The sequence below is a fragment of the Corvus cornix genome, chromosome 2 (genome assembly GCF_000738735.6).
Source record: "Corvus cornix cornix isolate S_Up_H32 chromosome 2, ASM73873v5, whole genome shotgun sequence".
NCBI classification, from domain to species: Eukaryota; Metazoa; Chordata; class Aves; order Passeriformes; family Corvidae; genus Corvus; species Corvus cornix.
In genome coordinates this window covers 115,469,071-115,541,159 of record NC_046333.1, presented here as the reverse complement: position 1 = coordinate 115,541,159, position 72,089 = coordinate 115,469,071, and the positions used below count along the sequence as shown (strand labels likewise).

General features: G+C 40.9%; 1 protein-coding gene and 1 long non-coding RNA gene across 3 annotated transcripts; both read left to right on the top strand.

Annotated features, from left to right (window-relative positions):
• The first annotated feature begins 33,716 nt into the window (after nucleotides 1-33,716).
• On the top strand, nucleotides 33,717-36,842 carry LOC109144790. Of its 2 annotated transcripts, XR_002045787.3 has the most exons (4): nucleotides 33,717-33,954; nucleotides 35,974-36,079; nucleotides 36,317-36,478; nucleotides 36,754-36,842. It is a non-coding gene; the product is annotated as an uncharacterized LOC109144790 (long non-coding RNA). The 2 variants fall into 2 exon arrangements; XR_002045786.3 differs by lacking the exon at nucleotides 36,317-36,478 and having other exon boundaries at nucleotides 36,754-36,837.
• A 3,302-nt stretch (nucleotides 36,843-40,144) lies between these two features.
• Nucleotides 40,145-63,846, top strand: BPNT2 (3'(2'), 5'-bisphosphate nucleotidase 2). The gene is given in 6 exon segments (XM_039548315.1): nucleotides 40,145-40,583; nucleotides 40,585-40,743; nucleotides 53,106-53,265; nucleotides 54,210-54,305; nucleotides 56,147-56,308; nucleotides 58,006-63,846. Coding segments are annotated over 6 exon segments (1,080 nt in total). The 5' UTR covers nucleotides 40,145-40,352; the 3' UTR covers nucleotides 58,278-63,846.
• Nucleotides 63,847-72,089: the final 8,243 nt, after the last annotated feature.

The following is a 72,089-nucleotide window of genomic DNA, read 5'->3' as shown; positions in this document are numbered from 1 at the left end:
ATTCATAACTACATTTATGAGCTATTTATAACTCAAGTGTAGACTTCTTCTTTTCACTTCTAGACACAGATGTGATTCTGCTGAGTGCCACTGCATGAGAAGTTGGTTGGGAAAAGGGATTATCGGAGACTGAGCACTTTGTGAGGATTTAATGAAAGCATAGTAAAAATGAATAAATATCACTTAATGGCTGTCTCATTTCTTGGCCCTCAGTCAGTTACATCCAGAACTGGTCACGGAAATGTGTTAGCCCAACTGGATTGGTGGGTGGGAGTGGGAAGGAAGAGAGACCGCTACAGAATGAAGCAAAACCACAGCAGAGTACCTTGTTTTCCATTTCAAGTTGCCACATACCAAAAAGAACAACAAATTCCAATTCCAGATAAACTTTTTTAGGCCAGTCTTAAAAGTTCTCCTCTGGCAAAAAAAAAAATATCAATGTTTCAGTTTTGTTGTTCTCTTGTTACCTTTGCTTTTAGAGGCAGATCAGTTTTAAATGAAAACAGCACTCTCTTGAAATGAAAATGAGAAACTTTTTATCTAGAATATATCAAGCTCAATAGGCTGATATTTTTAATTATTCAAATGTCTAAATGAATGCTTCTGATTTTTGGTATCTTCCCCCATTTTTTTTCTTTTTTTCAGCTACAGTTATTGACTCCAGTTCAGAAATAACTACTGCCTATGATACATCTACAATATGTGCACTTTTTTTTTGCCAGGACAAAAAAGGTACATGACGGAGCCTGAGGGCCAGAAGAGCCTCATAGCCAGCTGCTGAGGCCACCCCCAGCTAATGGGGGCTGCCCACCAGCAGACAGCTGTGCACAAGAAGCCACTGTGACCCTCAAGCTTGGTGAGAAAAAAGACAGTGAGTGGGGGAAACACAACATAGCTGCTTTTGAGCCCTCTTTGTCTTTGCAAAGCTTTCAGTAAGTGGAAGGAGGGAACCTAAAAATCCCTAGCTTTGACTACAGAGTTGTTAAAATAATTTTACTTTGGCTAATAAGCTGTTAGGATCACAATTAACAGACCTTTTTTCTTTTTTTTAAATTCTCTCTTTTGCTTAGCTCTTCATTTCAGCTGCCATAATACCCACAGTAAGATTTTCTCTCAGTGTCACATCTATAGTGCCCCTTCTGCCTGTGTGCTGAGGAACCCAAAGCAGCATGTGCAGGTCAAATCACCTGCCCTGGATCATCATCACATTACAGGGCCCTTTCTAACCAATGGAATTACTGTCCATCTCCCGACTCCTACAGGATGAGGAGCTTCCTCACGGAGGCAACAAAGCAAAAAGCGTGGTGAGAAGGAGGAGGAGGCTCGCCAGGACAGACTTCTGCTACTTCTGTAAGCAACCTGAGGGATTGTTCTTTTAACTCACAAGTGCACTAAGCTCCTTAAATTCCTTTCCCACTCTCTTCACTGCCTAAACTCAACATCTCAAACCGTTTCTGTTGACTTTGGTAGGAATGACTCCATTTTGCACCAATAAGGGGTGAATACATCTCTGTGTAGACTCTTGGACCATGCACCCCACTTGTGAATCTCTGCAACTTTATTTCTTCACTTCAAAAAAAAGAAGGTTCAAATCACAGACTTGCACACTAACTGAGCATTGAAGCTGCCTTTAATTCTGACATTCGCTTAACGCTGACTAATTAGTTGAATTCTTGCAGTTTACATGAGGTTTCATCAGAATATAATTCAGTATTCAATTAGGAACTCTTTTTTTGGGGAGGAGGCATCATGCAGAACTTTGAACACTGTGATCAATATATTAAAGAACAGGGAGCCTTTGAAGCAGAGCTGCTCTAATTAATCGACTTTATTTTGCATTTTGCTTGACTCAGAAAAATATTCTTTCACTTCCAGTCTGTTCCCAGTAGCGATAACTGATCCTGCCCTAGCATGGGGGGACTGGATAAGCAACTCTCCTAGATGATACTCAACCCTCCATTTCTGAGATACTCTAATGAATGAGCTAACCTTTGAGCAGCAACCTGCAAACAAAACCAAAACATATTTGTCTCTTTTGCAAATGCATCCTGATTATTCTACATTTATAGGCATAAGCAACCCTTAGATTTGTCTGCTTTCTTTAAAGCACTTACTGATATTGTACCAGCCAGGCCTTGATCTACTACGACACGTCAGGCTGAGAATCTGTTAAAACACTACCACTAAATATATGCTACTAACAGATGTGCTTACTGGCTTGGGAGAAATAGAAGTTATATTTAATTACGTGACATAGTAAAACAAAGCAGAAACAAAATCACAAGTGCAATTAATGAAGAGAAGGAAACTTAGATTATTAGATTAATTTATTATTTATTATAGATTTATTAATTAATTATTAGATTTAAGAACATTACACTAAGCACATATTTTGCTCAGATTAGACAATTTGCTGAATTCAAGTAACTGTTAAACCTGAACAGTCTGTCTGGATCCTACACTTCTTAATACTTAGAGTCTAGAACATTAGGGTCAGAGTGTCTGAGGTCAGATTCAAATACCTCCTGAGTGGAGTGTAAATAAATGGTTTAAACTTGCAGCCATCTGTGGTGAGGGTTATCATCCCTTGACTCTAAAGAGAGAGCAATTACCAGTAGCCCTCAGCAATTATGAAATGTAGGATAATGTTTCTTTACCACTGCAGGCCTCAGATGCCATTACATAAACCTACACAACACTACAATTATCGGATCCCCAAATTGTGTCCTATGCTGCACTGGCAGCCCTCAAACTCTTCCTGTGCAGCCTGCAAAAGGATGTCAGTGTACGAGGGATGGCAGGAAGGGAGCCCACACAGCACCATCACTTTCCCAAGAAAGGCTCACATACTCCCTCCTCTTCCTACTCTCTGTAGGGGCTGGGCACACCAGCAATGCTCAGGTCAGAATTGTGAGGACAAGAAATGGTGGACAAATAATGGGTTATCATTGCTTTTTCTGTACAAAGCCAAGGGATGCTTCTCCAGGGCATCGGTTCAGGCAGGACACTGCAGTACGGAGTAAGTGAAATGGGCACATCAGCATTTCTGCCTCACCATCGCATAGATGGCAGAGGGGCTGTCCTGGTTGAAATGCCACAGAGGCATACTGTGCTTTGTGTGGGCCCTAGCATACAAATGAAATGGTATTCCCCATCCATCTCCCTCACCGTTTTCCCCACGTTTCCCTGATTTTCCCTGGTCTGCATGTTTGAGAGCTGTGCAACTGAATACAAAGTGAAGGGGGAAAAAAATGACTGTTGAATACCACTTTGACCTCATAGCACAAACAGTTTTGTCCTTGATAAGACTGGGAGCTCCGAGAGAAAACCAGAGTGTGATTATGCCATTATTTGAAAGACTGTAGTGCACCCTCACAAATACAAAATGCAAACCTTTGATTGTACAGGCAAATTTACTTTTGGCGCTACATACAAGTCCTTTACCTTGCAGCTCTACCACTCATTCAATGGAGGATTTGATTAAATCCTATTTAACATGAAAAATTATTGGTACCTGAGGACAGATAGCTCAACAAATATTAATGAGTAAAAGTAAATAAAGAGAACTATTAGTAAGAATACTACCCTTAGGCTCACTGTCCTTCACCTGTCTCGGGTTTAGGGCATCATTGCATTTACTATATTTGCAGCCTAGTACTCAGTTGCAAGATTTTGCTAAAAATTGACAACAGAAAATACAATAAAAAAATCATCTCTAAGATTTATGGAGACGGTAAGTCTTTAAACAGAACAGAAGTCATCTTGAACTGAAGCAAAATTCCCAGGACACCAGAGAAAGCCACAGTTACAGTGGAATTTCAACTACCTCTCATTGTAATTTAAAAACATAAACAGAAGTGGATAGTGTATATTCTAAGGTAGTAATTTACTTTTAGAGATATCCAGCACTAAACAATTCGCCAGAAGCACTGTAATCCATCAATAATGAATAATCTTTGAGCAGCACTTTGCAGCTAAATGAGGCCAGTATACTTTCTAGATTAAATACCTGGCTGTTGTAACCCCACCGCAGTCAGAGTGATTTCAGACAATCCGCACTTTTACACTTGACTGAAGGATGCAATGATATTTTTCTTTTTATGCACATTGACATTCAGCCATTGGTGAACAGCTGTCTACTAGCTAACAACACTGCTACATGTGACTTCAGATAATACTGGTCCGAATGAAGCCTGGTGGGAAATGAGACAGACACAAATCATGACTGAGAGGTTTGCATCTGAATAAAGCTGCCAGGGACCAATTAGTAGGACTATTATTGATTCACATGCTGGAACCCATGAGACAAATATTCACCTCTTGATTTTTCCCCTATAAATCTGTCCAAGAATAGACAGTTTTGTATACAGACTTTTTGAGTCCTTTTGATACCTTATCACTACCAGTCCCTTCACCAAACACTTCATGGTGGCAGTGAGATTCCCCCATGTAGTTTCTTTGCACATCATAGTCCTTATATTCCTTTCACATGTGGCAGAACTCTTACAAGAAGTCAGGTAAAAATGAGAATAAAAGTGACTCAGAACCTTGTGATTAATTTTCAAGCAATGTATCTAGGATTAATCAGCTAAATCAAGTCAAATATTAATTACTCACATCTGTTTCTGAGGTAGCTAGGCCTGGCAGAGCCCTCCAACGGTTGGATGCAGAAGGCAGCTTTCGCATGTTCATGGGTGCTTGGCTCCAGGGTTTTGGTGGGGGTTTTGCCATCTCTCCTTTCTCTGACAGAATGCTGTGGTATTATAAATAGAAAACTCCATCTGCTGTATGGGAAACCGAATTGCAGCTAATGTCGATATATTTCTCTTGCCCGTGCTCATGGAGGCCCTGACTGCCATTCAGGCAGTACTGTCACAGGGCTGTACAGATCCAGACAGTCTATTTGTGTGTCTCAGACTCCTTTCCACTAATATGTAGTAACAACAGGAGAAAAATAGTTGGTCCTGCCATGGGCTCCATGAAGGTGGAGCTGCTTCCGCACAGGTAACTCACTGGGATCACCCCAGGGCTGTGTGGCCAAGCAGGGCTGTGGAGGGACTCCCACTGAATTCAGTAAGCTCTGGATCGGGTCTGAGTGCCCTGGACCACTTTTCCAGTCACCCCAGTTTTCCACAGTGCTTGGCACAGCTCAGCGCCCCCACAGATCCACCTGTGGGTTCACAGCCTTCAGCATGCTCCTGCAAAGCCTCAAGCAGAGGCGAGGCCATCCCTGCAGGAAAGCACAGCATGCTCCTGAACAGTGGCTGAAGGAGATAAACAGACCACTGCAGAAAATCACTAGGGTGTTTAAGAGATGGTACTACAAAAGCTTAGAGATTTACAATTCAAATAGCCAGTTCCCTGGTGCAACACAGTTCTTACCCCACGACAGTGTCTCATAGCAACTCCTTATTAATTTGTCTAAATAGTCTTCCTTTAATGGACCCTCAGCCTCTCTGACTCCTCTCACTTGTATATACCTACCCAGACGCTTTCCTGCAGAGGCAGGCAATGATGGTGCTATCAGCTGGCAAGGCCGGTGGCAAGGAGCAAGGTGGCCGTGACCACACAACAGAGCAGGACAGCCTGTCCCCTGCCCCAGGCAGCCGGGGGTGCCTGGCACAGGGGGCCAAGGAACCAGGAGGAGGTGATACATTAGGAGTACTTCAGAGGTCAACAGCATGCTGGGGCATCAGGAACAAAATCCTAATGTTGCAGGCATCATATTTCCTCAATAAATCTGTTAATAAAAAAGAACAAACACTAAAAATTTGGTATTAGAATACAGAACAACAGAAAGACACCACAGTAGCAATTCCAGATGAAACTAAAGAAATCAGTAATTCCAAATGAGATCGACTGGGAAAAAGACCTTAATACATGATGAAGAGGGAACCTGAAGCTTATATCTTATTCTTTTGTTCTGGCATTTCAGAAACCTGTCTGACATTTGGAACATGCAAAACTTAAGAGATTTCAGGAACAGCAAAATGCAATCAATGAATTTTATCCAGTTGTCAAGATGTCAAAGTTGTTTTTTAATGAGCATTTGCCCCAACCAACAATTGAGCATTTGCCCCAACCTTCCAGTGGCTTAATATCTACTCCTGATACTTTTCTTCTGGTACATACCAAGGAGGGGATTAGGATAACTGTGTTTGCATCACCAGGTTTGGAATGCTGTGATCCCAAATTAAAAAACATCAATTTTTGTACAGAGTTCAGAAAGGCTGTTCTCATACTTTACATATGTCTGAATGCTGGCACTTGATGTCACTGTACACAGCCTGTAATCTGATCAAACTCATGGTAAGGGATCACAGTGTGACACCTTCAGAGCCATCATGGCAACCCACTGAGCCACTGTGAACTCACTACTTTCAGAAGTCTACCTAAATATTTAGCTAGAAGGCTGTGAGACACACTCATCAAGCGCTTTTTATTTTTCTGGGGCAGTAGTTTGCTCAAATGCCACTCAAGATGCATGGCTTTTTGTTAGTCACTCTTCCAGAATTCATTATCAAGAGACAGCACTTGAGAATTCAGAGTTTCCAAAGATTTACAAAGCAACCTGGAAAAAACCCCCACAGAACTAACTAATAAAAGCATTTAAAATTGATTTCAGAAAAAAAAATACTGCCCTGTTACAAGAATAGCATCTCCAGATTATTTTTATACACAGGATCCATTCTTTCCAGTTAGACTGTGTTAGATAATCTGGCGAAGAAAATTGTTTTGTGGTCATTTAAGATTAGTATCTTATACAGAGCTATGCTCTTATCCCTGCTCTTATGTCAAGCTATCAGATAAAGTGCTAAAGTAGAATAAAACAAATACCAGATTTCCTTTTTTCTCTGCCTTTAAGAAAACTATACTGAGTGTCCCAAATAAATGCTCATTATGTTACTTTGCTTAAAATAAGATTAGTGAGAAAATTGTTTAGCACATAAAAATTTCCTCTGCAATCTTAGATTAGTTGGAGGGCCCTGACAAAGGGACTAGAGACATTCCTTTTATCTGATGGAAAAACATCTTTATTCCTGGACTTAGCTATGGCAGCTTTATTCATTAGTATTTTCTTTTTTTCTGTAGAAAAATGCTGGTGGCTGAGGGAAGCAGACTATCTTTGGTACGACATTATTAACCTAGACTTTGGGAAGCTGCAGTTTGCTGCTCCCTGCAGGCTTGGAAAATCACTGAAATCCACACTTTCACTGAAATAAGTTCCCTGAAGGAGCTGGGACATTATCTCTCCATGCCACTGTTCACAATCTGGAAAATAAGTGTCGGGTATTTTGTCCCTTTAAAGGAGACATGAAAGAATGACACTGCTTGACTTACAGGTAGTCTGGATGCATTAGCAAATTATAGCACAGGATTTATCTCTGAATTTCTTCAAACAAAAGTGTCACCTGTAATAAGTAGAACATTTACCAGCTTGTACTGAAAAATATTTTAGCGCATGCATAGTGAGACATAAGGAGACAGAAACCTGTGCTTGGAGGGTAAACTTCTCCAGGATGAAAGGAGGTGGGTGCCTTTGCGATCTATGGGATTGGGAGTCACAGACCACCTACAGACCACCTTCCTGTTTGGGGTTTATACAGCCATTAGTGCAATAAGTGTCCTGATCAGTGACAGGTGCTCACAAGCTTTGCAGTGCCACAAGCAACACGGACAAAGAAAAGGCTCACAAACAATTTCAGCAAGCGCTTGTCTTCTGCAGGTTCAGAGAGATCTGAGATTTAGGGATGTGATCATAATATACTGCCAGGTTAGGGAATGTCAGTCCCTGAGCCTTTAAAGGTATGATCAAAATAAGCAAACAGAGAAGAGGAATGCAGCACATTTGTCCAGTGGGGTATCATGATGTGTCCAGAAAGACACTTCTGTCAGTTATGGCAGCTTCCTGAACAGTGATAGCGTAGTTCAGTGAGAAATATCACCCACTATAGGAGGAAAAAAGTACTTAAAATTGGGACCAAAACTGTTAACTGAACTTTTGGAGTTTAATGCCCTCTACAAGCCAAGCAACACAGGTTTCTCCATTGCCCAGCAAGGCTGATTCACAAAACAAGGCATCAAAAATTATGTAATCTTATAGCAAATGTCACTTCTGAATACTATATTGAGAAACAGTGGAGAAAGAGCTTTCTTTGGCAAGGCAAACCAATGCCTACTCTCAGCTACAGCCTACCTTAGTGTTCGATGATAGACATTAGCACCTTCTTCCTTTGGTTTCTGCGCTAGCGATGAGCGATATCCCACATTGTGTAGATCTCACTACCAACACCTTCCCACCAAGAGCAAGACCGTGACAGATTCTCCCATCAGTTATTCCTTGCACCACCGTCATATCTTTTTCAATAGCTTTTGATCAAAACAGCCTGGAAATTCTGGACACAGTGCAAGTTGTCAATGCACACATACCTTGAATGGTAACCATGGCATTGCTCTGCCACCGCTGTGCTTTTAAGCATCCAGCCTGGGCAAAACACGTGTGAAATCTCCAGATGTACAACATAGTGCTCTGATGAGCTTCATGACCAAAACTGCCAAATTAAAGCCCTGTTAATGATTTAATCTGGCACTTGCACACTGAACTGAAATTGCATATCTTATGATGAAAACTAGATCAAGATTAATGTCTCAACTTTCTTATTTAGGAAAACCTTCCAAAATTTTTCAGATGATAGGTTGAAAATTTGTTTCTTTTTTCCATGTGAGGAGAGGCTGAAAGAGAGGGGACTCCTCAGCTAAGAGAAGAATTAAAGGCACCTGATCAGTGTGTATTGATTAGAAACACCTGATGGGAGTGAATGAAGGTGAGGAAGCCAGACTATTCTTATTAGTGACCACTGATGGGACAAGAGGTAACAGACACAAATTAGAACACATGATGTTCCAACTGCACACAAGAAAACAATTTTTCACCATAAGAGTTGTCAAAATCTGACACAGGTTACCCAAGGAAGTTTTTGAGTCTCCATCCTTGGAGACATGGTTGGACATGGTCCTGGGTAACCTGCTTCTAGGTGACCCTGTTTGAACTGGGGAGTTGAGCTAGAGGACTGGTATCAACACAAGCTGAGGATGAACAGGTCGAGAGCAGCCCTGATGAGAAGGACTTGGTGTTGCTGGTGGATGAGAGGCTGGACATGACCCAGCCATGGGCACTCACAGCCCATAAAGCCAAACGTGTCCTGGGCTGCATCCAAAGCAGCGTGGGCAGCAGGCTGAGGGAGGGGATTCTGCCCCTCTACTCTGCTCTGCTCTGGTGAGACCCCACCTGCAGTGCTACATCCAGCTCTGGGCTCCCAGCACAGGAAGGACATGGACCTGTTGGAGCAAGTCTAGAGGAGGCCACCAAGATGATTAGAGGGGTGGAGAACTTCTCTTATGAGGAAAGGCTGAGACAGATGGAATTTTTCAGCCTGGAAAAGAGAAGACTTGGGGGTGACCTAATTTCAACATTTCAGTACCTGAAGGGAGCCTTGCCGAAAGATGGAGAGGGACTTTTTACAAGGGTGTGTAATGATAGGACAGGGGCTTTGGTTTTAAACTGAAAGAAAGTAGGCTTACACCACACATTAGGTAAAAATTCCTTATTCTGAGGGTGGTAAAGTACTGGAACAGTTTTCCCAAAGAAGTGGTGGACATCCCTGAAAGTGTTCAAGGCCAGGTTGGGGCTTTGGGCAATCTGGTCAGGTGTCAGGTGTCCCTGACCATGGCAGGGGATTGGAAATGCATCACCTTCAAGGTTCCTTCCAAACCAAGCCATTCTATGGTTCTATGATGACCTTCAAAAGTCCTTTCTGACCCTAATCATTTTGTGTTTCTTTGATTCTGTTTTACTCATGAAGCATTGCATCTCAGATGTGATGTGCACCGTAAAGGTTTCTGAGACAATGGATGATCCCAAACTGCTGTAGTAGGATTCATCACAACCCAAACCTCTGTATTCCAGAATATCTTATGGCAGCACAGCCAGTCATCTAGCAAACTTCTGAAACTTGAAAGAAAAAAATACAGTGCCATTCTGGACGCAAAGTACAAATGGTGGGTTATGGAAATTGGTATTTCTTGTAGGTGTTGATAGAATTATTTTAAATTTTTTCTAGGGTTTTAGCAGTTGGTCTTGGAAATCTAATTCTCTCTGGACTCTCCCATTTAGCGCATCAGGAAGTTACTCTGCTTCTCAGACCCAGAAAAAGTTGTGGTTGCCCATTAGAAATGAGATGATTTTCTGCAAGAGGATGTAGCAGACTACTGAACGGTCAGGGACGTGACTAGGCTGCAGGTATTCTGATGGATCACGCTTTGTATGTGATTCATGCTAAAAATTAGAAATTGAGACCAAGAGAAAGAAAACATGGATTTTCCTGGCACCCTTTCATCCTTCATTGCCGAAAATAACTCCATGTTTTTGGTCAAAGTTAGTGAAGAAGGCTGAATAACAATGAGGAAACTAAGCAATATATCTAAGGATTTGGGGCTCTGTTGCTGCGAATACTTCAACTGATAATTAGTTTTCTTCTAATAGTTTCATTACCACTGGTTGTACTAATTATTTGCATGACTGGAAACATAAGTCAAGTTCCAGTCTATTAGTAAGGTGACCCTGAAGGCTCAGACTCACCAGATAGGGATGGGGACCAGGATGGAATTTGGTTAACATGAGTTGAATCTTCATTATATAATCCAATAAAATGAATCATGAATATATCTTCATTATACAGTTCACATTAAAAAGTGAAACTACAGCCAGTAAATGCAGTTCATTTTAAAATTTATGTCTGACCAAGCCTGATTGTAGTGTAAGGCTATGTTCACATCTTCTTAACGTTCTCTCCATCACATCTCAAATGCATAGGTATCCCTTCCTACTTTTTAAAAAACCAGCATATGTCATAGTCTTGCCTAACCTCACAATAACATGTAGAGTTACAACCACCAATTCTTTGACCCAGAACTGCAGCTTCGGAACAGAATATATGCATTTTATGGGGGAAATGAAATAGAAACAGGCTAAATTTGCTGTTTCAGTTGTGTCATCTACATAAAAGATTTGCAAATGGGAAGAAAAAGGTGGCATCTGGCTGTGAGCTAAACAGTGTTTTCAATACATCTTAGAAACATATCTTTTACACAGCAAAACACTCAGCTCTCTTATCTTACACTGAATAATTTGCCTCAGTATTTACAAACTGCTTCCAAATGAATAACCTTTCAATAGGAAGTGATCAAATTTCAGTGAAAATCTTATCATGGGAAAATAGCTCATGGAAAGAAATGGCTCAACACCTGATGCATCCCTTAAAAACAAGGTCTCCTTGGTATTATCTCATTTAATATAGATGTTGCAAACAATAAAACCCCTGAATGTTACTCATAATAAACAGTTTTGATTACTTGCAGTTTTCTTCGGATTAAAAGATATTAAAATTGAAATTTAAATTTATCTAGAGCTAGAACTCTATTCCATGGTGGTTGTTTTATGCTGGTGTGTTTTTTAATATTGCAATCTGGTTTTGTACTCCAAATTTATATTTAAATTTATGCTAGACAGTAAATGACAGGCCTAGGAAAAACTGAAAGCTAATAATTTTTTAGTTTTGTTTTGCATGAAACACCTGTCTTTTTAATATTTTCTCCACTGTGGAATATATTTCTTCTCCTGTCTTAATCAGAGGTAGTAATGATGGAACCTTTTCTATGCAGGCAACAAGTGGAGGTTTCATCATTTTGCAACATGTAGCAGTTACCATTGCTTTTAATGGGTAAGAGTTAGGGTCAAGCACTTTTGCAGCTCTGGTCATTTCTTTTAGTTGCCTAATTGCCAAAATAACTCTTTGTAAAGGCCTGCACTTCTCAGACTGAGTGGAAAAGGAAATATTTATGAAATGTTGGGAGTATTGATGGGATGCATGAAGGCAATTGAAACAGAAATTCTTTCTAATTAAATATCTGGTTTAGGATTTGAAAATGTACATTGTCCTAGATATGCCATAGATCTGAGACTATTGTTCCTGCAGAGCACTGTGTTCTGCAGGACAAGTTCTTGGGACAGGAAAGAAAGCATTTATTAATTAAGGATTTCAGATTGCTAGGCTATAAGGAATCCATTCCTCATTCTCCTCCCACCTTCTTCAGGGACCAGCTTCCCCCCTTCTCACACACCTACCCCCACCTAAAAGCTTCACACATTAACAAATGAGATTAAGAGGTCAAAATCCCCTGAACATTTTCAAAAACCATAGGAAAAAATCCCAGATTTATTTCATACTCAATCTGAAAGGTATGAGGTTATCCTTGTTGATCTCTTTCCCTTCTCGCCTATTGAAGACACCCTATTGCATTGTAAGAAACCCCAAGGCTCTTGGTGATGGCTGCCAGACTCTGGGCTTGGCATGTGCTTTTTAGACAGGGTGGAGGAAGGCATGTCAGACGGGAAGAAAAACAGAAATTTCCCTGGGAAAATTGCCCTGCTTCTTTTGAACTGATCCACAAACTGACACGATTCTACAGGATGTTTTGATTTCTTCCGTACTGACATTTCTTGACAGAAATAAAATTAAAAAAAAGAACAAGAACAAACAAGAAATGTTTCCTCTGAAAACTTCCATGTGACTGTATTCCAGGTCTCATACAGTAGCATGTTTCTTGTTAAATCCAAAGAGTTAAAGGGAAGAGATCTAAACAGCACAGTGATCAATAGTTAATGCTTGGCTGATGTTAAAAAGACTTCTGGAGATCTCTTGATAGTTTTGCTCAAAGCATACAGTGAATTGCTATAAATATCTTCACTGACATAAGGCAGTGTTGTTCTACTGTGGGAACTCAAAGTAAGCCCTCTGTCCTTAGCAAGCCCACCCTTCAACCTCAAGCATCAGGGCAATTGCCACACGCCCACTTCCCTGTACGGCCTCCTTCTGTAGGAGGACAAGCGCTCACCTCCAAGCACAGGTTACCTACACATGCCATTTATCTGGAGTTGAGCAGATGAAGAAAGGTTTTATCCAGGATCTGCCATGTTCACTGAAAAATTCAACAAACCAGTTTTTCTTTTGATCACTGCCTGAAGGTACGTGTATGCTGAGTTTGAGCACAACACTGTTTATTTGGGTTCATTAAGTTCCTACTGTTCGGCTGAACTTGTCACAGGGTTTGCAAGTTTTTTTGATTTGTTTTTTTTGTGTTTGTTTTATTTTGTTGGTTTGGGTTTGTTTGGTTTTGTATTTTGTTTTATTTGGGGGGCTTTTTTGAGTATAAGCAGCATGATGAATCATTTTTTCCCCAATTACTATAAAGAAAGTTTCAGATGTTTAAATACGGGCGTGCTTCACGAAGACTGCTTTGACGAAATAAGCTGTTATTTGATTTCCTGGTAGGATTAGTTCTTGTTAAATACATTTTTAATGTACTTCTGGTATCTAATGAATTATGTAGCGTGCCCCTTTTTCTTCTGTCAAATGAGGTTTGGAAGAAACCAGGTCAAGTCCAATGGCAAAAAAATTATATCGTATTCTGAAATAACCCCTAGTCAGAGAGAAAGAATCATTGTGGTAGAAACTAATTCCTGATGAAAAAAGGCAAATATTACAAACACAAGCTAGACCTACCTATTTTTGTGGCCACCCCTCACCCAAAATTTCTTCCAATAGGGCAGAGGCCAAGTACAGTTTTTTACAGATCTTAAAGGAAGGTAGTGAAAGCCAGGTTTGAAACTATCAAAAGAAGGTTATTTGTCCCTCAGTGTATAGCAGGCCTGTGGCACTCCTAAAGGGGAGAAGTTTCTGTGCATATAAGTAGAGCCTGGACACAACGTTGAAGAGAGAATCATTGCCGGTTATTAAGTAGAACAAGCCTGGAGTGCCCAGGAAATTCCCTGAGCTCAAAAAGCTCTGATGCAGGAAGAATAGTAGCTAAAAAGTCACATGAGCTTGTCATGTTCCACCTCCTTCCTGGGCACCCATTATCATCATTGTTATGATTATTGTGTTCCCACCCCTATTAAAGGGTGAAATCCTAGAACAAAAGAAAAATTTCCAAAGTTACTTCAGTTGTTTGGTCATGTTTTTGTGATTTAATCCCAGCCAGCAACTAAGTACCATGCAGCTGTTCCCCCACTGCCTCCCACCCCTGATGCCAGTGGGGTGGAGAAGCAGAAAGAAAAGATAAACATTGTGGGCTGAGATAAGAACAATTTAATAATTGAAAAAAAATATAATAATAATTATAATAATAATTATTGTAATAATAATTACAATAATAGTACAATACAGTAACAGAAAGGGTAAGGAGAGGGTGAGAGTAACAGAACCCAAGAGAAACAAGGAGTGCCCAACACAGTTGCTCACCACCCGCTGATCAATGCCCAGACCATACCTTAGCAATGATCATCCACCTTCCAGGTAACTCCCCCAGTTTTTACACTGAGCAAGATGATCTGTGGGAAGGGATACACATTTGGCCAGATCAGGTCAGCTCTCCTGGCCATGCTCCCTCCTGGATTTTTGTGCAGCTCCTCACCAACAAATCATGAGACACTGAAAATTTCTTGTCTTAGGGTAACCAACACTTAGGAACAGCCAAAACATCAGGATGTTATCAACATTGTCCTCATACTAAACCCAAAAACCAAAGCACTGTATCAGCTTCTAAGAAGAAAATGAACTCTGTTCCAGGCAAAACCAGGACATATGTACAAACTCAAAACCAATTCTTTTTAAGAAAGGGTTAACTATTATTTCTGTGGAATAGCATTGTTAATGCAGCAAGGGTTTATGTTTTGCAACATGAGGTGTGGGGATGACTCTTAACATCTTCCTGCCCTTAGGTTTGCTTCTGTGATGCTGACACACTGATTCATTCCAGAATGAGTGATTCAGTCTCTGGTTAGGACTGAAATTAAACGTGTATTCAGTAAAGCCTGCATCAAATTTTCTGAGATTTCTCAGTTCTTTTTGTTCTTTTTTTTTTCTACTCTACAGAATTTTGGTTATTATCAAAAACTGAGCAGGTTCATAATTTCTAATTAAACTTTGACCACTGCCTCCTTTGTTCAACTTTTTTAAAAATTGCACATTTGTAATTTTCCTGACAAGAATCAAATTAACAATTTTGAATTGCCTTGAGCTAATACCAAAGTCCTCCACACCTACGTGGTCTATTTTGATTGGGATAACTGGCCTTTCCAGATCAGTTGGAAGATTATTTGTAATGTGGGTTTTACACTTAACTAAATATCAGATACCTTGCTTTTTTACTGAAGCAATTTGAACTCAAATATTCCCTAGGGATTCTGGAGCAGAAAATCATTCTTCTACCTCCCACTTCCAATTATGTTGACTTATTTTCCAAAATTTCAGTTCCTGAGGTAGCCAATGTCACATACACCTTGAAGGAAGAAAAAAGTTCTTTCAAACACAGGGCTTTTATTTTTTTCCCCCATAAATACTATTTTTTTTATTTTATTTTTCTTTTTCCTGAAAGTTGTCATTAATCGCTGCTGAGAAAGGCTTTAGTTAATCAAAACCTACTTTGACACAATGTCTGAAATTTACCTGTTAATATACAATCTCCTACAGTTACTCTGCTCTTCGTCCATCCATTCAAATTCCCTCTATGTGACTCAGAACTGGAACATGAACTTGGCTTATCCACCTCTCAGGAAAGTAGCTTTGTCAGCAGTTTAGACCATCTGAAACAGGTTTCTCTTAATTTCTTCTTTTGGAGCTCTTCCCTTGGATACACTTAATTAAATATTAATTGTCCCCAGAGGAAAAAAAAATGGGGAGGGGGTGACTTCTGTTGGGTGGAAAAGGGAAAGTTCCAGTCCCTGGTCTGAAAAGTATGGAATTACACATGCAAATGAGAGCAGAGGAGGGGTTTTAGAGGGGAAAAAAAACCTTCTGGGACTCCCATAGGTGCAACAATTTATCTTTTCACCAGTTTGTCTCTCACTGGACACGTTTTCAAAAATGAAGCAACTGGAAGGTAGAGATGCAGCATTAATAGCATGTCTCCCTGGGATTTTTCTGAGATTGTTTATCTTGAGACAGCCTTGTACACAAGATGTGAGGACAGAGGTGTGTGCTAGCAAAACTGCAGTAGTTTTTTGCATGTACATAATTTGTGAGAGGCCCATTCAAGGTCCCAGGCACGTATGACTTTATCTCCCTGTGTGAGTAACAGCCCTTCACCACCACTGAGTAAAGGACACTGCAGGCACACTGTGAGTGTGGAAATCGGACAGGGAATTTCATGTGTGACAAATGAGATGGGGTTTCCTCACCGGCACTACAGGCAAAGCCACGGATGTCTTCATCACATCTGACCTTAGTCTCTCAGAATGGGGCAATGAGAATTGCAAGACATCTGGACAACAGATGTGAAATACAATCCACCCTTGTCTACTGCGTTTGTACCATGATATTGTAAGCAGAGCCCAGGGACATATATCATCATTGTAAATGACTACACAAAGTGAAGGATGACCGGGACTCCAGAATCCACCTCCAGATGGGCAAGGAGACGTACAGGATCAGAACAAGCAGGCAAACAAGAGGATGTAAGAGCAAGTCTGATAATTAATATATGAGAAGGAAAAAAACTGTTACTGTAATAAGACGTAAATTGAGTGCCTTGACAAACCTTGCTAAAGTGATCATTGTCCATGATGTTTTGTACTCTTGTTTGTTTCTTTGCTTCTTGCTTCCCCTGGTGGCATAGGTGCAAAATTCATCTTGTTTTGGGGTGCTTGGAAATTTATGCAGTTATATGGCTGGGAGGAAGAACTGTTGCCTCTCACCTGGGGCTGGCTGGGAACGATGACAAATTCAGTAATGCAGCATGGGAAATTGTGATGCCCTAGCAAGCTAAACTTAACACAGTGTAAAAATTAGGACCTGAAATAGGGCATTTCTAACTCTGGGTTGGAAATCCCAGTCCTTTGTTTCTTTTTAGGTAGGCACGCAAGCCTCAGTAAGAGAACAATACCCCATCTTTCTGTCTGCTATCGAAGCATGTATAGAGAGCTCTGCGTCAGAGATAACAATGGAAACATGAGATAAATGAATAACAGAAAATGCACCAATGAACTCCAGCTGACTCAAATTTTCCCTAGAGCACTTTCCCCACTGGAAAGTATATGGAAAGACTGATTTTGAACCATTTTCTTTTGAGTTTATCTGATTGGCTTGGCCTCCCTAGAACTGAAACACAACTTCAAAACAAGTTAAAATGTGCCAGCTTGTAATTTTGCATTTTTCCCACTTTTTTTCATTCTGAAATACTTTGTTGAATTTTGTTTTTCTTAGACATCAAGGTAAATTCAGGGAACACAAGCTCCTCTTATCACTGTCCTCCTGGAATTACCTGAAAATCCTTTTTTGGACAGAAACTGAGTTTTGTCTTTGTTCAGAACACTTAGAAAGCAGTGGGTTTTTTTTCCTTTTTTTCCTTTTTTTTTTTTAATACATTAATCTATAAAACTGAAAACTCAGTTGGTTACAGAGCTACAAACCAAGATGACCATGCTTCTACACCCCACAAGCCACCAGCAGCAGCCCAGCAGTGTTGATTGCTTAGCAGGTATCACAGAAGAAATTATCTTTCAAGAAATCTTAGAAGAAAAGTGATACAGTGACTATGGGCACTTAGGCATGGGAAGCCATGAGAGAACAGGATGGCGATTTAAGGGCTGGCAGGATCATCAGGTAAACAGTTACAGGATATAAAGGAGGCTCTCTCTGTGTAGCAGCTCTGTTCTCTGCTCCTTAATAGCCTTTGTGTGTTGTCATTGATACCTGTCTTTCTGAGGAAGACAAGACCTTGAAAGGACTAGAAATTACTGAGTCCATAGACACTTTATAAGAAGATGAAAGATACTTTTGTTATCTCATAAAAATTTTATGCAGGTATTGAGTATCACAAATGTTCAAGCTGCCTTGCCCTATCTTCCATTCTGTCTTCCTATGAGGGGCTTCTGGGGAGGGTCTTTCACAAAATTCTGGAAAGCAAATCAGCAACATAATGAGTTGTAATGTCATGTTTTATTGACTTCCATATGCCAACAGATTCAGCTGAATTCTCACATAGACAGTATTTGGGGATAAAGACCAGAAGTTTTATATGACATGGCCTGTCATGAAATTTTTAGAAATATAGGGTGAAATTCCCTATTTTTTATTATATATACTGCACTTCTAAACAAGCTATTTAAAAGCATTCAAATAGTCTCATTTTTCATTTTAATGTCACATCTCTTCATACTGCTGATGTTATGTGTAATATTAGATCAGGCTTTACTCTCACACAGATTAAGAGTTGGTAGCATGAGATATCAGAGAGTAGACAGGAGGTTATCTGCGTTCATTGTGCTTATATCAGTAAAAAGAGTTTGCATTTAGCACCTCAGCCAAAGGATAAAGATCAAATGTATCTACTGAACTCAGTGAGTTATTGATCAGCAGATTTAATTCAACATGCTAAGCAAAAAAGTTGTATGAGGAAGGCAGATGCTATCCTGTCTACTACAATGTATGTTTTAGGAGGTGAAAAGATAAAGAATTCACCTCCCTCCACCCAAAAAGCCTTTCAACAAGCCACTAGAGGAAAAAAGTTTCAACTTCTAGGCAATTAGGTTTTTATTCACCAAGCAAATTTCCTTATATTATTACCATTCAATAAGCCACCTTTTCTGACTTTCTGCCTCTAGCAGGCACCAATATGGAACTCTGCCAGGAAAAAATTACACAAAAAACTTGTACAGCTATTTTCCCATGCTGTGCTATGAAAGGTGTAGAAATCCTCCCTGACACAGGTTTTTTTCACTTACTTACATCCAAAAACATACAGCATATTTTCACTTGATAATCTACAGGAGCTTATAATGGACAGAAAACCATGTGAGAATGAATAGAGTGGATGGCAACTCTGCTTCAAAGTCAAGAAAGGCTGATTAGAATTCCCTGTGCAGCTTTCATGAAGCTTCTTTCTGTGCAGTTTTTATGACATTGTCTCTCATTACGTGCTCACATACAGCTCTTTTCACAGGGCACGAGTGCACTCTGTGCCTCGGATGAGCGATGATCACTGACAGAGGAATTACTTCATGCTTTCTGCATTGCTCAGCATGCACAGCACATTTACTGCATCACACCAAGGCAGAAAGCATCTCTTCACTGCTCATTTCAGTCTGTTCTTCTCTGCATCAGATTTCTTATCTCATCCATTCCTGGCCCCACTTTTAGTCTTCCCATCTCAGTCTCAATTTTCCCAGTCAGGCTCAGCCTTATCTGGTCTCCAACTCCTGTACACCCATTCCAGGTTGATTGACACTGCAGTTGCTTCAAGCAGATGGAGCCTTTGTTAAGGTAGCAGAGATAGCTTTAAGCTAATTAACATAGGAAGCATTAAGAGTGAAACCTGCTAAAGCCCTCAGCAAACTCTTCGTAACCCCGTAGGGCTGAGCCCCATGTCACCAGTGTTCAATGCTGGTACAGCAGTGCAGTGCCCAAGGGATGCCTCTCCATTTCCAGGGCCAACTGCTTTCAGCCTCCCTCTTCACATCTGTTTTCTCTTTTAATAATCAAACCAGTTTGGACTACTCTGCATACAAACTGGGATGGATGTCATCATGGGGGGTCCTGAGATGTTATTTTCTAGACAGCAGCAGAAATGGCAGCAATATTGCTATTAATCTCTGTCTCCAAAACAGCTCTGATATCCCTTTATAGCAAGACTTCTACTTTGCCTCAAGAGCAGAAATGTCAGTCTGTTCAGTCTAGGTAATATTCACACATGCTGGGTCCCGGACTCTAGCTCAAAGGCAAAAGCAAAGCTGTTGTGTCACCTTGCCTTGACGTTCTGTGGGACATCAATGCAGAAAGCAGATGCTTACAAAAGTCCATTCATCAGAGAGGAGCTCTGTCTCAAGCTGATTCTGAGCCAGCAGCTCTCAGCATTGCCCAGCTAACAAACATGAACAGGGGCTTTCTGCAAAAATGCAGCGCAAACAGCAATGCTTGGGGCAAAAGAATACATGATAATCAACATCAATGCACTAAATGCTTATATTCAGGATGACATAAGCTCATTTTACATTTGCTTACCCAGGACTTACTGTGTCAAAAGAAATACTGAAAGAAGATTTTTTCCCAGCTTTTTCATAAATTTCAGTTTCCAGCTTTTATTACTTTGTAATTAGTCATGCATGATGCTTTCATAAATGCTATACCCAGGGAGAAAAGTCCCTAAATAATCCCTAATGTAGTCCCTCAAAGAGAATTTGGCAATCACCTCAGATAATTAAACGGTGATCAAATGACTGGCTAAAACTGAGATGCTCTGCAGCCTCCCAGGTTTTCTGGTTAAGAGCTGAGACATGTGTTGCCCCTATTACCCAGGGAGGACATCAATCTGCTGGATGGTGTTGAAAATAAGACTCTTCCCTTATCTTCCTACCTTGCAAATACAATGTATGTTTGACTCTATGCTTTATTGCTTCCATTCTCATCCTGTAAGGTGCCCTGAGGCCTTATGCCTCTTCCCTGCCATGTATTACTGCACAGCTGGGGCCAATGCAGTTCAAGGAGAAGGCATTACCCTGGTGGGTTGCCTGAGCCTATTCTCACCCAAAGACTTACTTGAAAAGTTTCCGTCCATCTGTTTGTCAGATTTGGGAGTCAATTAGCACTTCCATTTGTAGCATCTGTTTCACTTAAAACTTGGGGTTTTTTGTTTATGTTTTTTCTTGTGGTCACAAAATTTTTTGGCAGGTTTCAGCCAAGCTTTGGGGGAAATTTTTTAGAACCTTCTAGCCAGATATTCATACATATGTCTAAACCTGCTAGTTCAGGTTCTTATTTTCAGGAGGAAACTGATAATGACTTTTGCATTCAGCAAGACACTGCACGAGTTGAGTTTATGGGGCTTTCCCATCAATTTTTATTCCCACAGGTTTTTTTCTCCATCTCTAATGTGCAAGCTGATATACTGTTAACTGTACTGAGATTGCTGATGTTTACTCCAATTTATGCTTGACCTGATGGAAACCTCCTGTTTCTCCTCTGTCAAAACCACCAGGACTCCATCATGGACTGTCAGCATGAGTTCCAGCTGCATGGATAAGTCACTAAGTGAAATCAGAAACTTCATCCACAAACTGGCTGTGCTCAGTGTGTGGCAGTGCAGCCCCTTCAAGCTGGTGGTGACCATGTCCTCCAAGAACAAACCAGTTCAGAAATATGTTAAAGACACAATCATGCAAGACAAAGCAGCTCAAAGTCCATGATATTCTTTAGGAAGCACGCTGGGAATCACTCAGGAACTCTGTCAGGTTTCACAAGTAGATCAAAATGTCTGCCATGGTGGCAAGTGGAAGTCCTGGAAAAAGACTGTCCTAGTGTTTTCTACTGCATTTATTCCTAAGTGTCAAGTTACTTTCTGTACACATATTTGAGCATATGAAATGCCTTGATCCGCCCATTACTCTCTTCAGTAGTTTCATTGTTGGAATACAACAATGTGCACTTAAATTGCAAATAAAATTTCTCTACTAAAGAAAAAAAACACCTTTAAACTGAAAGAGTGGAGGTTTAGATTAAATGTTAGGACAAAATTCTTTACTATGAGAGTGGTGACAACAGGTTGCCCAGAAAAGCTGTGGATGCCCCATCCCTGAAAGTGTTCAAGGCCAGGTTGGACAGGGTTTTGAGCAATTCTGCTCTAGTGGAAAGTGTCCCTGCCCATGGAAAGGGAGGTGGAACTGGATGATCTTGAAAGTCCATTCTATGATTCTATGATTGATTCTATGATTTAAGAGTTATTTAATAACTGCATCCTGTGAGAGGTTATTTGTGATCTCAGGCACAAGGTCATACAGACAGAAGTATATGCTTATATACATACTTCTATGTAGAAATGAATTCTACTAACAGCTAAATGCTCAAATATCTGTTCATGATTCTTCGAGTTCTATTAAGTGACAATTCTTTTTTCAATTGCTAAACATGAGCTCGCTGTTTTCACACTATGAACTCCCTCTGCAGGGAGATAGAGACTTCCCATACAGTAGGACAGAAAATGTAAACAGTGACTAATGAGGACAACATGCGTTTACAGCAATCTCAAACTCAGTTTCTTTAATTTCCTTTGCATGAACTTTATCTATGCAGGTTCTTCCTGTCTTCAAGCAACGAAAATATTGATCTGAGAAAGAATAAAAGAAGTATTCACATATCAAAGGTCATAGATACAAAGGAATCACAAATGCTCTTTAATCAGACATCAAGCACCTAAAAACCAAATAAATAAGTTTGCTACACCATTTTGACTGAGTATTCTGTTTTTAATCTGGACAGACTTTGTGAGGAAAATCCTTGTGGCCTTGGTTTCTCTGCTGAACTCAGGAACTAAGATATTGTACTGAAGCCAGTTATAATGTTATCATTTTTCACTGCTACCAAGCATGCCAGGCCACTAGACACAAGTCAGAAACATCTGCTAGATAGCATGTAAGTGAACATAATTGAAAGGAAAATATTCTTAGGTATGTGTCCTAGCATTCTCAAGAAATCTTCCTCTCTTATTCTCATCTGGGATGCGAATGATGCTGGTGTGCTGCTGCGCTGTCTCTGCCTGGGACTGTGGGGACAGCCAGCAGGCACAGCTGGTGGGCAGGGGGAGCAGGTCAGCTGCAAGAAAGGCAGCAAGAGGGGAGGCCAGGGTCAGGGGAATGGCCAGGGGCTGTGACTTCTTTGGGCTTCATGGGAGAAAGGGCCTTCAGCATTTCCAGTCATGTTAGCCCGAATTAGCATGAGTTTAGTTTAGTTTTACTCCTTCTTTGGGGGTTAGAGGTGTACAAAAGAGAATGCAAAACTGAACGAAATGGACCCCGTCTGCAAAAATCTACTGAGGAAGGGAAAATTTATTTTTATATCTTTACACTCAGAATGCTTCATCAAGTAGATGAGAAGGTGTTTGCTCTAGTTTAGACTTTGTGTCCTAAAATTCAGCCTGTGGAGACTAAGAATCCTTTGGCCAGCTCCTTCATAAAAGAGGTGGTGCAGCTTTACCTTAAAGTTCTGGCTGATGCCAGATTGCTCACAGTTTAAATACCTTTTGCTCAATATTGTGAAGGAAAGATACTGAGGCAGTGGGTGGGTACATTTTTCCTTAGGGATGTGGTATAATGTGATCAGAGTACTTTTCAACTGACATTAACTATAAGAGCTAACTTGTCCTCTGTTGCCTGTCTGCTCAATAGAGAAAAACAATTTGCTTGAGAGAACAATTCACTTTATTTTATGAGCAGATAAATGCAACCCAGTGGTTTTTACTCTACTTCCACTGACTATGATAGAGCCTAATTACTGGGATTTACATAGGTAGGTGAGATGAATCCCACAAAAGCTATCTCAACTTGAAAAATGTACATGGGTTTTGTACAGCTCCTCAAATCCAAGATGCATCAGGAGGTGCTTGAAATGAAGCTGCAGGGTGAATATAGGCATGTTCCTGCATTTTTTTTAAAATCCACAGCCACGCTTCCTAGAAAACTGAGTGCAAGATTCTTTCCTTTTATAAAACGTATATGCTTAATTTCCCCAGTAATATATGAAGCTCTCAGTCCTGTCTCTTGCTATGCCCAAAATGCTTGGCATTAGGATAAAGAAAATAAGTGCCTTTTGTCCCTGAAACAGTCTTCCATTCCCACAAAGCAGTGTTGGCCTGTGGATTAATGCTGGGCAATTTGGGAGATGTGTGAAAAGTACCAAAGAAAAGCACTCCTTACAGCTGCAATCAGTCATGATGCTTTCAAACAGCATAACCCAATAGCAACTTTCAGTCCAGTTCTTCCCATTCCCTTTCTAATATGTACCCAGATGCCACTATGCTCTTGTGTGTCCTTTTCTCATCCTTCTGCTCTCCCACCACAATTTTCATCTGCTGTTAGTGGCAGTGCTGGCACAGCCCTGTCCCAAAAAAACTTCCTCTTGGCACATGGGACCCCACTCCTAATGATCTGCTTCCTAGTTGCTTTGGAAAGAGAAAAACTAGAGACTTGGCTGAGCCACACACACCAAGAATTACAGCAGTTTGAGAGTCTCTAAGTAGAAAATTATTTCAACAAGACTGTGCTAAGTCTCAAAAACACATCAAACAGAAATGACTTTCTGTAACAGCATAGTCCTGACAGAGTTCGGTTTTGTCTACATGAGACATATCAGCATCTCTTAATACAAACGAGAAAGTTTTACATTACATCAAAATCACATTTTCTAAACTCAAGAGTGTGCTCTGACTGAAGGTGGCATAAATCTCAAGTAATTTCATTGCTATAATTATTCTAGGTTTAAGGCAGTGTAATAGGGAATAAAATATATTCCAGCAAGCATTGCAAGTCCTTACTTTAATACCAAATTTTAATTTTATGGAGAATTTTAACTAACGCAATTGAAAGAGGAAGATGGAACTAGAATGTGGAAATAAGTCACTTTCAAATTAATGTATTTATAATGGCTTCCTCTGAAGCAGCTTGTAAGCAATGCAACCACTCATCCAGAATGGGGTTATTTTTCTAACTTTAGCTATTGTTGATTTAAATACCATTTTAGTAACAGTGAAAGAAAACTAACACTTGATTCCTTTTTATTGTGATTAATTATTCCAATATTTCAATATATTTTCTGAATATTTCCTGTGTTCGATTCTAATATCACTTACATTTTGTTTTCCATTACTTTAATTTCACTAGCCCTAAAGAAATTATTCCAGATATTTGCCAGGATAATTTGGAACATAAGCATTATTTCATTTTAAATAACCATTAAAAAGTTAATTTTTAATAATACCAATGTTATTCCCACCTCCTCTTATTTATTCTGAAAACAGGAAAAACCTAGAGACTCCAAGGAGCTGAACAGCATGCAAAGCATGATTTAAAATGCAGGTCAAAATAGATGATTTTAATGTGGTTGAACAACCAGTCCAAGAGAAGCCATCAGGACAACTCCATTCAAAAGAGTCCTCCAGAAGGCTGGGTTAAGGCTTGACCATCAACCCTGGGATCACATAATGCCATTAACATCTAAAAAAACCCAAAAAACAAAACAAACCCAAAAAAACTTTAAATCACAAAAATCTGAAGACAGGACTGCGCATAGTGAATGCTATGGGGTATGCTTGATTCTGCAGCTCTGAGACATCAGCTACTGAGCTAGGAGCCTCCTTCATCTCAGCAGAGGTGCTGAGTTGAGCCTCTACAAATAAGAATTGTTTTCTCAGGAGTGGAAAACTCTTTTCTCAGGAGTAAGCCTCTCCAAAACGTCCACATGGCAACATTACCTAAGTAACATTCTAGACCCATGCTAAATTTACAAGGTGCCCATGGCAAGGGATATGCAGAGAGACATCCGTGTTTCAATGATACTTCACCAATAGTTAGAATTATCAGCAATAACAAAGCCGAAAAAATAATATCTCCTTGCCACAGCCCGTGGTGTAAATCAAATCTCTCCTGATGGGAGAGCGTTTTTGAAGTCCTTGCCAGGAGTTAGTTTGAGAGACAAACAGAGACTTTCAGCCTTCACTGCTGCTAGATAGTTGTTTATTAAGTCTTATCAGAGAAACAGAGTCACTAGCATGACCCAGACATGGCACAGAGCAGAGAATGCAGGAGAAAGCCCAATTATCAAGATTTACACAGCCTTTTAAAGATAATTTAACCAATGGTTACTAAAAATGTATATTATTTTCACTTTCCTACCAATTATTCAGTAACATGGCCAGGAACTGTGGAATTTTTTGTCCAATCATCCCAAATTACTTTTGCTGCAGAATATGGAGTAGTAGAAGAAGAAGAAAGTTTGAAGAACAACAACAATCCTCCATTTTGATGTTTGATGTTTTTTGCTCTTATCTATTTACTACAAAGAGAAGCCGAAAACCTCTAAATTTTTCACCCTGTGACAATCTTACATAGTAGTCTATCACCTAATTCACACCATCGTATTTTCTAGTTCTTGTCTGATAGTTAGCAATTTTTTCCATGGACGAAGGTCAAAACAGTGTTGTTCAGGGGGGTAAACACACTTCAAAACAGGCAGAGAAATATTCTCTGCACTCTGGGTTCCTACATCCCCTCATGGATATAACTTATATCTCTCACTGATGATATACTGCCATCCAGATGTCATTAAATGTACACTCTGTATGCAAGGATGGAGACTCAATGATTTCTTTGGGTAACGTCTTCCAGAATTTGACCACCCTTATAGCAAAAAAAGGTTTTCTTCTGTGCAGTTGGAATATTGTGTGTTCTAGTTTGTGGCCACTACCTCCTGCCCTATCAGTAGTCTTTCAGGTGTGTCAAACGTACCACACAACGTTCATTTATGGAATATTAGAATGCTCAGACCTTCTTTCACAGAATGTCAGAATGCTCAGGCTGTATTTCAAAGAATGTCAGAATGTTTTATCTTCTTTTCCTTACGTTTATTTTCTGGTATGACCTCCAGTTATTCAACACAGACTTATTTCTACGACTGGATTTCTCTGGCAATTCAATTGCCTATCAAATAGAGCTCTTACACACACCATCAACAACCCAGGGCTAGGTATGCTGCAAGGTGAAAGAAGCAAATTTATTGAACTGTGGTAACAAAAAACCCCAAAACAAAAGTCTACCTCTTCAGTCATTTCAGGGACTATCTTTGCTGAAGTCCTACTAATTCACACACAGTGATTCTTTTCTTTTTTGCTAAACCTTCTGCTGCTTGTGGAAGGTTTAAGAATTCACCACAGTACCCAATTGTTAATGTACCCATCTTTTCACTGTTTCCAATCCATCTCACCTATGAGATGCTTCACTGTGAGATGGGATATTCCTACTAACAGCTTCCATTAGTATTGACTGTTGCCCACATCAAATGTTTAATGTGTGCTGTCAGGTTTAATCATGTGTTTGCTTGAACAAGATCCATTATTGTCTCTGCTTGTATTGCAGAGACAGCTTAGTAGGGTTTCTCACTTCACGGATTATTGAATCTTTTTTTGATGTACTGTACTGTTTGTAGCCTAATAACTACAAGCTTTTAATTATTAAGGATCTTGGAGAATTCTGAATGGTACAAGAAAAAGGTTTTTCAGTCAGCACTTAGGACTAACTTGCTCCAGCATCTCTTGCCTGCCCTGTGGAACAAATCTAAAATACACAACACACGGAAGCATCAATGACTGTCTGTGTAATACATACATACAGAGAGATCCCTGGAGCACCAGCTAAACTAGTTTTGGCTCAGGCAATGTAGTGTGACAAATTTACACATGGACATTTGCTTCAAACACTTTCCAGACAAATTCACCTCTGTTGAGCTCCATCACCAATATGTAAAAGCGCTTGTTAAGACTGCATGCAGCCCTCTGGTTATTGTGTTGATGGATGATAGCTTTCTACTGCAGGAAGAGATTGAGTGCCTAGGGCTGATTCTTTCACGTGCTAGCCTTATTTTTTTGACCAAGAAGTTTTGTTCATATGCCAGTATCTTAGCAACAGCAGACAGTCTGATTCTACTAAGTTCACTGTTTCCTCCCTGGGAAATTAATATGATGATGACATCCCAGTTTAACCTTCTATTTGCCTTTTGGGGTATGGAATGTCAGTTTATTTAGTGTTGTCCACTGCAAAGCAACAGCTCCAGGAGCAATCAGCCCAGAAGGGTCTGAATAATGTTGCTGTGATTGGGACAGCAATCATTATACCAGAAATACAGCACCAGTAACACAAGTACTTAGGTAGACTAAGTTAAGTTTGCAACCTAAGAGTTTTAATGTCCTGAAATTAGGGACCAACAATAACAAAGTAACCTGCAACTTCATGAAATATCTTAAAATGCATCAGCAAGAAATTAAAAGTTTCTGGAAATTATATATTACTTAGACTACAGAGGAAGAGACAAACTCTGTGAGAAATTATATCTGTACAGCAGTAGGACTGCAGTCACGTTCAGCAAGGTAGTCTTTGAATTCTTTGGAAGACAGGATTCATATACATATATATCCAAATATTTTGTGCTTAAGGAAAGATTAGAAACCAAGCATAGACTACATTTCCTTCCAATACTGCTGGCTCATCCTTTAAGGTTTTCTCTTATGGTGTGGAAAGGCACTGATAAAGTTAAATGAAAGAATAACATGACCTATTTTAACTAATTATTCCTTTAGGGTCCTGCTTTAAAAAATAGTTTTTTCCCTGCCTCTTTGTCATCAGCATCCGAATGTTCAAGGTTATGCTGCAAGGTATGCACTGAGAGACCAGCTCTGCAGCCCTTATTTGCAAGTCATAAGGAAGAAAGCTGAAGAGTATCTGGGTGGCACTGGTCTAATGTACACGAGAAGCAAAAAAAAAAAACCAAACCACATATTGATTCCAGGGTGATAGGTTCTTTTTCAAACATGAATATGGTGCATAATGCACTTTTAATGTCTGAACAACAGTGTCCGTCTGTCTCCCTTTCTTCTTGTTCAGTTTTTCCAGCTACATCTAGAGCTTGGATCCACGTATTTGGTTGTACTCAGTTCTAGCACACCCTAACACTTTTGTGTGACTTTCAGCACTACTTGTCTCTGATGTTAATGCAAGAATCTGGCTGTTTGGAGACCTGCCCAGTATGTGCACTCGTATGGGAATGTGAGCCACATCAGCTTCAAGAAAACTAGTGTCCCTCCTTCTGAAACTACAACACACATTTCATGCCTCCCTGGCTGTCAACTTGCTTCAAAACTCGAAACATTTGCACCCTGCGATTGAAGAGCAATCACAAGAGGCCTTCATAGTCAACTGGCAACATTTTAAATTGGAATTCTGAATAAAATGTGTTCATGGTCATCCTGAGACTACACACTGTAGAAAGGTTTAGCATAAGATGCAGAGTTTTAACAGAGGTGTTCATATAAATATTTTTACTTACAAAAAAGTGCCTTGCTCATTCACTTGCTGAAAAACAGGAAGAAAGAGGTGGGACTTGCAAGCAAAATCCTTACTGTATTGGATTCAATGTGTTTGAGGCTCTCTAAGTGTCTTGGAAGACTTTAATTTTATTCCAGAGAAATGCTGTCATTAAGAGAACATTGGCAAAATTTCGTTTGCAATTACTCTTAGGAGTAAAAGTCTGATAAACATGGGCCAATTGCAGAAACTGACTAGGACAATAGCAAAATAAGGAATACATTTTTATGAGGACAAAAATAATTTTAAATAGACTTTTCAAGCTCTTAAATGTTAAAATATATGTATCAATCAACAGTATTTTCTTTGACTAGCCAGGAAAAATTGTTTAAGGCATCAAATTTTAGTCTCTAAAAAATTGCACTTACTCATACTGCTCAGGAGAATATTAATAATAGAAATCCATATTTCTGGTCTAAAATATTTTGTGAGGATCATAATTACATGTAAAGATAAAATGCCAGTCTGCAATGTTCAAACAAAATATAGTTATTTTGGAACAATTTTATGATTAACATCTAAAGGTACTTGGGAAAAACATCCACTTGACTGATGCAATTGCTGCATGCAGTTCTACTCTGCTTAACAGAACATTGCATTTGAACACAAAAATATGCTTTTTATGAGCATGAGAACATTGCCTCATATCTGAGAGCACATTTTTTTGCTTCTGTGGGAAATGAGATCCTGATTTTGTGCTGCTCCTATCCTTAGCCTACTATTTTCAAAATTATCACGGAACAATGTGTTCACGCTCAAAAAATGACAAAGGAAGGCAGTCCACAGTTTGACTCTGAGAAAAAAAAAAGACAAATAAGAACTCCATTGTTTACATATATTTAACTGACATGAAGCTACATGAAGATAGTGCACGGTTTTCTTTTAGAAACAGGGATCAAGACATTGCCTTCACAATACTAGTAAAAACCAAAAGAACAGCATTCTAGTACATATGGATAATGATTTTACACAAGCAGAAGGATGGCATTTTTAACAGAGTGGATGTTACTTAGGAATGTCACAGTAAAACGTTTGTTGCGACTTCCAATGATAATTACAGGGACAAAAAGTTTCCTATAAATACTTGAGAACAGAACACACTGCTACTTTACACTCATCATTCTTCAGCTAACATTCTCCTTTCTTCCCACTGCTCCTTTTCATCTGCCTAGTCTAACATTTAGAAAAAGTACTAAAAGGACAAAACAGCAATTATTGTTTCAGTTATGTCTTCCGGGAGAGTCCTTAAATCTCACTTGTAATATCCTAATTTTCCTAAATAAAGTAATACTAAATTATTATTAAAAGTCCATCTTTGAGAATTAAGTATTCTAATCAGGACTATATTAGAAAACAGTGAGACATAAATATTTTTTATCCCTATTGAAGAAGGGGCAGGCCACTCAGGAAGACTACAATGATATCATGAAGTTATGCAGAGAGAAAATTAGAAATGCCAAAGCATAACTAGAATGAAATCTATTAAGTGAACAAAAGATGACAAAAAGCAAAAAAATGTTTTTAAAAATACATTGGCAACAAAACGAGGGCTAAGGAGTATCTCCAACTTTTTTTCTATGCAAGGGGAAACACAGTGGCAAAGGACAAGGTACAGGCTGAGATACTTAATGCCTTCTTTGCCTCAGTCTTTACTAGTAAAGACCAGTTATCCTCAGGGTACCTAGACCTCTAAGCTGGAAAGCAGAGACAGGGAGCAGAAAGAAGTCCCCATAATCCAAAGGGAAACGGCCAGTGACCTGCTACACTACTTAAACACACAAAAGTCTATGGGGCTGGACAGGATCCACCCAAGTGTACTGAGGGAGCTGGTGGAAGCGCTCACCGAACCTCTTTCAATAACTTTTCAGCAATGGGGGATTGCTAATGGGGGATATCCCACATCACTGGAGGTTAACAAATGTGACATCCATCTACAAGAACTGTAGAAGGAGTATCCAGGAAACTACAGGCCTGTCAGACTGAGCTGGGTGCCAGGGAAGGTCACAGAGCAGACCATCCTAAGGGCCACCATGTGGCGCATGCAGGACAACCAGGGGCTCAGGCCCAGCCACCATGGGTTTGTGAAAGGCAGGTCCTGCTTGACCAACCTGATCTATGACAAGGAGAACTTTTTAGTGGAATAGGGAAAGGCTATGGATGATGTCTATCTGGACTTCCTTGAGCCTTTGGCACTGTCTCCCACAGCATTCTCCTAGAGAAAGTGACTGCTCATGGTTTGGATGGGTGCACAGTTCACTGGATAAAAAACTGAGTGGATGGCCAGGCCCAGAGAGTGGTGGTGAGTGGAGTTAACCATGCATGGCTGGTCGCTACTGGTGTTCCCCAGGGCTCAGTACAGTCCTGTTTAATACCTTTATTGATGTCTTGGATGAGGGGATTGAGGGCATCCTCAGTCAGTTTGCAGATGACACCAAATTGGGTGGGAGTGTTGATCTTCAGGAGGACAGGGAGGCTCTGCAGAGGAATCTGAAGAGGCTGGACCAATGTGTCGAGACCAATTGTATGAAGTTCAACAAGGCCAAGTGCCAGTTCCAGCCCCTGGGTCACAATAACCCCTTGCAGCACTACAGGCTGGGGCAGAGTGGCTGGAAAGCAACCCAGCAGAAAAGGACCTGGGGATGTTGATCAACAGCTGGCTGAACATGTGCCAGCGTGTGCCCAGGTGGCCAAAGAGGTCAGTGGCATCCTGGCCTGTATCAGAAACAGTGTGGCCAGCAGGACCAGGGAAGTGACTGTTCCCCTGTACTCGGCACTGGTGAGGTCACACCTCAAATCCTGTGTTCAGTTTTGGGCCCCTCTCTACAAGGACATTGAGGTGCTGGAATGTGTCCAGAGAAGGGCAACAGAGCTGGTGAAGGGTCTAGAGCAGAAATCCTGTGAGGAGCAGCTGACAGAACTGGGGGTGTTTAGCCTGGAGAAAAGGAGGCTCAGGGGAGACTTTCTTGCTCTCTACAGCTCCCTGAAAGCAGGTTGTAGCCACCTGAGGGTCAGTCTCTTCTACCAGGTAACAAGCAATCGGACAAGAGGGAATGGTCTCCAGTTGTACCAGGGGAGGTTTAGATTGGATATTAGGAAAAAGTTCTTCCCCAAAAGGTTGTCAAGCATTAAAACAGGCTACCCAGGGAACTGACAGAATTACCACCCCTGAAGTCTTTAAAGAAAATGTGGATATGTCACTTGGGGACAAGGTTTACTGAACATGGCAGTGCTGGGTTAATGGCCAGACTTAGTGATCTTAGAGGTTTTTTCCAACCTGAACAATTCCGTGATTTTACGATTCTGTAATTCTATATGTATTTCACATAACACAAAAACCAGCATTATTAATATTAACAACAAGGTGAACCAGTGGCAACTTAATTAAGGGAGCATAGAAGATAAAAACCAAGATATGGGTGTGGCAGAGAGGGAAAAGCCAAAAGCAACTAACTACCATGAGTTTCAAGAAAGGCTAGGGTTCAGAAAACCATAAAGCCTACGGTTCCAGGGACACTGGGGCTGCAAAAGGCATGCCAAGTGCACCAATGCAAATTTTGAGGACTTTTGCCAGGAGCGCTGAATCACCCTAGACTTTTAGATTGCCTTCTTCAAATGCATGCTTTATGGGAAGACCTGGGGTTTATTACTTCCTTTTCAGGTAACCACCCTCAGATATTCAAAGAGCACAAGCACTTTTCTTGAGGGTATTCACACTCCTTTGTGAAGCTATACTGGAGCTGCAATAGGAAGCACAGGGGGCAGTTTCACAATGCAGGACAGGGACAACACTTAAAAGCCTTTAAGTGTTCTTGACTCTCAGTCCCAGCCCATGACATGACACGATATCCAGTTCCTTAGGACACAGCAACTTCAATTAGGAAGAAAATCAAATTTGCCATCCAAAAGAGCAGTTTAATACTGAACCTGCATGCTATCCCCAATGTTTTCTGTTTGCTTTGCTGGGTTAGTTTTCAGATGCATGAGCTCCCCAGTCTGCATGGAGGAGGTGGAAACACAGCTGGGGATATGTTGCAGAGAGATCAGGCAGGTTTGGGCTTGTACCAAGCTAAAGAGCTAAAGGTGGGCAGCACCACACAGGGACATAAACCTGCTTCAACTGGCTCAGTTTGCAGAAGAGCTTCATGATTAGCTGTGCTGGTACAACTAGGGGAATGTTGGGGAAGATGAAACAGAAAAGCATTGTAAATATGATTGCCTGACAAAAGATTTTGGGAATATGAAAACTACAGGCAACATCGAAATGAAAGCCACTTTTGAAATACCAAGTCTTAGTTACTGAACAACTGGAAAACAATGGTATGGCCGACTGAAGATAATCCCCTCTTGATGGAACAATACCCTCTGCTTGCAAGCGGGTCCAAGGGTCAGAGCAGACCCTACTAGCTCAGCAGAAAGGGTCCAAAGAGTAGTTTTTAGAAGTTAAGGTGTAACACTCTATGGTAATATAAGAACTCTTATAGGCTGTATGTAAATGCTATAGGATTTGTATCTTGTATTAGATTGGTTAGTGACAATTAGAATATTCAGTACAGAAGATGATTTATTGTATTGTAACCAGGACTTCAGACACTTCCACTTCATTCCTCTCCTTCCTTACTTCCACTCTTGCTCTTACACCCTCTCTCTCTCTCTCTCACCTGCTTACTCTCTTGGGCCTGCTCAGAGCTGAGTCTGGCAGCTCTGAGCAGTGCCCCTATACCCACGCCTTTACAATAAACCGACTGTGTCCCAAGACCTGCCTATAGAGATCTCTCCGTCTACGTCCGGCCATCCAGTAACCTACAGTCTGGCGCCCACCGTGATTGCCGAACCCACACCCGTAACCTACAGGGAAGAGGTGTGTGGGACCAGAAATAAGCATGGCAAGAGGAGCAAAAACTCTCTTCAGCTGTGATAGCCACCCAACTGCTGAGGAACTGGTAAGATTTACTGTCAATTCTGCAGCTTCCTGCAATTCTGGAAACAAGAGAATATACTGGCTTGTTTTGGGTGGACAGAAAATCTGTGACCACTCTGGGAGGTGCCTCTGTTAACCAGCATGGTGTTAAAATGAACTTCTGCCTAGCTGAGATGGTCTTACCATCACAACCCTTTCTGGAAGGCTCTGTTAGAATCCATCAGCAGTTAAACCTCTCAGGCAATATATAATAGACTTTTAAAGAAGACTCTCCACAAAGCTTTGAAATACAGCTTTTCACAGCCTTGTACTTATATGTCATCAGTTCCTTTATAAAGGGAATGGGTATTTCATGCTAGTGGATATTTACAACTCATATGTAAATGTTGTTCTAATTTGATAGCATTTTTACTTACTTTACATACTTTAACTTCTGCGCACAAGACCAGAAATTACTATCAGGTCATTACTATAATCTCTTTATCTTGGACCCCTAAACTTTACTCCACGCTAAGTTAAGTAATTTATTTGATCAAAGTGTAGGCTGTACTTGACAGCTGCCATAAAATCCCTTATACTCCTGCAGTTTGACGTCTTCCCCATTGCTTTATTGTCAGCACAGCAGTTTCCTTGCTGTCACCAGCAGATTTTTCTGCTTTCCCTGATTTTTATAACACTGTCTCAGACTGCTCTGTACAGCTTCAGTGCAATTCACAAGTGCTGGGCATTTCCTAAGCTGAAATGCATTGTGGTTCAGAGTCTCCACAGCCATGGTGTTCAGTTACCAGTGAAATTACATTTAACTCCCAAGCTGTTTACAATTCAAACAAAAGGATTTCTCTGTATAGCATCCAAAACCAACAAAGTTACAAGCACTTAAGCTTTTTGCACAAAGATCAAATATAAAAGAATCTCCCTCCTCATATATCCTTTGGTGGCAGTCTTCTGCATACCATATAGCTTAGCTTGTATCTACAGAGCCTCTTTTTATGTATCACATAAGCTTCTACCGATAAGCTCACTCTTCTAATCCTCTAAGGGTTCCATACAAATTCAGCCTTTTCCCTTCTAAACTTCTTAATTTCTTACTTATTCAGAAGATATTTCTACACTTCACTTCTTAAAGACTTGGAGATACAATTTTTTTCAGAATACCTGTTAAGCTTTGTACCTAACTGGCCTATTAACAGATCTATGACTCATAAAAAGAGCTAAATTCCACTCTTTCCCTTTATCCTAAACCAGGTTTGACTGTACCCATAAAATTGCATTAGGTCTTGAAGGAGCACACTAAAAAAATCTGCAGTTAGCTAAGTGCCAATCTGATTTATAAATTAACTGTCCATTAAAATTTGTTCTAAATATTTTGGCTAACCATTTTTCTATCAGATCAAGCAGAAGGTGCCTGTATCAGAATTCCCCAGACCACCCCACAGGTCCCTTCCCACTCCTTGACTCCTGAGCTCACAGCACCTGGCTGCAGCTGCTCCTCTGCAAATCCAGGCTTGGACCCTGCTCCTTCTTTCCAGTCTCACCATAGTCAGCTCTCTTTCCATCACACTTTCCATCTGCTTTCACCTTGGATGCCCTCTCTTCTGTTTTCCCTTAGGCCTTCTCCTGAATCACAGGTATTGCGTTCTATAATCTCAGCACTGCTGCAAAACCAGAACCAAGCCCGGTACAGAGCCAGACTTGCTGTAAGCAGCATTCCCTGGAAACAGCTTAGTGCTCTGAGAAACTCGTGAGAGTGAGTAGGCAGGAGGGCAAAGCAATCTCTTCTGGCAATCAGACAGTGAGGAGCTTTGCTGCCTTGCTGCTGGCAGAACATCTCAGTATCCATGCTAAGCTGACCTGGAGCAATGCAGGAGACAGGCTTTGCACAGTTCATACCAGGGGACCATGTATGCCCGTGACAGCTCTAGTTCTGTCAGTGTGACCTGCTGCAAGCTCCAGGACTTGGATCCTGTCCTAGTGAGGAATACAGACATAATTCCTACATGGACTGCAGCTTATAGCCCCTTCCTGTATTTATATTTTACAGAATCATACACTTGTTGAAGTTGGAAAAGACCACTGGAGAACATGTAGTCCAACCCCCTCTGCCAAGGCAGAGTCACCCAGAGCAGGTGACACAGGCACAAGTCCAGGTGAGTGAATGTCTCCAGAGAGGGAGGCTCCACAACCTCCCTGGGCAACCTGTTTCACTGCTCTGCCACTCTCAATGTAAAAAAGTTCTTCCTCATGTTGAGGTGTAACTTTGTGTGTTTTAATCTATGGCCATTGCTCCTCTTCCTATCACTGGGCACCACTGGAAAGAGTCTGGCACCATCCACTTGTCACCTACCTTTGGGATATTTACATTCATTAATGAGATCCCTTCTCAGTCTTCTCCTCTCTAGACTAAACAGTCCCAGCTCCCAAAGTCTCTCCTCATCTGAGAGATGCTCCAAACCCGTAATCATCTTTGTGGACCTCCTCTGTACCCTCTCCAGTAGCTCCTTGTCCTCCTTGAACTTTGGAGACCAGAACTGAACACAATACTCCAGGTATGGCCTCACTAGGGCCCAGTAGAGGGGGAGGATCACCTCGACCTGCTGGCCACACTTGTCCCAATGCACCCCATGACATTCTTTGCCCTCCTGGCCACAAGGGCACTGCTGACTCATGGTCAGCCTGTCATTCACTAAGACTCCCAGTTCTCTGCAGAGCTGCTCTCCAGTAGGTCAGCCCCAGCCTGTCCTGGGGTTATTCCTCCTCAAGTGCAGGACCCTACACTTACCCTTGCTGAATTTCATTAGTTTCTCTCTGTCCAACTTTCCAGCCAACCAAGATTCCACTGAATGGCAGCCCAGCTTTTAGGTGAATTTGGAGCCATTCCTTCTCCACAAAGGAAAAGGAAGCATCCACGACAAAGGAGCACACTGCTGTGGGAAGGAAACCTTTGAGAAAAGTTGGACTATAGATACCTAGGAACTCTTCAGTTGGGATGCACTCTAAAATAGAAACATTCATGCACCTTTTTTTGCCTTGTTTGGTCATCATGCTTCACACACTTTTTAACATTCTGTTTTTATTTTACATACTAATTTAAATAAGGCCCTTAACAATACCCCTAAGTTTGGTATGTCTCTGCACAACCCTCCCGAGGCTCTCAGCTCTTCACAGTCAGGATATAAGAAAGAGCTATCCATAACTGGCACTGCTGCTGCGAACAGGATTGGATGAGGTGGTATCACAAACAAAGCAACCAGGAAAGAACAGAAAATATAAGAAAAGAGAGAGAAATGAGGAAGAACTTGATTGCATAAACCAAATGACAACTATTCATAGCTGCCCATACATACACACTACATCAATCAAATGCTCTGTGCAAAGGAAAGCTACCCCACACTATGAAAGACCTTGTATGGGACTCTGTCATGGACTACCTTCCCAGCACTGACAGGGAAATGCAGTGGCTGCAGCTGGGGCTGGCACTTCCACAGCAGGTTCCCCTCAGGTACTCTGGTACCATCCAACAGCCATCTGCTCTCTCAGCCTCTCAGAAGCACAGACAGCGCAGATCTTTTCCATGCGCTGCCGATCGAACTCATCTCCGAGCCTGAGGGACTCCTCGTCTTTTCCACAGACACACTGCAACTGCAGACACAAAAACTGAGCGGGAAGGTTGCCCATGAATGGTTTCATAAACGGTCAGAGCCACAGAGAAACAACAACCTCCTGCAACACAGCACTTCTGTGGCTGCTGACAGACCCTGTTAACCTGCTTGCGTGGCTGGGGCTGTGGAGGATGTGGTCACTGCCTGCTTTTCCACGAGTCAGCAACGACGCTGGCAAAGCAGCCGTGACAATATACTGCACTGTAAAGTACTGCTGACAAAACACTGCTAGCCTGGACAAGGATGGGAGCTCACTAGTTTATACATTCTTGCCACAGACTCTAAAAGTCAGACACAAAACTCCCTGTGCTCTGGCATGCTCCCCATTTTCAAAAGGAACATTTCCATTAGAATTTTTCCTCACCCCTCATGTAAAGGAATAAATTTGCTTCTGCTAATAATGAACACAGATACTTTTTTATCCTCAAGTTGATTTCATTTTATGCCTACACCATGGTCTCTGGAAACTCATCTTACAGGTTGAAGCAATAAAGAAACCCTGCCAAAACTATCTTTATACCATCTGCCAAGAGCACTTTGCAAAGATCTCTGTGGTGTTCTGGAGCCCAGGAGAAGTCAATAGCACCCTGGATAAACATGAGGAACCCGATTTTACAGATCTTGGGAGAATAGCATGGAAGATGCCAAACTGCAACCTTTAAAAATTATATTGGTAATTACAGAATAAGATTGCTACAGAGAAACAGCCTGCCAGCATATTGTCTACTGGTTGTGTGATCGCATTCGGTACTGACCAGACTCTTCTAAAACCTGGTACAGATGGTACATACAGTATCACAGAAATAAGGAGCCCTCTGTGCACTGTCCTCTTCACAGCTTACATTACTGTTAATATTTTCTGTCTATGTTTACTGCAGGCATAAAAATGTAAGTAACAAGTAATAAATCCATTAATTTTCTACACCTCTGTAAGGTCTTTGCAAACTTCAGTGGGACAAAAAGCCTAGTATTTCACTTTCTTTCAGTTAAGAAACCAGTTCATAAAGTTGCGGGTTTTCTTCCTTCTTCTGGGTTTCCTCCACGATAGTGGACTTTTGAACAGTTCCTGTTTACTGAACACACACAAACTGTTACTGATAGCATCAGGCAGCACTACTGTTGGCTATTCTGCCCAGTATTTTTAAAAGGGCACATATAAAAACTATGCATGTTTGTAAAGTCTTGCATTCATTGCTCATTACTGACACAAGTCTACTTTGTCTAACGTGAACCCTGTATTGCTGCATAGCTTCTTACCATTAATCATTATATGAAATGCTGAACTGTGAAATCAATATTAAGGAACATGATCAGTGTATCCTTTCAAGCTCCCACTCTGCCAGAGAAGCAACTGCAGAGGAAAATAACAAACAATAAAACCATCAACTTGTGCCTCAAAAGGAATGGGAAGCTGGAAAATGTGGATGTTCTAGTTTTTGCCTAATAACACATAAAGTTTAACTTCAGCATAGTTGGAGTAAAATCCAACTCTTGAATCCCATTTCAAATGAAATGCTTTCTCATTCTACGATCCTTTAATTTTCACTCCCGGCACATACATGTGCACTTCAGAGAGGGTGTGATCCTGCAGGACACTGGACATATAATCAGGTAATTGTAGGCCCCATTAAAATGGAAATGCAGAGGAGATGATATAGCAACTTCAGCTTTCAAGGCTGATCTTAATTTTGGTCTTTATAGTTTTCACATTCTTGATTTCCTGAGTTTAACACTTAAAAAAATTTAAATGCAACATCCCAAGCAAAGAGTTATAATGATCCCTAGTAATTACTTCTTCCCACAATCACTACCAAGTTTTGTTTCTACAACCTGTGTATCGACAAGAACATTGCTCTCGAGTAAAAAATACTAATTCAAACAATGCTGAATTAACATAGTTCTTCTGTTTGTAACTTACTGAAAACTACTAAAAAGAATCAGAAACAAGAACAGAAAGAAATCAGAGACTCTTCTCAGTTCATACCCCAGATGTCCATCCTGGCTATGAAGTTTCACACTCCCTCAAAACAACTGAGGTGCAAAGAAAAAGTATAAATTAAGACAGGCAGGCCTTTATCACACCACTTGGCTAAGGAAATAGTGGATTTGCTTCATTTTACTGAATGAGAGGAATTCTTCGAGGAACGGGGTGGCAGAAAGTCCCGAACTTTCCGAACCAGTATGACAAAACCAAGAGATGCTCAGAAGTGACGCTCAGCACCGCTAACAGTGCATCTTCAGAAATTTAGCGGCAATTTATGCCAACAGCGATTTCCATCAGAAAACCCCTTCCCAGCGTGCCGGGCGGGGCTTCGGTTCAGGCTCCGCTCCGGCTCCGTCTCCGGGCTCCGGCTCCGGCTCCGGCTCCGGCTCCGGCCCGCGGGCGGCAGCAGCTCCCTCACCGGCTGCAAGGTTCCTGGAGCACCTAGAGGGAGATAAGGAAAAAATCACCCCAAACCACCGAGCTCAGGAGAACCAGCGGGCGGTGGACGGTGTGGGCTGCCATGGATGTGCACGACGGGCAGCCGGGCACCCCCAGGCTCCCGCCGGACGCCCGGCGAACGCCGCGGTCCCGGGCGGCGGGACATGCTCAGTGCGCGCGGCGGGCTCCGCCTCCGCCTGACCCGGATACAGACAGCGCTGCCTCGGCCGCGAGCGTGGAGCCGGCGCGGCGCCGCTGCAGGAGCGGGAGCGGAGCGCTCCGGCCGTGCCATGGGATTGTGGTGACTGCCCGGCCCCGCTGCCCGCCCACCCTGCGGCCATGGCCCCCATGGGCATCCGCCTCTCGCCGCTCGGCATGGCTGTGTTCTGCCTGCTGGGGCTGGGCGTCCTCTACCACCTCTACTCCGGCTTCCTGGCCGGCCGCTTCGCCTTCTTCATGCTGAGCGAGCCGGCGGCCGGCGGGCCCGAGACGCCCCACGGCTCCGCGGCCGGCGGCGCCGTGGACCTGCGGGAGCTGCTGGCCGTGTCCGTGCTGGCCGCCGTCAGGGGCGGGGGAGGAGGTGAAGCGGGTCCGCCAGGGGAACGTCCTCAACGCCAAGGCGAAGGGGAAGACGCGGGAGGGGGCCGAGGAGCAGCTGACCATCGGCGACCTCCTCTCCAACCGCAGGATGTTCTACCTGCTGAAGGGCGCCTTCCCGCCGTGCAGGTGGGTGCCAGGCCCCTCCGTGGGGCGGGGGCTGCCGCGGGCCCGGCGCTGGGACCCCGGTGTGGAGCCCCGGCGCTGGGCTGCTGCACACCGGCGCCTCTGCGGTCTGTGACCGCCGGCGGGAAGCGCTGCCCTCCTTTGCGCTCTTCCTGCCCCTCCCGCTGAAGTTGTGGCAGTGCCACCTTATGCTTGTTGCCCTGGGTGTTGGGTTGCAGGGGAAGGAGTTGGAGCGTGTTGCAAGCGAAGCCACGCGAGGTGAAACAGTATCAAAGAGTACGGGCATGGAGGGGTGGGGGAAGCACCGAGTCTCGCTCGAGTGGATCATGAGCTCTGTGGTTAAAGATACGGGTAATTGCACAGCGCAGATTCCGCGTACGCTTAAGATAAAGAGATCAGGAATGCCGTTGTTTTTGTAGTTATCCTTCCTGCTAGTTGTCCTTCCTGCCGTCAGTTATGGGGAGAGCCAGGAGTGCGGAGCAGCGATCGAGAATTCGAGGCTTAGGAACATAGCGCTGCAATAATCGAGTGTTTAGCGCTCGTGGCTGTGGGACAGCAGATAAGCACAGCTGTGTTAATACTGTGGACCACTGCCTACCTGAGCAGAATGAGTTTACTTTGCTTTCAGAGGTGTACACCCCTTCCTGCTCTCCCTCACTCCTGAAATCTGGGTCTAGCTTTTAAGGTTGTGCCCTAACCTTTGAACTATACTTTGAGGCTTTTTGGGGTTTGTTGGCATCGTTTCTGCTTTCACTTCAGTAAATCGGAACTTCTGTCTCTTGATGTTAAATTCCTTTATAAATTCCTGTTAAATAGCTTTTTACGGCCATTTAAAATGGGTAGAAAGCCCTAAATTTGGATCTCAGAGGTGGTGATCATATGCTTCTGCTGGACAGGTTGACAGAAAAAGTAGCTAAGTCTGGTTTTTGGTTGGTGAGTTACTATTCAATTTTTAGTAGTTGTTTTGAAAGTTCCACAGGATAAAGTGTAGTTTTTTGTTTGTTGGCTTTTTGGGCTTTTTTTTGTTTGTTTCTTTGTTTTGGTGGAGTTTTAAAGTGTTGTAAAGAACTTACTGCATGTGAAATCTAGAGGAAACAACAAATTCTTCAGTGTTTGAAGTAAACTTGATATGTGACTAATCTTCCTCTACAGAAAGATTATGCAGATTCTGTTCTGAAGATTTCCTGGATTGTCTGTCGGTGACAAGCCACCTTCAGAGGCCCAGTGTTAAAGGAAGAAAAAGTATTGACCCCTGTTCTCTTGCATTATTCGGTGTCCTCATGGAGCTTGGCTTTACAGCTTAGCTGGCTTGAAACCTCTATGCTTTCTCCCCTTTCACAGATGGAAGGACTTCATTAATCTAGATGTAAGAGTTGCCTGTGCTTCTAAAGAAGGCTGGGAGTTTGGTCTGGGCTTGAAGAGTACAGTAAACTGTGTGTTGCCTGTTCTGTGGTCATGTGTAAACTCTGCTCTGGAGCCTGGAATTCTTAGCAGTGACAGTCTGACTTGTGTCTTTCACAAGTTTTTCAGGTGATCTGGAGTTATTCAGTCTGACCGATCAGCTGTGGGATGTTTAGTATTCTAAGAATATGATGGGGATAATAACAGCTTATCTTATGTGGTGTTAAAAAAATACTCGCTAAGCTATGCATACACTGGTAAGGCATTTTGTCTCTTAAAGTCTGTGATGAAGATGTATTCATTAAACTTTTGTCCAAACTAAAATAAAAGCTTTCTTTTACTACTATATACATACATGTGGTTCTCAGGTGTGAAGACAAAGTATCATCTCAATCTACTAATCCATCAAGGGTAACTTCAGAACAGCCCATCTAAGACTGCAGCTCTTTCGTAAAACAGACCTGCTGAGTTTTGGTGTGAATATAAGGATTATAGAGGATTTTCTGAGGCAGTATAAAATTGCATAATGTAAGAAATATCTTGTTTTATATCTGTAATCTTATCCCCGTGTACAGAGTGACACTCCAGAATAAAAGATGCTGCTGAAGTCAAATAAACCTCCTCTCCTTGCTAGAGATGATGCTAATAAAAGCTGTCAAACAAAAACTGAAATAATTCCAAGAGTAAGCTTATGCAAAATGCTGATTTTCTCACATCGTGAAGTTGTTGAGCTTAACAGGGGTACCTCAGTATTTAAATTGTTGCCAAATGCTGCAGCACAAAAACTAGGTGCTAAGATATGCTTGTAAAGCAAAGGAAATGGAGTTGTTCAGTCTGGAGAAGGCTTCTGCAAGACATTACAGCGGCCTTTCAGTACCTGAAGGGGGCTGTAGGAGAGCTGGAGACGAACTTTGTACAAGGGCATGCATTGACAGGACAAGGAGAATGGCTTTCATCTGAAAGAGGGCAGGTTAAGATGGGACATTAGGACAAAATTCTTTACTGTGGGAGTGGTGAGGCACTGGAGCAGGTTGCCCAGAGAAGTTGTGGATAACTCCTCCCTGGAAGTGTTCCAAGGCCAGGCGGGAGGCTTTGAGCAGCCTGGTTTAGTGGAAGGTGTCCCACCACATGGCAGGGGGGTTGGAGTGACATGAGCTGGAAGGTCCCTTCCAGCCCAAACCATTATATTACTCCATGATTCTCTAAGAATAACCATGGCTTTCCAATGTTTCAAAATAACCAAGGGGCGAAGTCATGCAACTGAAATAAACAGAAGTAAGTGAGCTGCGTTGCATTCCCTGTTTTGTGCTGCTGGACATAAAAAGGGAAAGCATGAAAACAGTCTGTCTGAAGCAGATCAGAGTCTCTTAAAGTGTGGTTATTAAGAGAAGATCGAAGAGTTAGGCTTCTCACTTGCAGAAGCTGAAATAAATCTGGAAAAAGTCTTATAATACTAAGAGTTGAGATTTATAAAAAAAGCCCTTTCAAAATCTGAGGGGGAAAAAATCCCACAGAAAATGTTTGCCTTTGTTCTGTTAAGTAAAGGTATTGTCTGTACAGAGGAACTCCACTGCTGACATCAGCTGCTCTGTTTGATATAAATAGATGCATTTGCATCAGTTAAGACTTCTCAAGCTATGTTAGGTAAGACTGAAGAGGTGCAGCTCAATTGTGTTTTATCACTGTGAAGTAGATTTAGTGGTGGTGTTTTTATATCCCTCAGAACCAAGCGTGAGAAAGATAAGGGACAAAGAGGCAAGTCACTTACTGCTACCTTGGGTATTACCCAGTGTTGTCTGATTGCACTCAACATCCAGCAATAAATATTTGCATGTGTATTCCATGAAGCATCTTTGTACAGTTGATTTTGAAATATACTTAATGCTAAAATACATGCATCACTTTCTCTTGGTGAGGTTCTCAACTGCAGTTACAGGCTCCTGCATTACCAATATGTTTCCCTCATTTATTTGTCTTGCTAAGAACAAGTTAAAGCTCTGATCCAGCTGTAATCATCCCCTCTGCTTCTTTCATTTTTTATTTACTGTTTATCTTTTCTGGGTTACTGCTCTTCTTTCCTGGTTGATTCTCCATGCAGCCCTATTTATTCCTTGTGCTGACACAGTGGTAGTGTGATAAGGACTGGGGTGGGAGTTAGGTGAGGAGATTAAGGAGATATTTAAGGCCCTGCTGCTGGGGTAGTAGTGGACTGGGGCGGCATTCTTTCCAAATTCAGTGGTAGACTAGCCGGAAACACTGGTATGTTCTGCTCAGAAGAGCTTCTGTGAAGAAATGATCTCATCATTCCAGAGTTTCAGCAGCATTACCTGCTAAAAGATCCCTCTCAGCATCATGCCTTAGGGTCTTATTTCTTTTAATGTGGCCTGACCAGGGATCAATGTCAGGACCTTGATAACTGAATGTATCCCGAGTAAAAATTTAAAATAAAAGTTATTTAAAAGAAAGGTTATTTAGGAATACCATGGTTCACTTCCCATTACAGCCCATCTTCAGCACATCTGAAGGAGCAGCCCTGCTTGGTCACAAAGGCAGGAATGATTGACAGAGTGTTCCTTAAATTTTCACTTTGACCACGTTACCTCTTGTCCTCTGACTGAAAAAGGCAATTTTAAAGTGATCCACACAATTCTGCTGTTTTGTTGCTGCTATACTAGAGTTATTTTCACAGGATGCAGACTTCAGTCTTACTGGTCAGATTTTATTCTGCCCTACATTCCCATTTTGAGCTGTTTTGGCTTATTTTTGTTCTAGAGTTGCATCAGCTCTATGTCTTGTTTTCTAGTGTAAATACTGAATAGAGTTTCATCTTGTTTGGTCCCTCTTTTTTTTTATTGTGACTGTGGTGGAAATCAAGTCTTCCTCTGTCCCAGTCTTTCTCTTTGAGCATCTTTTTATGAGTATTGACACTGTTCTGAATACAAATGTTCTTCTATCTCTTTCCCAATTAAGACTGATGATAAATACTGCATTTCAAGCTTATGCATGATAATGCTGGAATCAGCGTTTGGAATGAAAATTTAAGAACATGTCACTTTTACTTTGATTTTCTTCTAAATTAATCTGGCTTTCGAAGATTAGTGACTCCGAGCACTCCTTTTTTGTCAGGCTATCTGAAGTACTGTCTAGGTTTAAACTCACTGTTTACAAGCTTCTGACCACAGTGCCAACATACCTAAAAAACTGAAATTTCATCTGGGATGGCACACTCTGCAACTGATACTGATTCTGTGTGAAAGATAGATATGTTAAAGAAGTAGGTTTAAAAACCAAAATACTACTTAAGCTTCAGAAGTATTGCACTTTAGTGAAGAAGTTCAGTAATTTGTCGTTTCATGTTGTGAGAGGCCTCCTCAGTCTTAGGGCTTTTAATAAAATTAATGTTCTTCTGACCCGGATGATCTTTGCAACTGTCAGTGGGTTTCTAAGTAAAACAAGAAGTGTGAATGTCAATCTGAAATCTCAGTAATAGGTGTCTGGAGATGCATCTCCTAACACGGGTTCCAAATGATGCCAGATGACTTATGCCTACTCTCTTTGCATAAAAATGAACTTAAAGACTGTAACTTTATGCTTATGAGTTCCGTGATTTTCTTTTCAGATGCAATTAGAAGCGTTCATTTGGCTTGTTTGTACACTGGGGGTGTTTAATCTATCAGCTGAGCATCTAGAGAGTTGAATTTCTTAGTGTAGCCACTCACAAACAGTGGAAGTTTTCTGGGTATTATCTGTTTTACTGGTAGATTTCTAATCTGTCCTTATTTGGATGTTTTCTTAAAATGACGAGAAGTGTTGCAACTCTTGTGATGAGCAAGTCATCCCTTTCTCTTTACTAGACTTGGGTCTGTATAGAACTGTAATAGAGAATTTTGCCATCTACTGAAACTACTTGTGTGAGCTAATGAGCAAGTGGCTCTATTTTCCTGGTCTAAAATTCTAGTTGTTTCTGCAGATTACTGGTGGAAACAGTGAATTCTGTGATCCATGCTGATTCCCTCAATTCCACTTTTGTTGTTTTTACCAATCTCTATTCATCGTAAGGCCACAGAAGCAGAGTTGTCATCGGATATGTCTTTATCATTTATTAAATCCTTTTTCTTTCAGTGTGCTTCCTGCTGGCTTAATGGCCAAAGTTACCAAACGAGTTTTGATAAGCACTAATTGAGCTTCTGGACATTTAGGCTTGTCTAGATTCTTCTTTGCACATTCTGTCACCTTATTCCTGCATTAAGTGACTTCTTGTTGCTAAAATAAACAAAGATGTAGTTGATGGTAGAGGGAAACCTCTGTCTGTCTGGACTTAGGTGCCTTGAAAAATGTATGTGTCCATTTTCAGTGTTGTGGTATAATTATAGAAATATTTGTTTTCTGATCAAATGAATGACAACATGAGACCAGTGGGTTTATACCTCTTATTATTTCATACATTTGTATGATTTTATACCTTACATATACAAATACATTTTATAGTTTATATACATTTATATACAAATACATTTTATAGTTTTAAACTTAATTAAAATTTAGTACTTTAAACTTACAGTTTTTAAACTTAATTACCTTTTAATAAGTTTGGGGTTTTTTTTTTTTAGAAAACCATGTGATTCAGCAAGGTCTTCTCTCCTTTCATAACAAAATCTGCCTTGCTAAAACTCTTTGTAAATTGAACCTTGGCAAGAGGAACATTTTTGAAAGGCACGAAGATCACCTGTAAAAGCTTATTTTTCCTTTCTAATATGTTGTGGTAATCTAAGGAGGAAAAGAACCTTTTCAAAAGCAAGCAGCTGGCTTTAAAAATGTCAGTGTATTGAATAAATTAAGGGGTTTTTTTCCTATGCTGGTAAGGTTACTATTCAAATTTTTTAAAGCTTAACGGTATTTTGAATTTACAAAAAGAAGTGGTACTTTGATTTCCCAGTTTGCATTCTTTTCAGAGTTAAGTAACCTAAACTTTCAAGAAGCAGCTTTCATTCACAGTGAAAACTCTTATTCACCACTCCCAAATTTAAAAGTTGGAAGGGAGGGATCATGAATGGTCCTGGGTGCAGGTGAGCTAAGTCTTGGTGTGAATGCACACTGGTCCCTTTGTAACAGATTTTGTAACCAGGGTAGGTTAGATACTTTCCTCAGATACTGGAAATACGGTGCTTTGTGCTCTCCTGGAGCGTTCTCTCCTTTTGAGCATATTTATATGTCCTGACTTGTCAAGTGAGTGTTTACATTCACAAGTTTTGGCATCTGATTCCTTCACACGATTTGTGGATGTACAGATGCTGTGAGAAGCTGAGACAGCTTTCACCTCTGATACATTTGAGGAGAAAAACAGAGAAGCAGAGCCAATGGAGGTAAAACAGTCTGACTTGTAGTGCAGGAGGTATAGGGCTGCTCTTTGGTGCAGTGCAGCAGCAGTGATTGAAGGGGTCTCTAAGTGGGGGAAGTAACAAAGACTGCTGGTCGAACCGCTCTCCCCTGAGCTGTGACATCTCTGAAGCACAGTCAAATAAGAGCAAATCAAGTACAGTCCCATGCAGCCACCTCATAGGTACTGACCTTCACACCTTCCAAGGTGTGTAGTTGTGGGTATCCTAGAGCCATAAAATGACTTGTGTTGGAAGGGACCTTAAAGATCATCTTGTTCCAACTACCCTGCTGTGGGCAGGAATGCCTTCCACTAGACAAAGTTGCTCAAAGCCCCATCCAGTCTGGCCTTGAACACTTTGAAGGCTGAGGCATTGTAGCGGGTTGGGTTTGTAACCGGGCGGAAACACCAATTTCGTGTAGTGGTTTGACCCAAAATACTCATTACTGCTTATCTTATGTGAGATAAGAATTAGGAGAAACACAAAGCAGGCACCAAACTTGAAAGAATATAAAGAAGTTTATTAACAGACCTAAAAGAGGGGGAAAAAAAATTATATCATACCTTCAGAACTCTCCTCCTCCCCCCGCCTTCCTCCCTTCTCCCACTGACAATGTAAAAAGACAAGCCTTGAGATGTTCAGTCTGTTTACCGCTTCCATAATAACCTTGTTCAGTCCATTTAGAAAGAGAAGTCTCTTCTTGCTCATGCTATGAAAACATTATCACAACGAGACAGCCGCCCACTTCCAAATATTGTTTCAGTCCATTTAGGAAGAGGAGTCTCTCTGCTCGCATGTGAGTCCCTTCCCCTGACTTGCAGCTTTTCCCACAACTGCTTTCGAGGGTCCACTCTTGAAGTTTTTTGGGGTACAATTTTAAGGTTGAGCCGTTCAGAAACAAGAACAGAGGCCCTTCTCCTTCCCTGGGAGCAAAGGGTCTTCCTCATCTTCATCTTTAGGACTATCTCTGGGAGCATCTCTAGGAACTGAGGTTTTCTCCTTTCCCATTTGGAGCAAAAGTCCTCATCTGGTCCATCTCTCCCTGTCCAAACTTCTCATGAAATTACAGCTGCATCAGCATCTGCCTATCTCAGGTGCTTTTGCTTACGAGTTGAACACTCCACCCCCCATATCTTCATGAAATTACAACGGGATACTCTGGTATATCATAGCTTCACAACAGACTTTCAGCTTTAAGCATCTCCTCTTTCTCTTCCCTCAGGTTTTCAGCTCTTCACAGCACTAAAAGGGTTAATCTAACCTAGGCTTTGCAGCTGGAATGTGGCTTATCGCTGTTGGTCACCTGGCCTCTGCCGGACAGCGACAGCGGTGCCGCTTTTGCTGAAATCTTGGCCGCAGTGGAGGTGGGGGGGGTGCGTTCCAAGCTGCTCTGGCTGCCCACAGCCCTGCTGGGGGGTCATCCTGGAGCCGTGGCCCGGCCCGGCCTGGCCCAAGAGGGGACTGGGCCCACTGGGCCCCGCTCGGGCCCCGCAGCCACCTGTCCCAGCGCCGGAAACGAGAGAGAGCTTGAGGGGGGGGTTTGTCTATTCTTAAGTGTGGATCGAAGAGGCGGTCACACCTTTAAGTGGCTTAAAGAATTTTCCATATTCAAACTGGCCAGCTGATAGGTTCTATCCGGTCATAGAGGAAGCTGTAAGGAGAACATCACTTCCGAGACTCAGCTTGCTAACCTATGACAGGCATCCACAGCTTCTCTGGGCAACCTGTTCCAGTGCCTCACCACCCTCACAGTAAAGAATTTCTTCCTAAAATCTAAGCCAAATCTCTCCTCTTTTAGCTTAAAACCATTCTCCCTTGTCCTATCCCTATCTGCCCATGTAAAAAGTTATTCTCCCTATTTTTATAAGCACCCTTTAAGCATTGGAATGCTGCCTTAAGGTCTCACAGCAGCCTTCTCTTTTCCAGGCTTAATAAACCCAGCTCTCAGCCATTCTTCATAGGAGAGGTGTTCATCCCTCTCATCATCTTTGTGGCCCTTCTCTGGACCCACTCTTAACAGGTCCACGTCATTATCATGCTGAGGACTCCATACCTGGTTGCAGCACTCCAGGTGGGGTCTCACCAGGGCAGAGTAGAGGGGGAGAATCGCTTCCCTCCTCCTGCCGGCCATGCTGCTTTTTTTCATGCATCCCAGGAGGTAGATGGCTGTCTGGACTGTGAGCACACATCCATGATAAACCCCAAGTCCGGCTACGTTATGCTGCTCTCAGTGGGTTCTCCCAGACTGTACTCATGCCTGGGATTGCCAGGTGCACCATCTTGTGCTTGGACTTGTTGAACTTCATGAGGTTCTTGTGAGCCAACTTCTCAAGTTTGTCCAGGTCCCTCAGGATGGTGTCCCTTCCTTCTGTTTTGTCACATGCACTCCTTGGCTTCATGTCATCTGGAAACTTGCTGAGGGTCCATTTGATCTTACTGTTGTAAGGACATAATTATCAGATGGGGATATTGATGCTCTCTGGAATAAAGTGCTGTGCTACCTCATGTTTTTCAATATACTGGATTATTTGCATATTAAAATATAAAATGAGTATTGAGCTGGAGAATTCTGTGGGGAAGGAGAGGGAGTACTAAATTAAAAAAAAAAATTCACATGCCACCAAACACTTTCTAAGAAAAGCATTGCATTTTCATGTACTGATGTGTGATTTTAAAAATAGAAGCTTCTGTTTTGGGATGGGGGGTGGTGGTGTTTGCATATATTTTTTCACTTTAATTTACCTTCGATGGGTGAATTCAAAGGCATAACTACAGTTGTGTTCCACTCTTTCAGACCAGGAAAAAACCTGAAGTTGTGCACCATGCCAGGGACAGCTAGCTGGTATTCAAGTAGGCTTTTTGAGTGAAGAGCTGCCACAAAGACAGCATGAAGTGCTGGTAGGGACTAAACCAGGACAGGACAAAGAGCCACTGTTAGTTTCCCTGAAGTCTTTAAGTGGTCAGGACTGTTGGCTGTTTGTTAGAGCACTGCATTTATCCAGACAAGTTCATAGTATATTGGAGTTGCTTCCTGTGTTCCTGAGCAGATCTGTGTTCCCATCACCAGTGTGCTGGAGGGGAGTGTTCTCTGTGCAGAGGTTTCTGAAGGCTGGAAACACCTGGGTGTTTTGGAAGGCACACCATGGACTGATCCTGGTATTGGTGTTGGACCTCTGCTGCTGGCTTCCGTGAGCAGCATCCCTCATTTGTTATGGAATTCCTGCACCTTACAGGCTGGTTTTGAGGAAGCTCCGTACTGGTCAGATGCAGCCTGACTGCCTTGTTTATGAAATAATGGTTTTTGGTTTTTTATTTTACTTTCCAGCAGTATTCCATGCACTGATTTACATATATTTTATTAAATCTCTGTGTTTGATGCAGTTCTTTGTGAGGAGGGCTTTTAATTCAAGCGTAACTGGGGAAATTTGCCAAAATGTAGTTAAGCATCGTGTCAGTGCTTCCAGAACTTCCCCAGGTGGGCTTTTACACCTTACAGCTATTAGGCAATTAACCCCAGAGCATCTTGCTGAGATAAGGTCTAGTGTCTGAAATATTTGGCCTTTTCACTATCTTTCTACCATAGCTACTCCTAATTTATGAGTGAGGGTTTGGGATTGCAGTGAACTACATATCCATATCGCTTGAGAAAAGTTTAAACTGTGAGGTCATGGCCTCTGGAGGCTGCCAGCAAATGAGAATGACAAATAGGAACATGGAATTAACACAGAGGCATGTTTTCCAGGTATATTTTCCTGCATTAAAAAAAAAGAAAAAAAGCAGGAATAAAAGAAGCTTTCAGTTTTAAGGGTTGGTGAGCCCCTCTCAGGCAAATATTTAGCCAAGGCTACAGAGTAAATGGTCATATGAATGGAAGTAGTGACCTGGTTGGAGGGGATGGGATTTGTGGGGTTTTGTTTTGGTTTTGGGGGGTTTTGTTTGTTTGTTTTGGTTTGGTTTTATTTGGGGGTTTTGGTCTGGTTTGGTTTTTGGGGTTTTGTTTGTTTGTTTGTTTGTTTTACTTTCTCCAGATGGCTGTGCAACCTTCTCACTCTTTCCCCAGTTTTTTTCTAGTGGAATAATCATGTCTGTTGAGAGACAATCATTATAAATGCTGCACAAAATCTGAACTAGTAGGTGGTGTTTCTCTGAAAACAGTACCTTTCAGGTGGTTTCAGACTTTAAATTCTAGTGTACTCTAACAACAGGTTTAACAAGATATTCTTCCTTTTGAGCATGGGTTCCAACCCTTTAACTTTTTGGAGGCCCCTTTCTTCTGTTGAGGAAATGTTTTTTTATGATGGTATGTCATGTGCTGCAGTGGAACTTTGACTGCCCAGGGGCTGTGTTGAGACTGCCAAGTCTGTGGAACTACTCATCTTGACTTTGCAGGACTGTTTTCCCTAGGGGAAAATGCAATTGTCAGGTTTATTGGACAGTGACAGATGTTTAATTTGTAAATGTCACAGCAACTTCAAGAGCTCCATGTTTGGCATATAATGCTTCAAATACTGGTTTTATGTGAGAAGACAGCTATGATGTATGGCTGGAGTTGCTGCAGTTCTGCTTCCTTTTACTTTTTGAATTCTCTTGGAGAAAATGGCCCTTAACTCTTGGCTAATAACTTGTTGCAGTTGAGGTCTGTCACATTCAAATGTTGTCTGATAGCTCCTTCATTTTCCTTGTCTTTCCATGTCACTTGCCTCCAATTTTTGGGACAGCTGCATCTCTGGTCATCCAAAAATATTGTGCTACTGCAGTCACAAGGACGTTGTGTTGGGTTTTGCAGATCATTACTCCATTCAACAGATAGGTGCTGTGTGCTCCCCTACTGGGCCAAACTCCACTTGATGTACTGAAATGCCCTCTGGTGTGAAGTAAAGTTCATTAAGCTGGGCAGCAAGTGACAATAGGCTTACATGTGACTTTTGACTGCTGTTTATAAATGTTCTTCATGGGCTATCCTTAGGACCTTACCCCAACCTACCCTAAAAATGAGTATGGGTTGTTACTTACTTGTTTGTGAAATAAATTTGTCTGACAGTTGTGTAGTGGTTAAATTCAACTGAGCTGCTAAAATTTCTAGTTGTAACTCAATGCCGGCAGCAGAAATATATGTACTAAGATTTCTCCTTGTCCAAGTCATGGAGAATCTTCACAATATCTGGTGGTAGTATATCTGTACATTTCCATGTGCATCTACTGGTCTGTATAAATTGAGTATTAGACCCCCTACTGTCTGTGTACTGTATGATTCTCCAGAGTCAAATTGTCTGCTGGTAGTCCTTAAAGCAACTGCATTTAAATATTGATTTAAAAAAATGCGATTCATGCTGTGGGAATGTTCAGTAGGGAGAGCTGCAGCCAAAGCAACAGTATCCAGCTGTGGTGTGGTTCACAGTAAAATTCTGGATTGTGGTTTTGCATTGCTTGTCACATGACCATAATAGCCTGTGAGCTGCTGAAAAATGACTAATTCCTGCATTTGAGGTGAAGGAAGAAAGAGAAAATGTGAGCAAACCTGTAATTTTTCCAAGTGCTGCAGTTGCTGTATCTGATATGTTAGTGCAACTTCTTTGTTGTCTCACCACAGATAAATTCTGAGGAGCATGTTGACACAGCTGATCAGGAGACAGTCTCCTGGGATCGCAGTATTCCTGAAGACATAAAGCAAAAAATACAGCCTAAAGAGGTGCCAGCAGAAAGTGTCACTGTCTGGATCGATCCATTAGATGCTACACAAGAATACACAGGTAGCTGATTCTTGTTGACAAATCATGTGTGTAATTCTGATGTTTGCCTTTTACCCTGGAGACAAAATAGTAAGTACCTAAAATGACGTCTCTTGTTAAAGTGTCTTATGTCAAAGCTATTTGTGATTTAATTGAACAAATTGCATAATGAAATCTCTGTGGTTCTTAAATTACAACATTTATATATTTCAACTCTGAAATTACTTTGGTATCCTTGCAGCTAAGTAATTGCCATAATAAATGGTGACTGTCAATTATGGATTGTACTGGAATTTCATGTTTCTTTATTTCAGTCATTACTGTGACAACATTAAGTATCTTATATTTTCAGTTTTGCTTATTTAAGGGAAATGCTAAGTAAATATCCTATTTAACTTGATATAAGAAAATTTGTGTTGTCATTTTTCAAAAAAGCATGCATAATTCAGTCTTCCCCCTTTTCCAATGTTTTTGGATGTCACATAAGCAGTTCAAGGCAATCCAACTAAAATCCTTGCTGATAAGTACTAAGGAACAACTGAAAAAATGGGATTGTTTTGGTGACTATTTCATTGATACAATTATCCTTTCCAGTGAATCTTCTTTGGGTTTTTAATTACCATTTTTGAACTGATAGAGAATACGAGGTGAGGCAGAGAAGGGAGAATGCAGGGGCACAGATTTCCATGAAAACATGTGTTGCATAAGACACAGGTGTTAGCATTAGATCTGGTGGCAGTATAGGTTACATCTACTGAACAGGAAAAATTGCTGGAAAGCTGAAAAGTCTTTAAAGTCTTTTGAAAACTGAAAGGTTATTTGAAGATACATCAAAGTTACATAACTGTAAAGAGGCAGAATGTAAACTGGTCTTCAGAGAACAATCTGAATCATCTCCTGTCTGTTTTCCTTTTGTGTTCTGACATCTGATTGTAAACTTGCTCACTTTGTTGTTTTGTCCACAGAGGATCTTCGACAGTACGTCACAACGATGGTTTGTGTGGCTGTAAATGGTAAACCAGTAATAGGAGTGATACACAAGCCCTTCTCATCATATACAGGTACCTTCATGCCTTCACATATTTCCATCATGGTCAGTCATAGTGTTAATCAAAATTTGGTGTTTCAGGGGACATCTGTAGGTATAAATGAGAAAATAGTACTGGGGCAAAAGGGCACTTCAGACCTCACAATTAGAGCTGCAGATGTGTTCTGTGCTGTGAAACCACAAAGGAAAATGCTGCCCTTGTTCAACCTAAAAATTATGCATTTAGAACAAACTAACTGAAAATATGTTTAAGAGCTAAGATCTCTTCAATCAGAGTGCTTATAGCAAACAAAAAAAAAGTTAAACCTGCAAATACCGATCAGTTTCATGTGTGCTTTTAGTCTTTAGCAAAAAAGAGTACTTTTCTCATTTAGCAGAATAACTTGGGTCTGTGATAAATATACCCAGGACCTGCTGTTTATTCAGTGTGAATAAAAAAAGATTGAATTAAGATCTTAATGGCAACTCTTTGTATGTAACAGGCAAGACTGTCTAGCATAGCCTTATTGATTATCTGACATGCTTTAATGGCACAACTGTGAAGTAATTAATTCTTTAGTATTAATGATGTATCAGCAAGCATTGCTGCAAGTTTGTCAATTTGCATGCACTTCTGAAAGCTTCAAAGCAGTTTAAGTATTCATGGCTTACTGTGTACTTAAAACAGGAATTTCTGTTTACATTTTCTCTTAGGCAATACTGACCTCTAGAGTGCTGAAGTTCTGCAGTAGCTCTGGCACAAAAACTAAGTCTAAATAAAGGCATTTTGTATTTGTTCTCCTTTTTTGGCCCGCTGAACACTCAACATTTTGTGCTAAATATTTTGCTGTCTATAAATATGAGTTTAATTACCAGTCACTTAAGTATGTGATATATTTGAATATGCTTCAAGAATCTTGGAGGTTTTGGAACATAGTTTTTTTAGGTATCAATACCCATCTCAAGAAATGGGGTTTTAGCATTGCAATGTTGAGAATTTCTCTGCTTTAATAATAGTGAAGTGTGCAATGTTCAGACAAGAAATCAGATGAGATGCAATGAATTCTGTGTGACAAGTATTCATTTTCCAAGCTGGAAATACCAATATGTTTTGAGTCAGATTGTTCCTAATACTACCACACAAATACAGAGCAATAAAGGGCAGTCAGCATTGTTATTACACACAGCTCAGTCTGTTGCCAAACAACCTGGCTCTCTACTGAGATGAAATTGCTGGGTAGTTTACTAAGTAAATGTCAGATTAATGGTTAGGGGATGCCACCTACCAAGCCTGGCTTTGAACATCATGATGAAACAAGTGGGAAGTTGTGTATTCTAAATGCAGTTGTCTGAAGCACAACATCAAATATCTTTCTTTGTAGCACTATCCTCCTGAGCTATTTCCTTCCTTAGCATTAGTATCCTTCTGAACAAAATGACTCCATAGCATTTTTGGTATCTGCTTTAAAGGGTAGTGGGGCTTTTTGTTCTTACATAAAAACATTTTTTGAGGAAATTTCTGATGAGGAGATATCCTTTTAACTTTGGTTAAAAGGTTTCCAATTGCAAGTTCTGAATATTAACTACTTGGGATTTTTCCCTCTTACTCTGTTCTTTGGAAGTATCACACAAGAACAGTCAGGCTTGGGATAATGGCATATGCACCAATGTGTGTGTGGCCTGTTTGTCTTCCCTTGTGTGCACATGTGGATATGCACCGCATCCTCTGTCAGCCCTAATTTTCTCTGTTACAGTAGTGAGAGATATTAAGTCAGAGGTATCGATTACATATTCTTAGATAAGTACCCTTTTATCTTCACACTTAACAGAGATTGGTTTTTGTTAATCTTAGCAGAATTTTTGTTTCTCTTGTAGCCTGGGCAATGGTGGATGGTGGGTCAAATGTAAAAGCTCGTTCCTCCTACAATGAGAAGACTCCAAGGATTATTGTGTCCCGCTCCCATGCAGGAAAAGTTGAGCAGGTTGCACGGCAGACATTTGGAAATAAAACTGTGATAATCCCCGCTGGTGGAGCAGGTTTGGTTCTTTAAGCATCCTATCCAGTTTATTGCTTCTGAATGTTTTAATGGTGCAGCTGTTACTAGGCAAAAGGATGTAACTGTGGTGCCTCCTCTTTTTCCTCTTGCTTTTTCATCTTCACATCACTGAAAGCAAGTGCTTGACCCTAGGGACACAGTTTTTCCTGTGTTTGGGAACCTGCATGCAAACTTGGTTCAGACTTCAGGCTGTTCACAAGTCAGTATGTTACTGAAACTAGGCCTGGGCCAGCAGTGTTGTTGTGGTCCTTTCATTGAAACATGCTGATATATGTTCACTTAAGGCACTGATGCCTCAGTGGGAGAGAAAGGGTTGTGTGACCACAGGCAGAATCATGGAAGAGAATCTGTTGGTTGTTAGCTGATAGTATGGTTGATTAAAAAAAAATTAAGAAAAAAGCCATTAAAGTTTGGTACTATTTATTGCATTTATGTCAAAAGAGAAAATTAGTGTCACTAAAGTCCATTTTTATCTGCCTCATACTCATTGAAGGAAGTTTTAGAATACTTTTTACTTATGTGATGTTCTTGTGCATGTTACTGACAGAATGTAAATGTGAGGCACTAGTGTAAAGCGGCAGAAGTTTTAAAGTCCCAGAAAGGCCATGTAAAATTTTATTTTTACAGAAATGTATCTTTCTGTGTCTTTAATACGAAAAGCCAGAGCTCCCTTACAGATTTTTTAGTCAAGAAGGTCTTGCATTGCTTCTTTAGATAATGAATCTAAATGACAAAGAAAGGGAAAGTGTAGCTAATTATAGCAGCTCTTGTCCAGGGCTTGACTCTGTTTAAGAAGATAAAGAAATTAACAGATTAATGAAACAAGAATATTGGTCAAAGAGTTGAAAAACTCAAAAAATTCCATGAAAGAAAGAACACTTTTTGAGCAATTACTTTGTGCTGCATAATGAATAATAAAGGACTGCTTTGTTTTATTAAAGAGTGGTGTATACATCTTCCTTGTATTGTAATAAAAAGCCAGGGAGAAAAAGATAGACTTGAGCAGGGGGTCCGATGCTGGTCAGCACTGGTGTGCCACGACCTTCCTAGAGAGTGTCCTACAAAGAGCAACTCTTCGCGGAGTGATGGCAGGCCTCCCTGGGCAGCAGGTGATCTCAGCAAGTGTAGCAACTTCTCTGCTACAAGTGATTCCAGCTCTTGTGATTCAGCTCTTTGTGAAATCACCCAAGGCGAACTCGGGGACCGAGAGGCAGGAGCCTCGTTTGGCAATTCCACAGAGGTAGCTTTTATTGTCCAGCAGCCCCTGTGAAGGGGAGGCCAGGGACAAGGCTCCCTCTTGAGGGGCAGAAACAGGGGCCTTTTATGGGAAAGGCAGGGGGTGGGGTAGAAACCAATTAGCCAACTGGGTACAGGCTATTACCATATAGAAACAAGACATGCTGGGGGTGGTCACTTTGTCACCATGATCCGAGGAAGGTTGCTTATCTCTGGGGGGAGTCTTTTTGCCCTCAAGCCTCTCTCCTCCAAGGGAGTGCAGAGGGCTCTTGTGCCAAGGGCTCACAGCCCCTGCACATAAGCATGATACAGGGATTGAGAAATGAGTGAATAAACCTAAGAGCAGAACTATATTTTAGTTTCTGGTCTTGTTCTTTTAATGCGTTTCAACAGGAAAGCTTGGTTTAATTTTTTTTGTTTACCTCTGCCTATTTCTTCTAGGCTATAAAGTGTTGGCCCTCCTTGATGTGCCTGAAAAGAATCAAGAAGAAGCTGATGTGTATATCCATGTCACCTACATTAAGAAATGGGACATATGTGCTGGAAATGCAGTGTTGAGAGCGTTGGGTGGCCATATGACTACCCTGACTGGTGAAGAAATTAGTTACACTGGCTCAGATGGCAATGAAGGAGGACTTATAGCCAGTATCAACATGAACCATAAAGCACTAATTGAAAGACTTCCAGATCTGGAAAAAACGTCACACAAATAAACATGACTGATGGAGACGTACAAGTTGTGCTTTTGGAGCCTCCAGATGCTCTGTCTGAAGAAGCAGCCGTGAAAACCTGCTAGAAAAGATGCACAGCAAAGCAAAGCAGTTTGGTGTGGGTTTGGGGACTATATTTTGCATTGGGTTTTATCAGTGGTGGTATTTAAAAAGAATAAAATAATAATAATCAGAAGTAGGAAGGGGACCGATGGTCTCACACATCAGTTTCCATGTTTTATTTTTTTCAGACTGTTTTCATGCAGTTCTTATACTCAAGGTGCGTTTACCATATATATTGGGGAACATAGGTAAACTAAAGAAAAATCCAAATTTTTTCATAAAATAACTTGAGTATTTCTCACAGGAGTCTCTTGAAATCTTTTACATCTTACTGTAGTTTTAGCAATTCCATAATAAATTAGGTAGGAAAAAAAGCTTGATTTATATAGGGATCTGATAACTGTAAACAGTCTATCAGGAATCATGACCTCGTGTTTTGTATCCCCTGAATGGAAAGCACAAGAAGGTTGATTCAAATCTATATGCAGCAACAGATTATCTTTGACAGTGTGGCACTCTTTCTGCTTTTTAAGAGAAAAAAAGAAATGTTCTGTATTATTTTGACTTCTTTCCTGAAGATGTAAACCAGTTTTGGTTCAGGTGGGTTGTGAATATCGGTGTTTTATTAATCAGTGTAATTATTTCCTTATACCTTTTTAAAAGAAGGCAGCATTTCCTTGTATAGTTTTTAGCAGTTACTTCTTGTCCTTGATTTCTGCAAACAGTGTTGAAGATGCATGCTAAATTTTTCTCTAATGCTTGTTCATCATGTGGTGTTTGTGCCTATAGAAGCAGCCTCTTCCTTCATTACCTTCAGTTATTTTGTTTGTTTGGGTTTTCTTTCCATTGGACAGAGGGAATGAGTTTATCAGAAATAGTAGGTTGACTGGTTATTTCCATTTCCAACACAAGATACAAACTACCAATTTTTCTACAACCCCAGGAATAGCTTTGTCATTTTAGCTTGCGGCGCACTCTTTTCTGCAGAAAGCTCTTCAGCCATTCCAAACAGCTTGTGCTTATTTGGTTTGTGGTAATTTACAGAGAGAGAGAGACCATTTGAATTTGAATCTGCTTAAGCAAGTTTGAAGAACATGTGGCACTTGAAGTACAGCAGGGTCTGCAAAACTTTACTGAAAAATGTTCTTTGCAATCCAGTACGTAGAGAACAGAACGTGGGTCCTTTGATATCAACTGACAGTTTGTTGTACCTCTGTCTCCAAACATGTAGCCATCTGCATTGTTGTTCTCTGCATCCCCCCCAAGGGTTTCAGAAGGTTCAAATATACCTGTTATTTGAATTATCAGAAAATAAGCTGCCCATCTGTCCTCAAGAATGCTAAAATTCTTAGTTACCATAAGATCTTTTCTGTTCAAAGTTTATTCAATGTAGACCTGCGCTGCCTGATCAAAACCCTTAATTCTTTAACTTCTTTCATACTGTTAATGAGACCTGCTCTTCTGATTAAAAAGAAGTTTTTCTCCTTAGGTCAGTAGTGGAGAATGTTTAGATACTGCTTTCAACTTCTAGCTGAAGTTCACATTTCCGAAAGACCTCCCAGATGTTGCATAACTACAGATACAGACTTCTATTTCTTGAACTCACTGGCAAAGGAGACTGAAGCTTAGTCCTGTGAGCCTTTTGGTGCAGATAGTTTTTGGAGAACTTCTTTTCCAACATGGACACTATTGCTGCTCTTTGAAAATAACTTTGACACATGTAGATAATTCACAAAGCAATTTAACTTTCAATTCTTAAATTTAATAAATGCTGTATGCTATGACAAATAAGTGATCATGCCCTTTTTAAAAAGGATCTGATCTATTTCAGAAACTTGTTGAGCTTTCAAACTTCAGTGAAAAATAAAAATAACATTTATCAAGGTTTCAGTAATATTTTACAAGAAGACTGCAGCTTTTTGAGACTGATTTTAATGTCTTAAAGGCTAGTTTTTTTTAAAGAAAGCTCTTCTTATATTTATTTGTTAGAGAACATGGATTAAAATTTAAATATGAAAAATAACTGTAGTTAGCCTAGTATAAAAACCTGATTGTGTCACAGAGATCAAATGCACAATATTTAAATGGGCAATTAAGATAAAATGTTGCCGTTTTAGAACCAGCTTGAAATCTTAGGTAAACATACTTTATGAAAATGGGACTGCTTTTATTTTGGGGAATGCTTCTATCACTTCCTTGCATAAGCTGTGATCAGACTTTCTTTATGGGAAATGAAAAATGTACAAGGGCTTATTTGTATCTTAGTTGAAGGCATAGAATAGTGAACAAAAGTATTTCCATAAGTTATTTTTTCTTAAGAAAATGAGGTACCTTAGGAAAAGCCCTCTTATCCTTCCTCCCTCATGCTGGCTAAAATGCCTAGCCTTCCATTAGGAAGACTTGTGCTTGTTTAGACACATTAATATCCTAAATTGCTTTGTTGCAGTGGATCACAATGTTCAGTACCTTTCAAAGGGGACCATTATTGGCCTAATCTCACTCCTGATGAAACTGAGGCGGTGAGAGTGTGCTGCCCAGTTAATTACTCGTAGAGCCTGAGCTCGTAGAGCTTTCCCACAGTTGAGGGCCAAGGTAGTGCTTGTGATCTCCTGGTGTAATTTAAAGAGCAGCTGCTTTGGTGTGAGAACAGGTGAGCAGCTGGTGAGTATCAGTTTCAGATGTCATTTTGCAATAAATGTAACTCTTATGCAGACCAGCAAGTATTCACAAGTGCTTGCTTAGTGCACACGTCTCAGTGCACTTTGTTTGTACAGTGTTAACACTCAGTATATCATTTCTTTGACTGTGTTTACACTCCATTCTAAAACGTTCTGCTGTTCTGGCTTAAATATTTGTTTGGTTTCATCAGTGTGGATGTGACTTAACCTTATGCCCAGAGAGGTAGGAAATCATACCATACCCACATCTCACTGCTGGGCTACAACAGTGTTCTTTACATCTTAGCATTTTCCACATAAAGCTGTCACACACCATTTTTAGAGATGCTACTTAAAACAATTGCATGTTGTAGGTGGGTCCTACAAAAGTATATGTTTTTTAAAGATTTTAATTAAAAAAAAAAAAAGTATCATTCTAGCTCCAAATAAAGGGATTAAGAGAATGTATTATTTTAGCATTGGTTTTCCAATGGTGGATTTTTTTGAGTGGCTATTATGATTAAGGTAGTTGCAAGTGAAATTATTCTAAAACTGTATGTATTTTTTCTTTTTCATTCTGCTAAAAAGAGTGTATGGTAGCATAGATAATACCTGGTACTGTACCAAGAGTCCTAGCTTTCATTCCTTGAATGAATGTTTTTTAAATAAATGGACACAGAAATAAATGGGTTGAATATTGTATTTAACTGGTTTTGAGATTAACTTGTTTGCCAGACTTTTACAGATGGATTTAAGAGTTATTTGTTCTGATCTACAGAGCATGTAATGACAATGAAAATACTTAGTAGATATGGCTTACTTGGATAGTGAATTAACCATACAGGTGAAGCTGCAAAATCATCTAGTGATATTTTTTCATACATTTACTTTTACTCCATGGTTGTTAGAGGGGGCATGTTTTCTAATTGGCTTCAGGTGTGAGAAAAGGTTTGATTTTTTTTTTTTTTTTTTTAATTATTTAATTTTTTTTAATGGCCAGTGGCTGGAGATCAGGGGTGGGGAGGGGAGTCAGTACTGGAGTTCATCTCTGCTTTTTTATTTATAAATAAGTGTATTCCAATGTCTTTGTAGCATCCTGTTATCTGTTGGAGTTCTACAACAGTGGTGCAGTATTGTATAATTCTAATTTAATGTGTAAAACAAGGAGTGCACATCTCCCAAGAGCTGTGCAGTGAGAAGTGACTAAGTGTTGCTCTGGGCCTCTGCTGTGTTATGCCAGCAGAGAATGGCTGCTTCGTTGTCTCATGGATGTCATTCCAGTAGCAGTTTCTTTCATAGAAAACTGCTTTTCTAGGCTACTCTCCAGTTATGCCCAACCTCTTTGTAGATCTGTTTTCTGAAGTAAACTAGAGTAGTGGAAAGAATCAGATGGCTGTGCTGGAAAAGTTACAACAGAGGACACTTACTTCTGTTTCTTTATTTTTAAATTGCATTGATTGTTTAATTTCTCTTGTCTTTCAGGGGTTAGATAATGATACAGATAAGATTCAATGGACCACAAATAAATGGCTGTGGGATTTTAAGCCCAAGCAAGAGGAGGGCAGGAAGGATTGCGTCAGGCCACTCATGCTGAGCCTTTCTTCAGTGTTTTAGTGGTTTAGGCCCTTTCACGCAAACAGTTACAGATTTGATTTTGCCAAAATATCATTGATAGTCTTATCTTCTAATCTGCTGTCCTCGGTGAAACTGCACTATAGCCACTTCACTGTAATGTAACTCACTGAGACAAGAATATGGTAGCTCCAAGGACTCAGTTGCTTGAATTGTGAACCGCAACTTCTGTATGGCATCTCTTGCAGTGATGTCCTAGTACCTGCTGTGAGTGTCTTCCCACCCCACAAGGAGGTCATGCACCCACGTTTCATACTGAGAATCTGTTTTAGCCTTATACGCCGTGGTTTTCAGATGCCACATCAGCTCTTTCAGCTCTTCTGTGAGAAGTGCTCATCCAGTTTCCTTCTGAGGCTCCCTCTGGAGCCAGTAATTAATGGCCACTTTTCCCTCTTTGCTCTTCCTCTCTGTTCCCTTCTGATCCTTGATCCTTTCTTAGTCGATGTGGACAAGAAAAATGAGAGATCAGAGGTGAAAACAGTCCCAGAATGAGAGCCCCAGCAGTCAACTATCCAATTTATCCTGAAACTGTTAATGTTTAGGACTAAAGTCTAAGGTACTGACTGTTTCTACCACAAGTGCAATAGTTGCCAACAAAATAGTTGGAATGTGGAGAAGTTAATGCAGTTAGGGGTACTGAACATACAGAAAAGATGCAGGTGGACTAAGGAGAAATTAAACACCCAAAAAGAAGGAGAAAACGGTTTTTCAGTATAATGTTGCAAGCATTTGGCATTTGTGGCCCCTCTGGGTGCAGAGCTTCATTGCTTATGAAAGAGGCTGCATTGGCCCTCTGTGAAAGGCCTGATTTTGTTGAACTCAATAGCAGTATTCCCACTGAACTCAATGTGAGCAGAACCAAGCCAGATAAAACAGGAACAGTAAATTAAGCTAAATTCTGAAAAGCTCAACTTCTTTCAGGAGAGCAAACAACCTGAGTTGTGTTAAAAGTTGCCTCTGACAGCTTCAGTCTACATTTGGAAATGTCATCCCACTGTCTCAAGGTTCTAAGTCTTTCAGGTTTTTGTTATAGTCTACAGGTAACATTGTTTTCTACCCCAGTTGTTCCTTATTTGTAATTCACATTTCATTTTTTCTCTCCAAAGGATCAGCAACACTCCAGCATTTTTCCTGTTATCCCACCAAATTGTATTAGCATTTTCCAATTGTGTGCCAAATTGAAATAACAATTCTATAAATAAATTCTCCAAAAATACTGATCTCTGAGGGTGTTTTTCTATATTTTGTCTTTCTGGAGGGTATTTATTGTTTCTTTGTGCTCCAGATACTATTTTTTTTTTACAGTAATGCATGCCATGTTGCTTCAGTTGTGCTCTGCCCGTCATGTGTGTGAGACTTCCTGCCTGAGGAGTTATTGATAAGTCCAGCCAAGTTTATGATAAGTATAGTTCAAGATCCCTGGTTTTGTTTTCATACCTGTGTTGGTGTAAAAGTCAGTCAGTTTGTGAAAGTGAGTGCTTAGAAATCCCCTTAGAAAAAAGAGATTAGAAAAGATAGTATTGCTCTTTGGATCTGAAGAAGTTTTCCTTCCAACATCATTTCCACATCTCTTCCTAATTGTGTGACTTCATTCTGCTCAAGTCTCTTGTCTCCATGAGAATAGTAGTCGCAGGGTAGTAACTACCATTATTTGCCCTTATTCTATTAATGCCCCACTCTTCATAAGTGAAACCATGGAGCAAGTTGAAAGATCCTTTAATGTCCCATAACAATATGGCATTTTGGGCTGTTCTTGGATGCAGCTTCAAATATGTTTCTTCTCACGCCTACCGATGTGTGCAAGACTGGGTGTACAATGAAATTGTCTGTCATCCTGGACTTAGGCAACACATGCCACAGAGCTGTACACAGATGTTCTGAAAACCCTTGATCATACGTGATCTAACAAGACAAGGAAATTGGAGTCTGTTGCAATGCTCTGAAATGCATCTTCAGAGGAGATGCAACCCAGAGGAGGCAGGGTTCTTTCCAGCTTGCAAAGCGAGGAAGTGCATGTCTGTGTGCATGTGGTGCATGGCTTGTTGAAAACAGTTGTATGCTTTGGGAAGCCTGAATGGTCCAGTTAGAGGCAAATGTGTGCTCTTTGCTGTCAGCCATTTACATGAGGCTCTCAAACGTGCCTTTGTCACACCTGATCTATCATGTCCTATCCTAGGGCCAGAGTTTTGCAGGTTTCGTTATTTAGAGCAGTGTGAAAGGTAATGTGTAAGACTACAAAAACTATACAGCCCATGGTGACATCCTGCTCCTTAACAACATAAACCAAATTTATGGCTCCCGTTTGTCTGTTGGGTCAGCTTCTTGCATATATTGTGTTCCACACCTTCTTGGTTTTGTTTATTCTCTTCAGACAATCATGCTGTCCATATGCAATTCCTAATTGTGAGCTAAGCTTGTTGAAAATGCAGTAAGTTTAGTTTATGTTGTGCGTGCCTGAGAGCACTTGTATGTTTCTTTCTTTGTACAGTAGTAAGACTGTCCTGAGTAGCCTTCTCATCTCTTGGCACACTGGCACCCTGAGCACTAAGTCTAGTCAGAGAATATTCTGAGCTGGAAGGGGCCCACAAAGATCATTGAGTCCAGCTCTTAAGTGAATGGCCCATACAGGGATCAAACCCACAACCTTGGCATCATTTGCAGAGCTGTGCTCTAACCAGCTGAGCTGAAGGCTTTTCAGTCGCTAAAAGCCCTCCTACTCCAAATGTAATTTCATTTGTGTTGCTACAATAATTAAACTGTTTTTCAGGATAATGCTGCACAGCACTGTTTTGACTTGGTCTGGACCCTAACTGAGTTGCTTAAAGGTATTCTAGGAGTCTGTCAGTCAAAGAGGATTTCTGATCCCCAGGCAAAGGGCTGAACTTCTGCTGCAGAGAATGGAAGTTTGATCTGGCACCAGCAGTGGGTACGGAAGCAGAGATTGTACAGTCGGGAAGCTGGGAAGGGGCTGTGGGAATGCTTTGCAATCAGGGCAGTCAAAATAGTGTCTTCGCATCATCTCTGCTGTAGGCCCTTTACCTGTCATGCCCCTTAAGTAAAAAGACTCCAAATTACAGGAATTCTTCCAAATTAAGTGCTGTGATCTAAATGAAAAGCACAACAAGCATTGTGCTAAGAGATAATAATTCTGTTAGGGTATGCACAGAGGTGAAACTATACCAATTTGGCTTTTACATTTTAAAACTGCTCATTTTTCTTCCAAAGGGATGTATTCATTGTAGAATTAAGGATGTGTCAAGTTTGCAGTCCTCTCAGCTGAACTCCAGCTGGGCTGGGTGGGTATGGGGCGTTTGTATTGCAGAGGGCCAATAACATCATGCACATTCTACTTCTGCAAGGGGATAGTGTTCAACTAAAATAAATAAAGCAGATAAAATATATTTGAAATCCGTACTAGGGGAAAGGCAAGTGCTTTAACCTGCTTCCCATAATATTCTGGAATCTTAATACCTGAACCTGTTGGAAATATTTGTATCAGCAGTAAAGATTTTAGTTATGTTAGCAAAAATAAAGTATTTCTTGTATATAAAATTTTCTACTGAAACTGAACTGAATGAACCCAGATCTCCTTGCTATTCTGATAAGATCCTAATCTTCTCTTACAAAAACAGTTTTATGCAGGTGCAACAATGGCTTTTGGAACCCAAATTGCTCTCCATCCTAATTTAGATCAAGAACACTATGTATGGCAGAAAAGCTTTTAGGGCTGTCACTGGGATCTCTAAAGGGCTTGGAACAGGGGGGAGCAGAGGCCAGTAGAGGGCTCTGTCTTTTCATGAATACCCTGAAGAGCCAAAAAATCTCGGTGGCTATGAGTTTACATGGCTGTTTCATTTTTTACAAAGCAGAGTCTTTCACCATTTTTTTTCCTCACTTGTGACGTGACTTCAGCTAAGAGGGCACAATTGATCCAATTAGATCTTCCTTCAAGATAGCAAAGAACAGGTTTCTTTTCTGGCCTTTCTTCCACGAGAGCAATTGTAACCGTCTTTATCTGGAAATGTTACATCTTGAAGCAGCTCCATCATACCTTTCCAGGCTCTTTTGGGCTATTGTGCCAGCAAGAACACATTAATTGTAAACACACTAATATTTTACCAGCTTCTTGCTACTGAAGTTGTTTGGAGTTTATTTTTCTTATCTCTGTCACTGGAATTGTTTTCCTTTGTGCTCATTTCTCATATGGAGGAAAAAAAAGAAGTCATTTTCCCTTTCACCCTTTTGCAGGAAGCTTGCTGTGCTTTCCTCCACAATTGTCTTTCATTAAAAATGTGATATTATTGCTTTGCATTGCCTTTAATTTGCACGGCATGGACTTCTACTGACTGTCACCTCCAGGCCCTGTGGAACAGAGAAAAAAAGAAAGATCCATGTGCCCCATGCTCCAGCTGCCCAGCTAAAGCAGGTGTGCATTGTTCTACACAGATGCTCATTTAGTCAAACCTGAGGCAAGATGAGAGAGAAGTGGCTCTGAAAAACATCCATTTGCTGCAACCCAAACTTCATTCTCCCACCAGGATTGTTGCTCCCCTGGTGAAAGCCAACGTAGAAGTGTCTTTGCCTGCCAGGGGGATGGTGCAGATACCAGAAAGTCTAACAACAACAGCAGAAAAAAGAGCTGGGGAAAGATAGGCATCCTAATTTTAAACAGCTAATTTGGGAGTTGTCATTTATGTGTGCAAGTAATTCCTTCTGTTAATTATAGATGGCTACATATTTAAGTGCAATACTTAAAATGTGAAAATGAAGTTCCTTAGCTACTTTGCGAGATGAAAGGGAATTAAGAAGAGAAAGCTAGTGTTAAGAAAAAGGAAAGGAAAGGAAAGGAAAGGAAAGGAAAGGAAAGGAAAGGAAAGGAAAGGAAAGGAAAGGAAAGGAAAGGAAAGGAAAGGAAAGGAAAGGAAAGGAAAGGAAAGGAAAGGAAAGGAAAGGAAAGGAAAGGAAAAAGGAAAAGGAAAAAGGAAAAGGAAAAAGGAAAAGGAAAAAGGAAAAGGAAAAGGAAAAAGGAAAAAGGAAAAGGAAAAAGGAAAAGGAAAAAGGAAAAGGAAAAAGGAAAAGGAAAAAGGAAAAGGAAAAAGGAAAAGGAAAAAGGAAAAGGAAAAAGGAAAAGGAAAAAGGAAAAGGAAAAAGGAAAAGGAAAAAGGAAAAGGAAAAAGGAAAAGGAAAAAGGAAAAGGAAAAGCTGTTTGTTTGCACAGCTATCCTCACTACAAATTGAAATGCTTTGAATCACTGAGACTTTCTTGGTCCATGTTCATCACAGGTACTTTCTGCAGTGCAGTGTCTCTGCTTCAGGACTTGGCTGAGTTTTGCTGTGTGTCTGGGGGTGGGCTGAGGGTGGTGGTTCATTGTCTCATGCATTGGCTGGGGTCATCAGAGGCAAGGTCATCTGCAAATTTGCTGAGGGTGCACTCAACCCCACTGTGCCACTGATGAAGGTATTGAACAGCACTGGTCTCAATGTGGGCCCCTGAAGGACATCACTCCTCACCAAACTCAATCGGACTTCTGCCCTCTGGATGGGACCATCCAGCCAATTCCTCATCCACTGAGCAGTCCAACCAGCAATTCCATACTTCTCCAGCTTAGAGAGAAGGATGATGTGGGGAACTCAAGTGTTCCAAGTGTCAAAGGTCACGCAAATCAAATATTTAGTCTGAAAATTTCATATCAAAATGACATGAAAAATCATGATGATGACATATTGACAGCCAAGAAGAAAATTTCTATCACTGGTATTTAATAAATCTTACTTTTAAGCCAAAATGGTAAAATTGCTTAGATTAGTTACTTAGGTTTTGGTTTGGTTTTTTTTCTTTTGTTTGTTGTGGTTATTTACAAGCTAACATCTATGTAAGACCGAAATGAATTAAAAATACAAAGTTCATTCTTTTATGCTTCAGTATTTCAGTATTATATTGCAAATGCCTAACAGACAAAACGCAGGGAGTTTGCTTGGAATGGTAATGAACAATTAATACTTCAAAGATGTTTTCAGTGTTGGAGAACCCCCTCATCTGCGTTTGTCTGCCATGCCCTAGTTTGTGAGTGACACTATTGAAAAATGGGACAAATAATGTAAGAAAAGATTTTCAGGATCAACAGTGCAGTCTTTTCAACATCTCTAGAAATATTTTTCTCTTAATGGGAGAACTTTTTATTTCACTATACTGAATATTAAAATTCTTGACAGTAACAGACTGTTCCTGTGTCCTCCCTTTTTAAGCTATCAAGGGATTTGGGGTTTTCTTTACATTTTCAAAGACAGAGATCTGAGCAATATTACAAATATCATATTCTTTGCCTTAAGACTTCAACCTTCACAAGTGTGGAATAAAAATGGCAAGGGACTACCTCAGATCAATATTATCATATGCTTCTGGTTTTAAGTGGTTCATTGTAGTAATCCTTCTCCTATGTCACCATTATGGTGCCCTTAGTTACAGAGTGGCCAGAACATCTGAGGCTCTTCAGATGATGAATTACATCCATTTCCTGCTGCTTCAGTACAGCCATTTTTCCCTAAAAGTTTTGAGCATTAGCCAAAGGGCATAACTGTATTACTGTAGGTAGAAATTCAGATCATCCTCTCTGTAAGGACCTGAGGTGGACTCAGACTCTGTTTCTCCTTGCAGCCCTTATACAGAAACTCTTGATATTTACACAGGTGACAGTAGTTTTGTCTCAGCAGTTTTTTACGTCTTGAAGACTCTCCAAAACATTTTATGATGGGGTTTGACTTAAATCCAAACGGCATTATTCAGCTGATTACTACAATGGAAGGGTTTGTGAGTGCTTAATCAGAACTGTAAATACTTGAGTGCTTTGAAAACCCTTCCAGGGTGAATTCCCACAGAATTCCCTCATAAGAAAACTCAGGATGGGAATTTAAAGGAAAACTAAATCATGAAGTTCTAGTTTTTGTCTCAGATGTATGACTGGTTTTTGGCAAGAAAAAACTTTTGAATTTACCTTTGTGTGGATGCTAGAATAGGTATATTTCTGACCAGTTTTTGTCAATAAAGATATTAGATATCTGAAACTTCAGAGACAATGCTGCTTTTCTATTTTCTCTTAGAGCCCTTGGTTGGCTCCAAATACACAAAGTATAAAAAGGAAAAGGAACAAGTCTGCGGAACAATTTCTGCAATGGTGGAAGAAGATTTGAAGACAAAATCTGGTTTCAATTTCTCTCTTGTTATAAGGCATTAAATGATTTATAGCTGATCTAAAAATCGAAACCTTTCCAAATTGCCACTTCCTTTCTTTCCTTCTCAGTTCATGGTACATGACTGCGTCCTAGTCAAGCAGAAACTTGTGCTGGGAGATTAACTAGGAGAGGATTGGGCTGATGTTAGGTGAATTTGAGCAGTTCAAGGAACTTTCAGCACCTCTGTGCTATAGAAAGTAGAAGTAGAGGCAGGAGTGCATTTATCTAGAGGTACAGAGTGTCCTCCACTTTGCACTGAAAGGGCTAAATTGTAGGGAATTAGCAACTATTCCTCTTTGGGCTATATGTCTGGAGTCTGGGAAAGATTTGGTTTGTGAGCTCATAGAACAATTTGTTCTCCCCTCTCTCCATTTTGATTTAGAAAATTTTGAATAACATTTCGAAAATTTCTTTTAGAATGCAGAATAATGGCAACTTTAAAAATGAGCATGAACTTATGTCAATCTTACTAAGCTCATTGTCTTGGCCTGGCAAAGAGGTTAAGGTTTACCTACATTTTTCCTGTTGCACTTTACTCATTTTGAGAGTGCTAAGGTATCACACAGTCACTCAATAAGTGCATGTTCCAATGCTTTTTTTTCTGGTGAGGTGAAAGAATAATCCTTTTTATAGAAAAGTAAGCTTGTGGTGGACATCATAAAATGAGCCAGGATCCCTGGACAAAACACATACAAGATGTAACATGGCCAGTAGGTCAAAAGAAATTATGGCTATTAAAAAATGATGTCTGTCCTTACTATTATTACTGTTACTTGGGCTTATAGCAGGGAGAAGAGAAAGCTAAGAGGCAATTTAATAGCATCTTGAAGCATAGCTACCAAGATATCAGGGTTACACTCTTCTTGCAAGTTGCAAATGGTATAACAAAAGACTTTTGAAAAAACTTCTTTTCTGTGAGAGTAGGATGTGGTTGTGGAGTTTCCAGACTTGGAGGTTTTCAACATCAGCCTGGACAAAACTATAAACAACCAGATCTAGAGCTGGTGATAATCGTGTTTGAGCAACCTCTGAGATGGTTGGACTACTGACCTTTAGAAATTGCTTCCTCTCAACATTTCTTGAGCAGTTAAGATTAAAATGTTCTGAATAGTTGTGGGGAAAGCCCTCTGGCAGGACTTTTATATCCCCTAGTATTACAGAAGAACTCACATGGTTACCACATGGGTTTCACTGCCTCTTTCAAGCTCCTCAAAAGCTGTGAGCGTTCAGCATTTCTGCACATCCTGGTCAGATCATCAGAGGATGTCTGTGGAAGTAGGCAGCTCTCATTTAATGCAAGACAAAAAGAGGTCTGAAACAAAACTGAATTCTATCACTTTTACTGCTTTTTTTTATTTTACTGGATTACTAATTGCCTTGTTTGCTGATATTTTTTATTGCAAATTTCTCATCAGTTATTTAAACTGTTCATAAAACATGGCAAGGATCAGTATACATGGACTTCAGCCTCTTTCAGAGATAAACCCTCTAGTGAGAGTCTCTGCAGCGCTGAGTTACTTCCATAAACGGTTGCTAAGCCAAGTCAAGCAGGGCAAACAAATCAATGAGGAAGGAGAACAGGCAAAACTGGGATTATTTCCAAATTCAGCTGTTTCTTGGTGGAAAAGAATGACATTTAGTAGACCTTTTTGTGTTGTGCAGAAAATAGGTCCTGGGCAGAATAGCTCCATGTGTTCAGGCAAAGGCTTGAGGAGGAAAATGTCCCTGCAGCTGAGGGTCTGCTAGGCTGACATTCATAGGAATATTTGCTCCGGTTTTTCTCTCTCCATTTCTATCAGGCAGATGTAACAGAGAAAACCTTCAGGAAACTGTCCTCAGAGATATCTCCAAATTCTTCAGGTCAGCTCCTAGTCACATAGAGGAAAAGATAGTTTCAGACCCCCTCTTTTCACTCATTACCTCCTCCCCTCTATTCCTTACTCTAACCTTGGTACCAAGCACTGCTCTGCTGTGGATTCACTCTTATTGTCACAGCAGAACAAACCCATCTGGCAACATCTGCTGCTACTGCCCTTCTCTGGCTTCTTGCTGCCTCGAGCACTCTCCTGACCCTGTGCAGAGCTGTTTAATCTCTCTAAGGCAACACAACAACTCACCTGGCAAAAAAACAGGGAAACATTTCAGATCTGAGTGAGGCAGTCACTCAGAAGGAGGACGCAGGAGGCAGCAGCTGAATTGCACTTGCTTGACACAAAACTGCCAGCACGACTCT